Source organism: Astatotilapia calliptera, chromosome 18 (assembly GCF_900246225.1).
Source record: "Astatotilapia calliptera chromosome 18, fAstCal1.2, whole genome shotgun sequence".
Classification (NCBI taxonomy): domain Eukaryota; kingdom Metazoa; phylum Chordata; class Actinopteri; order Cichliformes; family Cichlidae; genus Astatotilapia; species Astatotilapia calliptera.
Window position 1 is genome coordinate 19,193,053 of NC_039319.1, and position 68,935 is coordinate 19,261,987.

At 42.0% G+C, this 68,935-nt stretch overlaps 6 protein-coding genes across 10 annotated transcripts; 5 read left to right on the forward strand and 1 right to left on the reverse strand.

The window, feature by feature from the left end:
• The first annotated feature begins 489 nt into the window (after positions 1 to 489).
• ptch2 (patched 2) lies at positions 490 to 28,235 on the forward strand. The gene is made up of 23 exons (XM_026149891.1): positions 490 to 1,097; positions 2,532 to 2,724; positions 11,585 to 11,774; positions 11,863 to 11,932; positions 12,046 to 12,137; positions 14,257 to 14,365; positions 14,479 to 14,565; positions 14,666 to 14,787; positions 15,614 to 15,761; positions 16,703 to 16,834; positions 16,932 to 17,087; positions 17,241 to 17,333; positions 17,434 to 17,559; positions 18,407 to 18,788; positions 18,875 to 19,396; positions 19,914 to 20,056; positions 20,159 to 20,339; positions 20,436 to 20,716; positions 22,154 to 22,291; positions 22,603 to 22,745; positions 25,608 to 26,010; positions 26,100 to 26,673; positions 26,781 to 28,235. The coding sequence occupies exons 1-23, from the start codon at positions 951 to 953 to the stop codon at positions 26,813 to 26,815; spliced, it is 4,467 nt and encodes a 1,488-aa protein (XP_026005676.1). The 5' UTR covers positions 490 to 950; the 3' UTR covers positions 26,816 to 28,235.
• Positions 28,236 to 42,348: 14,113 nt separating this feature from the next.
• Positions 42,349 to 48,811, forward strand: kif2c (kinesin family member 2C). 2 transcript variants are annotated; one of them, XM_026150738.1, is made up of 23 exons: positions 42,349 to 42,447; positions 42,629 to 42,709; positions 42,811 to 42,899; positions 42,988 to 43,089; positions 43,561 to 43,609; positions 43,690 to 43,725; positions 44,483 to 44,629; positions 44,915 to 45,037; positions 45,169 to 45,266; positions 45,396 to 45,491; positions 45,597 to 45,651; positions 45,771 to 45,933; positions 46,107 to 46,197; positions 46,333 to 46,396; positions 46,473 to 46,564; positions 46,670 to 46,812; positions 46,953 to 47,166; positions 47,272 to 47,382; positions 47,469 to 47,536; positions 47,646 to 47,724; positions 47,806 to 47,886; positions 47,994 to 48,087; positions 48,516 to 48,811. In XM_026150738.1, the coding sequence occupies exons 2-23, from the start codon at positions 42,649 to 42,651 to the stop codon at positions 48,575 to 48,577; spliced, it is 2,118 nt and encodes a 705-aa protein (XP_026006523.1). In that variant the 5' UTR covers positions 42,349 to 42,447; positions 42,629 to 42,648; the 3' UTR covers positions 48,578 to 48,811. The 2 variants fall into 2 exon arrangements, with proteins under 2 accessions (XP_026006523.1, XP_026006524.1); XM_026150739.1 differs by lacking the exon at positions 43,690 to 43,725.
• A 945-nt stretch (positions 48,812 to 49,756) lies between these two features.
• selenot1a (selenoprotein T, 1a) lies at positions 49,757 to 56,685 on the forward strand. The gene is made up of 6 exons (XM_026150119.1): positions 49,757 to 49,965; positions 50,755 to 50,865; positions 54,048 to 54,174; positions 55,656 to 55,743; positions 55,880 to 56,046; positions 56,161 to 56,685. Exons 1-5 carry the CDS (start codon positions 49,832 to 49,834, stop codon positions 56,002 to 56,004), a joined length of 585 nt encoding a protein of 194 aa, XP_026005904.1. The 5' UTR covers positions 49,757 to 49,831; the 3' UTR covers positions 56,005 to 56,046; positions 56,161 to 56,685.
• Positions 56,686 to 57,259: 574 nt separating this feature from the next.
• Positions 57,260 to 61,919, reverse strand: LOC113010871 (glutamate-rich protein 6). Of its 3 annotated transcripts, XM_026150115.1 has the most exons (11): positions 61,262 to 61,919; positions 60,593 to 60,679; positions 60,213 to 60,341; positions 60,026 to 60,112; positions 59,743 to 59,933; positions 59,556 to 59,620; positions 59,248 to 59,414; positions 58,618 to 58,700; positions 58,308 to 58,466; positions 57,866 to 58,079; positions 57,260 to 57,559 (listed from the first exon to the last, which is right to left on the reverse strand). In XM_026150115.1, the coding sequence occupies exons 2-11, from the start codon at positions 60,602 to 60,604 to the stop codon at positions 57,305 to 57,307; spliced, it is 1,362 nt and encodes a 453-aa protein (XP_026005900.1). In that variant the 5' UTR covers positions 60,605 to 60,679; positions 61,262 to 61,919; the 3' UTR covers positions 57,260 to 57,304. The 3 variants fall into 3 exon arrangements, with proteins under 3 accessions (XP_026005900.1, XP_026005899.1, XP_026005902.1); XM_026150114.1 differs by lacking the exon at positions 60,593 to 60,679 and having other exon boundaries at positions 60,213 to 60,339; XM_026150117.1 differs by lacking the exon at positions 60,593 to 60,679 and having other exon boundaries at positions 60,268 to 60,341.
• A 115-nt stretch (positions 61,920 to 62,034) lies between these two features.
• On the forward strand, positions 62,035 to 64,048 carry LOC113010872 (extensin-like). The gene is made up of 4 exons (XM_026150118.1): positions 62,035 to 62,426; positions 62,580 to 62,720; positions 62,800 to 62,918; positions 63,218 to 64,048. The coding sequence occupies exons 1-4, from the start codon at positions 62,156 to 62,158 to the stop codon at positions 64,025 to 64,027; spliced, it is 1,341 nt and encodes a 446-aa protein (XP_026005903.1). The 5' UTR covers positions 62,035 to 62,155; the 3' UTR covers positions 64,028 to 64,048.
• Positions 64,049 to 66,802: 2,754 nt separating this feature from the next.
• Positions 66,803 to 68,790, forward strand: LOC113011137 (adhesive plaque matrix protein-like). 2 transcript variants are annotated; one of them, XM_026150531.1, is made up of 4 exons: positions 66,803 to 67,149; positions 67,248 to 67,388; positions 67,468 to 67,586; positions 67,809 to 68,790. In XM_026150531.1, the coding sequence occupies exons 1-4, from the start codon at positions 66,879 to 66,881 to the stop codon at positions 68,664 to 68,666; spliced, it is 1,389 nt and encodes a 462-aa protein (XP_026006316.1). In that variant the 5' UTR covers positions 66,803 to 66,878; the 3' UTR covers positions 68,667 to 68,790. The 2 variants fall into 2 exon arrangements, with proteins under 2 accessions (XP_026006316.1, XP_026006317.1); XM_026150532.1 differs by having other exon boundaries at positions 67,251 to 67,388.
• Positions 68,791 to 68,935: the final 145 nt, after the last annotated feature.

Below are 68,935 nucleotides of genomic sequence, written 5' to 3' on the forward strand. Positions count from 1 at the left end.
ACATAAGATGCCCTGGAGTGATATGAAAAGTGTTGAAAGATCTCTAATTCCCCCCATACAAAAGAAGAATCACATGTTTACAATCCTTTATAAAAACACGTTTCTTCTCCTTCTGCCCCCCTTCTTCCTTTCACTGATTGGCTGGTGTTGATGAAACAGAAAATCTGAAAATTGTGTGTGCGTGCATGCCTGTCGCTGTTATATCAATAGATGGCATGTGCGATTGCCTCTACAAACTGGAGGCCAGGCCACTGGGAATAATGCTCACTAAGCAAGTGAGTGGGGCAGGGAGCGAGCTGTGTGCGTAAATGTGTGCGCGCACGCACGCACGCGCGGGTGTGTGTGTTTGCATGCGCGGCCGTGCGCAGTTTATTGAAAGAGTTCCTCTCTCCCTTCCCCTCCTCCCCACCGTCCTCCTCCCCCTCCCTCCAGCCCAGGCAGCAGCAGCCTGGGTGGTCCCCCTCTCTCTCCACTTTGGTGAGCTGTTGCTTAGCAGCTAATAATAGGCGATGTTTGCAAAGTAATTTGCCTCTTCCTTGGCCAATGGGAGCCGGAGCACTTTTCCATCAAACCTTCCTTTTCAGGATTTGCCGAGAGGCGAACTTCTCCAAATGTTACCGCCACGGGATCGGAGTTAGACTTGACACGGACGGCTCAGACATAAGCTACTACTACTACTACTACTAGAGCTACTACTCCTCTCTGAGACGTCGGTTCACACACCATCGGGACGAATGAAGACGGAAGGATCTATACGGACTCCGGCGCATAATGTTGGGATGGAGTTTAGAGACTTGTTTGGCTCAAAGGAAGACTAGAAAACGTTCTTCTAGTTTGTTGCCGGTGCTGCTGGATGCGCTTTACTTCTATGTTGGATTATTGTCGCTTTTTCTGAACTCGCACCGATTCTGTGTCGCTTCGCTCTGCGTGCCGTTCACGCTCTTTGGACTATGGCCTCGGATCGCGGGGTCCCAGGGGCCGGCGTCTTTGGAGATTTACCCCCGAGTTACACACGCTCCCAGCCGCCTGCGAACCCAGACCTACTCCGGAGACCCAGCTACTGCCACGCTGCTTTCGCACTCAAACAGATCTCAAAGGTGATACACTGGTCGCAGTCTAGAGTGGATTTTTCTGTGAATACAGCTTTCATCCAGTCGGCAGATGTGAATGAAAGGTTTCCCCTAAAAAAGGCAGCTTATTTATTTAGGAGTTAGGTTATCTAATCGGGATTTGAGGGTCGCATGTGGGAATGCGGTGTAGACTTTAAGCAGCAGCTATCAAACCGGAGTCCGGGGACCACCAGTGCTCCCCTGAGGGGAGACGACTGCGAAATCGGGATCGGTTTGATTTGACTATTTAATACTGAAGGGAAACATTGTCGTTAGAAGTTGATGTAATATAACATAAATCGTTTTAACTGGACAGAGCCGTGTTAACCAAAAGCCTACCTGCGTGACATTTTGGGAGCGGAATAAAGCGATAACAAATGAACGAGTCTTCTTTTTTAGCTGTATGTTAACTCTGCTGTTTATTTGAACTGACATCGGCTTCTCATTGCTTTCTGCTGTTAAAAGCCACCGTGAGGAGAGCGAGAGAGAGAAAGAAAGATAAGGGCTTGTTCCCATACCCTATCCCAGGCGTGTTGTGCGTGTTTTTTTTTTTTTGACTGTGTGCAGCCAGCGGAGAGCGCACTGGCCCGGGGTCTGTTTGGAAATGTGGTGGGTCCTGTAAAGGAATTCACTGATTGAGTTTGATCTGACAAAGCATCTTTGGACCGCCCGGATGCTTGGACGTGTTTCAGCACTGCTGCGAGAAACCACAACACTACAGCAATGTCTCCTAGCGCAGCAGTGACATTTGTGGCAATTCACAGCAAATGAGAGATTAGACAGATGGGTGTAAAATTATTCATAAAATGTGAAGTAGAACCAAATTAAAGCAAAAGATATCCATTAATATTTTTCTGTTGGGCTACAGTTATAGAAATAGCTTGAACTGCATAGTAAATGTGTTAATGGCTCTTTTTCAGTAGAACAAACTCACAGTTTTAACTTTCAGCTTTTTTTAAAGTCACGCATTTTGCTTTGGAATGAAATTGTCACCTCTTATTTTTCTTATTTATGGGAGCTCCTCTAGGCTGTAAGGTAAAACACTGGAAATCTCTCTCCTTAAATAAGGATGTCATTAAGTACAAAATAGTCCCAACACAGTGTCATTTAAATCGTATTATTGGGATAGGACTACAGATAATGTCTAGCCTGAGATTTAACACATAAGACCTGCATCAGAGCTCTTTGGCACCACGACTTGTCTCCATTTTATGAAAAGCATGATATAAATAACAAACATATGTTGTCTCTGAATACAGATGCATGTCTCTTCAAATGTTTAGAATTTACTTGCACAACCTTGTTTGAAAAGATATGCAACTAACCTTTTTGAGACAGTAAGCATGATTATGTGTAGTATAATAGTAATAATAATAATAATGATAATGTTCTTTTCTCATCCTCTTCCTGCTTCCAATCCAGGGGAAGGCAGTAGGTCAGAAAGCTCCTCTTTGGATCCGGGCGAGGTTCCAGGCCTTCCTATTCTCTCTGGGCTGCTACATCCAGAGGCACTGTGGGAAGGTCCTCTTTATTGGACTCTTAGTTTTCGGGGCTCTGTCTGTGGGACTCCGAGTCGCAGCCATCGAAACCAACATTGAACAGCTATGGGTGGAAGGTGAGTGTGTGATATTTCCTGTTTGACAGTGCATGCGTTGCCCTAGGGAGCTTGTTTTGGGTCGTAATCATGCGAAGCAGTTAAATGTTAAAATGTCTTAAACACTTAACTGTATGCTGTCTGGCGCTGGCACTGAGTCTACAGTAAAGCTATCATTCGGTATGCTTCCTCACTACGTTGTAGCTGGTTGGTGGACTTTTTTTTTTCTTTTTGCTTTTGTTGGATCGTGACAGCTGATAAAGTGACATGAAACTAAGAGAGTGATTGAGATAGAGCAAATGGTGCAGACATCCCCTGGTTTGTACACAATTCTCAGTTGTTTTCCACTGAGTGTAGCTGGAGTTCTGATGATGAGATGTGTTGGCAGGAAGATACAGGTTAGTGTCATCTCAGTGCCGTGGGAGGGCACTAGGTGTTCAGTGAGCGACACAATGGCTTGTCTTGTTGAAATCCTGATGACAGAACTGAGGATTTGTGGGACTTAGTTAAGTTTTTTTTTTTTATCTTTTTAGGGGCTTTTATTAAAGTTCGAATTACAGCACACATTTCTAATCACATTAGCAGCATATAAGGAAAACAGTCCTACTTACTACACACCAGTATTAACAGCCTTGGATACAGCAGATTCATGCCACTCTCTCCTGTGCATTGTATATGTTTTTATCAGCAGTTTTTCATGTTTTTTGACTTCTTTATCTTCTACGTCTTTTCATCATGAGAGCAAACACATCCCTGACATTTCTGCCGTGTTTTTTTGGATATCTTACAATTTCCTCTTCTCTCGATAGCGCTCCCATTCCTTACCTCTGAACTTTTTAAGTTAAGGTTATCTGTACATTTCCAGCGGCAGAGGCAGCTTTATTTGGTTTTTCACACTGACCAAATTCCTTTTAAACCCCCAGGCTTCAGTGCCGGGGCTGATCCCTGCAGCAGATGGACTGTGTGAATGGTTAGCCATCTTTGAGGGCTCTGACCCCTCCCCCCCCCTTAGCTCCCTGTGTGGTCCCTAACTATTCTTGGATTCCATTCAACAAGAGGCAAGCAGGCAGGCAGGCAAGCAAGCAGGCACCACCTCCCTCCCTTACCCTCCTCCCTCCCTCCCTTCTCTCCTCCTCACAAGAAGAAAAAAAATATAAGTGAATGCAGCTGAAGTTTACCCACCTGTTTTGCACGCTCTAAAAGCGCCACAGCAGTTGGTGAATATAAACAGACTCTATAGGGTTTTTTAAGCCCACCATGTCACTGGAGGACAGGAACAGGCGGCTCCCACAGGACCTGTGTGGAGGTGTTGGTGGAATCACACGCCGCCGGTTGTTGGAAGGCTGTGCGCTTCACTTGCGCAGGAATTTAAATAAGGTTCTCTATCAAGCACAATAAAACAAAAAAGAAACAAAAAGAAAAATCTTTAAAAATGTAGGCACTGAAATTGTTTGCTTTGAAGGAAACGCCTCCATCTGCCACAATAAGAAGGAGAGCTGCCACTGTCCCTTTTCTTTGGTTTCACTGTGGTTAGTGTAAAGCTTCGGGATTACCTCTTGAGCTAATTGGCCAAGCCATCTTTTAAAGGACATGTTTAGATGTTTGTGTGCAAGTTGTTTTGCTGTGGGATTGAGAGAGTTGAACTGGGGGGGTGCTCAAAAGGAATGCTGTGCCTTTAAGAGGCCGTGGCCATCTTTCTAAAGTTTCTGCCTGCCTTGTTTCCACCAATAGCCCATTGACAAAGCTGCTAGGGCCTCAATGGAGAGTAAAGTGGTTCGGTAACAAGGAGAGGTTAGTTCTCCCTCTGTCTCTCACTCTTTCTCTTTTACACACACACGCACGCACGCACACGCAGAAAAAGACACATGCACCAATACACATAAGCCAGGGCACAAAAAAAAATATGCCTTCTAGTAAGACATCAGATTTCAGACTGATGGAACGAAATTATGAACATATATTTTACATTAGTTCCTAAGTTTTATTTGCTGTGTTTTCTAATCTAAACATGTAAATAATTTGGCTTTACATCAAAAGCAACTTTAAGAAGCGGCATAAATGAAAGTTTTCCCACTTGCACCCTAATTTGTTCAGATGAAACTAGCTGTGAATTGACACCTTATGTGTTAACACTCCAAGCTGAATGTGAATGTGTGTGTGTGTGTATCTGAATGTGTTAGGAGCATATGCTTCCCATCATATATTCATACTAGGAGCTGCCCCCTGCAGTTTTCACACACATACACAAACACGCACACTTGTCATCTTTGTCACTTCTGGTGCGTGCAGCTTGCCTGGCCGCCTGTCTTCCCGCCTCAGGTTCCTGACTGCGTTCCCGTCTGTCTGCCCGGGCTTTGTGTGCGCCTGTTTATATTTCTACCTGTCTGTCTGCCTGCTCTGTGAAGTCAGGCCACCAGGGCTTTTTTTTTTTTTTTTTTTTAATTGCTTCCTCCCTCCAACAGGACCAAAATACCGTGAAGCACAGCAGTGCAGTCTGTGTCTAGAAAGTGTAGACAGAGAGAAAGAGACAGAATTTGTGCCTACACTTCACAATCAATCAAGCATTCTTTACGTCTTTATTCATATCGTTTACTTCAACCTGAGGACTCTTGTGCATTTCCAGAGCGGATGAGCTACTTATAAGTCGAAGGCTTCATCGTACCTTCAGCTCTCACACCTGTGTAGTGGAGAATAAAAGCTGGAGTATCAGGGTGTTTTGTCTGACAAGGGGATTACGAACTATTTCTGGCTAACTGCCTCTGCTCTAAAGGATCTGAGACAGACATCGCCCATCAAATGACCTTACACCCATGCACATCTTTTTTTCCTTCTTCCTTCTTAAACTGCAGTGCTGGCCCGAGGGATGGCACTTGTTGCCAATTTTCAAAGTGTCTGGATTAAATTGAGTTAAATTGTGTTTCAAAAAATCATTCATGTTATCTAGTTAGAATTAGATAAAGTATACACTGTGGTACTGCTTATCTAGCTTGGGCCACATGTGAGAATTTGAAAGTTAAGGTATGACCTGCGCAACGTGTGACCCGGCTCTGTATTGTTCACAAGGAGAAAAGAAAAAGATCATAAAAAGAGGCGCAGGAAGAGGACGAGGATAAGAGGAGACAATGGTGTGGGGGGGCAGGAACAGGGTGGAAGGTTTATTGCAAGCTCACACTTTTTTTCCTTTTTTTTTGCTGCTGTTTTTACCTGTCTCATTTGAACAAACATCAAGTGCGAAACGGTCTCGTGGACGTCTTTCTCCATAAAGCCCCGTTTGTTTTATGAGAGAAGTTACTTTCTTAAGCTTTTTTTTGTTTTGTTTTTTTCACTAAAATGTGTAAAACTTAAGGATGCCTTTGCGCAGCCTTTGGATAATTGTTTTCAGGCGCGTATCAAGCCGCAGCCGAAAAGCTGTGTATGGGAAAGAGGGTAAAGAAAATGCCTTCATGTAACAGTGGTGCTGTTTACTCTGACTTTAACTAAACTCATCTTTCTTGGCAGTTGTTTGGGTGAGGCATGACAGACATGTACACAGACTCAAGCTGTCCAAATATGAGCGCAGCGAGACGAGGACTATCCGGGTAGCAGTTGCCCCATAAAAAGTCTTATGCAGGAGAGAGGGAGGTGAAGACCATACAGTGTATACAGAATAACAGGGAATCAGACAAGATATGAAGAGACCGAGGTGTGGACTGATTTAAAGAGAGGAGAGCAAAAAAGTTTGCACAAATGCACACGTGGGCGTTTCACCGTTTGGAGCGGTTTCTCTAAACAAACCTCAGAGTGGCACAGCAGGTAAATGCTATAATTCATTGGAGTGCACACAGCGCCCCAGTTCAGACAGAGAAAGGGAGCTCTATGAGGTATTATTGAAGGTGAATAGTGCGCGGTGGTGCCCCAACTAGATAAATAAACTCCCAGCGTTCAGGGCCTGGGACCTCACTGGTAGAGAGAACAAACAAGACAGAGTCAACCTGGGTCACTTCTAAATGTTTATTTCACCCCCTCTCCCTCCATCCCTCAATCCAAGACTACCTCATTCCATCTCTGTTCTCAGCATCCCCAAAACACACACACACGCTCTTCAACAGAGAGCCCAAGACCACCCCCCAACAAATAAACACACACTGAGCAGCTACAGATACATCTGCATATGACAGACACATGGCTCTTGCTTCTACTGAGACAGGAAGCACAAAAGAGCGTGCTCTACCTTCCCTTTTTTAAAGTCTTGTTTGTTTGGGGTTTTTCTTTTTTCTTCTTCTCTTTTTTGCCTTTGGTTGTAAAACAAAAGCTCTTCATATATTTATTGGGTAATGAGTATCACCGGTTTACAGTGATAGCATAAAACAGGTCTTTGGGCTGAAAAAAGGGCACTGGACTGTCAGGCTCTTTGCTACATTGAATGCGATATCCTTAGAAAGGTCGCAATGCAACCGAAAATGGGATAATAAAAACTCAATCAGTATAGTGTGGCACCCTTTATCTCTTCGCTGAAGAGCAACCTTTGTCTCTGGCTGTGGGGTGGGTGCAGGGGGGAATAAAGCGACACCAGTCACCTTAGAGTTTGCACCATTTGCCTCTGTCTTTACACCGTGGAAGTATAAAAAGTGAAGTGAGAGGGGCTGGAGAGAGAGAGGGGGACTGAACATTTTCTTGGTACTTGGGAGGGAAAAAAGAAATGCTTCTGGGGCTCAATAAATTCATTTCTCATCTGAATGAGACCAGCAATGTGGAAAAATTTTGCTTTTCAGGCGGGGATGAATGTATGTTTCAACCACACATTAAGCAGCATTAGCGGTCAGTGGAGTGTCTAATGTGACTATTTTTCACAGTGGCCAACACTGCCCATGATTAGCATAATTAGCAGAGGCAAGCCTATACATATGGAAATAGAAAGTGCCTAAATGCCAGCCCTCGTGGAAATTTATGTGTGGTGGCTAACACCACTGGCACATCTGAATAGAAAGTAAGTGAAACTGATTTTTCATGTTGTTTTTGCTGTTTTATGCAGTTTTTAAGGTGTGATTTGGAGACAGCTTTTTATTTATGTATTTATTTATTTTTTATTTTAATACCAGGGAAAAGTTACAGGACAAACAGAGACCACATTTGTGTTTTTTTGTGTGTGCGGGTAGTTTAGCTCATTTCCTGAGTGAATGGTGTTTTTGACAGCTGCTAAACAGATACACTGTATTTCTATAGGTAAGATAGCAAAGTGCCAGCTTCTCTTTCTTGCCCCTTGCCTCACCCCCCCCCCCCCCCCCCCCCTTACATCCCGACTCTGGCATTGTTTTACAGGCTGGGAAAGTTTTGGTCCATTTGCTTTTGTTGAGGGGAGAAAAAAAAACGTTCCCTCTTTATTTTATTCTGCTGTTTGTTGGGAAACATCTGAAAGAAATTGAAGGGTTGAATGACAAAAGGGTTTGCATTCAGTCTGGAGCTGTACTGACGGATTCTATAGAGGAACAGCCCATCTGCTGGGGTGCAGCCTGCTTTAGGCAGCGCCCTGGCTAGGGGAAGCCATAGGGCAGGACTGGGCTGAAGAATCCAAAGTGGAGATTCTGGTGGGTCCAAAAGAAGGGGGCCTATTTGGGTGCCAAGATGAAGGAATGAATGTCTCATTTAGCTCCATTGCTGAAAATCAAAAGGAAGTAAAGCAGCTCTTTTGTGAATAAAACAGTGGAGAAGGAAGTAAATCATAGGGAAAAGACAGCAGGCGAGGGATAACTTAATCTATTTTTCATATTGTTGCTACGCTGTGATAAAGTAGCATAGCAACCTTCCCTGAACTATATTTTATCAAAGGAAGTTTTGTGTAGAAATCGGCTGCATATTTCTTCTCATCTTGTCATGCTGTGTAAATCAGGAAAAACGTCAAATGCACTACATAGCAAGTAATAGCATACATGTCACCTTCAGCCCTCTTCTTCTTGAGTCTTCCTCCATAGCAGCGTGGGGCCTTTCAGGGGCCCCCTAATCCAGCTAATCTACCACACTAAACTTTGAAGGCGGCCTGGTCTGACCTAGAATGGCCTGGAACTGGGACTAGGTACCCATAACCACAATAGAATAGAATAGAAACAGGCCTTTAAAGGTGGTCTTGGATCATTCTAGAAGCCAGATGTTTTATTGAGTTAGGAGATGCTGTCTGTTTGGCTTGTAAGGATGGAAGGGTCAGGTGGGTAGGAAATGACTGAGGTTGGTGGAGACCGAGTCCTGTTTCACCTCAGTACACACACACACACACGCACACACACACACACACACCGGCACATGAAAACACGCTTTCTTAAAAACATTATTTTTTATTTTATTTTTTTTGTACACCCACAGCCATGAAACCATGTCAGGGCTTGTTATGACATTTTCCCCTCGCTTTTCACTTTCCCAATGTCGTAACTGTTGTGAAAGTGCTTTTAGTGGTGAAGCTAGTAAATGAATTCACATGTTGCACCCATCAGAGTCGAATTGTTTGCTAAAATTTGTAAGATGGTGGTCGAGTATCGCGAAAGCATCTCGACAAACCGATGGGATGTGATTTAGAGCTGCGATCATTTGTGTTCACCCATCTCCAAGCCCCCCATTTTTATTTTTTATTTTTATTTTTTTCAATTTTGATCATGTTGCCAAACAAGGACTAATATTTCATGTTTCAGAATCGCTCGTGTAATAAACTTCCCAGCCACTGGGCTGTTAAAACCCAGCTTTACACCCTCAAAGGTGCTTTCTTCCCAGGGTGGGAAGAACGTTTCTGGGAACTGTCTCTTTAAGGCTGTGAGGAGCGAAGCCTGGGTGAAGGGAGAGGGTAGAGGGGGGGAAACTGAAAAAGAGTGAGAAAGGGAAAAACAGCCTCAGAAAGAGAGAGAGAAAAGGGGGACGAGGAACAGGGAAAGAAAGGTAGAGACGGAGAGGCTTCTTATGAAGAGAGTGGTGAACTTGAGCAGAGCTGAGTGCTGGGGAAGCTTAGAAGTCGGGTGGTTGGGGCCGGACCGGGGGTTGAGGAGAGAAGGCGAGAAAGAGAGGGAGAGAGAAACGAGAGAGGACTGGCTGCCTGGGTGGTCCAGATGGGAGGAACGAGACACAAATAGCTATAATTTACTTCAGGAGGCCTGTAATTACAGAGCCAGAGTCTCTTCGAGCCACCCAGTTCCTGTTGGGATCAAAACCCCACGCTGCAGAGGTTAACATACGAAATGTCAAAAAAGGTTTAACAGATGTCAAAGAGGTCCTCAAACGGAAAGTGTTCAGTTTTTTAGTGGTTTTTTTTCCCTTTTTGATTGGAAATTAGTGGGGCAAGAAAACCCAAGCGGGGCCACGAAGATTAAAATGTTTTACACTAAATCTCGTATTTACACTTCATGACAGTATGAAAATGACTTAATAAAAGTTAAATCTCATTTTCTAACATTTCCAAAATTCCAGGCAGAATTATTTCTTTCACATATGTCCTGCTGTGGTTTATAAATACATTAGCTTTAAAAAAAAGAAAAAAAAGAAAAGTTTTTGTGCAAAGAACATCAAACAAGAGCGTGTCCCATTTTGAAGTGTTTTCTTTGTGAGATGCACTAAGCCCGACACCAGTCACTGCAAATAAACAAGGTGACCCGATAGTGTCGAGGCCCTGCGAATGTAATTAAGCCTTGAAAGCGAAGCCTAGAAATATTGGACTGTGTCACAGAGGACCGCAGTTCTAACCTGATCTCACACTTTTGCGGCGTAGGCTGAATAGTTTGTTTTTTCTTTTCTCCCCATCAATTATGGGAGCCTGTTCCAGCCAGGGGGAGGTCCAGAAAGCGTGAGGGAAAAGAGAGAGCGGGAGAGTGTGAGAGAGAGAAAGAGATGGAGAGAGAGGTAGATGGGAGAGTGTTAAAAGGATAAAAGAAATAGATGCTCGGAGCTGCGAAGTGCAGTGCAGTAAAATTGGGTGAACGACTGACAAAAATTAGAATCAAGAAGGTGGTAGCCCTAGTTTCTAAACTCCCACCACTTCCCTCTTTTCTCCCCTCCCTTCTGTCTCTCTGGGGTTGTCGTGTAGTGGGACAGCAAGAGGGGCAGACGGGCCCTCTGTGATCCAGCGCGGCATGTTTCATGTCCACTTGGCACTGGCACAGATCCCCCCGGCTGGCAAACTCTTTTCAGGGCAACCTCCTGTAATTAGGGGGCTGGGGTCTATTGCACAGCACAACATAGCTCGCTCTCTCTCTTGCTCCCTCGCTCTCTCTCTCGCTCTACATTTTTTTTCATCCACTTTCTAACTTTTCTCTTCATCACCGTCTCTGACAGCCATATTTCTTTCCTCCACGAATATATTCACCGTTCTTTATCCATTCGCACTTTTATGTCTTTCAATGCCATATCACAAGAACACCGCTGAGGAAGCGTTGCAGAGAAATACAGAGTCTGAGATGAACACATTTTCCAATAAACAACCTTTAAAGGTTGAAAACTGTGCATAAACATCAGGAATAAAAGATGAAGTGCCCATCATAATTATTTTTTACGAGTTCAGATTGTCCCGGTCTGTATCTGCTGCTCTAAACAGAGCAGCAGTAGAGCGTTTTGGGGGCATCAGAAGGCTGGTTTCACTAACTAACAGGGCACATCTGTTTCGCAGAAGGAGCCAATGAGAAGCTGTATTACTCATTTCTCTTGGCCAGACACTGGCTTGTGTGAAGTGCCTTCAAAACCAACACTGGCGAAGGCCAAGGGCGTTGGTCAATATATGTGTGTGTTCTTGTGTAAGTGTGTGTGTGTGTATGTGCATATGTACGCACAAAACCTACTCTGTATTAGGATACAAATGTGTGAGTGTCTTTGCGTGTGCATTAAAGAAAATCTATCTATCTGTCTATCTAATCACTTTTCATTTCTACTTTTTTAGCTGGCAGTCGTGTGAGCACAGAGCTTCGCTACACAAGGGAAAAGCAGGGAGAGGAGTCTGTATTTACCTCACAGATGCTTATCCAGACCCCCAAAGAAGAGGGCACAAACATTCTCACCCAGGAAGCTTTGCTGGTTCACATGGAAGCCGCGCTGTCCGCCAGCAAAGTGCAGGTGTCATTGTTTGGAAAGTAAGTGGACATGCTCTGTGAAGATCTGCTTCGCGCACCCATGTGTTTTTTAATAAAACTTTTAATCTAAAACCTTTATTTCTCTTAGATCATGGGATCTTAATAAAATATGCTATAAATCTGGAGTCCCCATTATAGAGAACGTCATGATCGAAAGGGTAAGTCGATGAAGAAATATCTGTTTTGTTTTGTTTGGGTTTTTTGTGTGTCTATGTTTATTTATCACTGATTTGTGATGTTTACTTCTTTCTTTTCTATTTCCTGATCCCAGATGATTGACAAGCTGTTCCCCTGTATGATAATCACCCCATTGGACTGCTTTTGGGAAGGGGCCAAGCTACAGGGAGGCTCTGCCTATTTACCGTAAGTCTTGGAATATTTGCCATAACTTTTTTTTTTTTTTGGGTGCACTTTTAAGCACTTCATTGACAGCTTGGCTGTTTCTATGCACTGCTTCCATCTGATCTGAGTAGAGCTTTTGGAGGGGTCCGTCACTTTTAGCACATGATGGATGGAGACATACAGTTGGGCTTTCAGTAGTCTATCAGTGGGTGCTGTGACTGACAGTGCTGGTCAGTAATAGAGTTCTTTTAGGGCCCAGAGAGGGACTGAAAGGGGGTGTACTGACAGAGAAATTCAAAGAGAGAAGGTTAGAGAGAGATGCAGCGGGCAAGCAAGCAAGGCAGGGATGGAGAGAGAGTAGATGGCTGTAACAGCAACTGGGTGGTGGGTTGGTAGAACGGAGGGCGGGGAGGCGGCGGTGGCGGTGGCGGCGGTGGTGGTGGTGGCAGGGGAGCCCTTTGGGTCAGACAATGGTAAGCATTCTTTCAGTTTACGAGTGAGTGTCCATCAGTGCAGGGGCCCCGGAGGAGGGAGGGGGGCTGGCTTTGTCAGCTCACGGCTAACACTCGGCATTCTCATGGTAATGCCCCGGGCTCCTAGCTCCCAAGTTGTCCAACAAATAAAATGGGCAGTATTCAAGCCCCAAGTCCCCCGAGAAGGACAGAGAGAGCCTACAAGACAGTTAACAGTGGAGTCTGGGCGTATTTGGGCATTTGGAGATTCTATTTTTTTTTCTGCAGGGGATAAAGTTCTCTTGAGAAATTGAGTCACTGAAAGGGATCTCTTTTTTTCCTCGTCAGAAGTGATATTTCAATTGTGTGCTTAGTTTAGAAAAGATAGTTTAGATCATAGCAGATGTTTCTTTGCAGAGGAATTATTTGTTTATGTGTGTGTCTTAGCTGACAGCAGTATGTTGCATGACAAGCCAGCACATACAGAAACAAACACAAGTTTCCCATCCTTAGCATCTCCCTGTTGGCTTGTGTGAAAAGCATAGCACCAGAGAAAGAGAAGGGGGCCTTTGATGAATCACACATCTTCCAAACATTCACACAGTGCTCAACATCTGCTGTTATTTATTAAATGTATTTAACTTCTTCATTTATTTGTTGTCGTCGTTGAGCTTACGAGAGCCTGTTGCATTCACTGGCGGGACTGTCCCTTTATTCAGCTTCTGCTCCAACCATTTTTTTAAAAAACAAAACAAAAAAAACCAACTCAAAAACAGAAGAAATAAGAGTATGATAGAGAGCAAGAAAAGGGGAGGGGGGATCGGGAAAGAGAATGAGTGAAGAGTGGGAGAGAAAGAGAGTGAGAGAACTGGGGAGAACAAAAAGCAGCAATCTATGAAAAAACAAAAGGGCCCAGGCCCGGTCCAGTCAAGCAAAAAGTAGCTGATAAAGGAGTGTCTTTGCAACCAGCAGCAAAAGGGGGACCCTGGTATGTGGGAATAGGAGAGCAGCTCTCTTCATGAGCCATCGGGGGGAGATTCAGCTTGGAGTTCAGATACTTTGGGATAATTTTATTTCCCTTTGTCTCGCTGAATCACAAACCACAAACATAATTCCTCCAGTTTTTCCAAAATTCTTATTTTCCTTGAGCAAGTGCATTACATTTCCTGATGTAGGCCACATTGCAGAGCAAACCAGCGCAGTACAGATGAAGCTAACAAACAGGTTATTTGTCCATGTACATTTCATCCCTCGCCCGTTTTCCCTTTCCCTGCCTTCCATCCTCCTGGCCTCTCCCTTCCCTCCCTCCTTATCAAGATGTTTGGGAGGCAGAGGTAATTGTTATGACTCAGTGCAGGGCATTGAGGAATGAAAGTGAGCAGGCAGCCACTGTGCCTTTTCCCTGGGCATTGTGGCAGCGTGAAACAGGATAATAAACGCTATTTTATCCTGTATCTGCAGCTAGCCTCCTGTGTAGCCCACCACAACAAAGGAGCGAGAGAGAAACTGAAGTAAAAGTTTTCCTGCCCAGAGTAAACATTAGCGAAGAATTCAAAGCCACGTAGCCGTGTGGGCACATGCTCATAAAAGCTATTTTACGTTGCCTTCCTTCCTTAAGTTCCTACAAATAATGTAAAATCAGTGTGTGTGTGTTTGTTGCCATTATAAAGTGTGTCTTTGCTCTGCAGGGGTATGCAAGATATCCAGTGGATGAATCTAGATCCAGTCAAGCTGATGGAGGAGCTGAGCCAGTTCACCTCACTGGAAGGGTTCAAGGAGATGCTGGACAAAGCCCAGGTGATGCACAGAAAAAATTACATGGATATCTTTACTAAACAAGGCTGCGTGTCATCTATGTTTACACCTCTTATTGTGTACTGAGACATCTCTAACATTGTTTGATTCCTCAGGTGGGACATGCCTACATGAACAGACCATGTCTAGACCCCTTAGACCCTGACTGCCCCCTCAGTGCACCTAACAAGGAGCTAGGAGAGGTAACCTCGCATGAAAGAGTGCAACTTTAGTAATTATTTACAGTGCACACAAAGTAAACCAAAGAGGCGCGCATATTGACATTTCTGCTTTCTTATTCAGAGTCCTGACATTGCTGGCCGTCTCCAGGGTGGTTGCCATGGTTTTAGCCGGAAGTTCATGCACTGGCAAGAGGAGCTCATTTTGGGAGGGCGGGTCAAGAACAGCCAGGATGCTCTGCTGAGGTGTGTGTGTGTTTTTGTGGGTATATTTATACATTGTCTTCCTCTTGTGTGATTAAAGGATCCAATAGCAAGGATGCGACGCAATCACTACCAGCCAAGTAGGCCTCGAGTTCCCCTCTGAATCTATGGAACCCCCTAACAGCAGTGAAGACACATGCTAGGAATGCCTCATATCGAGAGGGATCAGTTTCCTGAATGACCCCGGTCTGGGATCAGCCAATTAAAGATGATTGACAGTCACATAAAGCCCCACCACCCTGCTGCACATTTGTTGTGTGCAGGACCAAAGAAGAAGAAGAAAAACAAGGAGGCGAATAACACTCAAATTCACTTTTATCTAACCCAGGGCTCTTTATAAGACAATCTTCAGAGTTCAACTGGCTATAAAAGCATGGCCAGTACAAATGGAGTGAGAGCACTGGGTCAGAGCCCAGATCAAGCCCCCCTCCACAGACCCAAGAGAGCCTTGAATGAAAGAGGATTCCAGGCCCATCTGCAAGAGCCACACTTATTCTTGGATGTGATTTATGATCATCTCTTTCACATTTTGAGCGGCACTGCTGCTTACTTTGCTGGTGCCAAGAAAACCTGAGGACATCTGGGACTGCAGCCTAGAGATGAGCAGACAGACTAGATAACACCTGCTTTTAGTTGTTTACACTGGCAGATGGGCAAGCAGGCAGGCGGACAAATCTTAGAAGAGACGGCACCTGCTTTCAGATACAAGGAACATCTAAACACTCAGACTTAATGGTTACATTATGGTTTTTTTAAGAGTTGCTCATCATTCCTGATGTGTGCTAAACTTTGTTTGCATGTTTTGCAGTGCGGAGGCTCTCCAGACCATGTTCCTGCTGATGAGTCCTAAGCAGCTATATGAGCACTTTAAGGACGACTACGAAATCCACGACATTAACTGGAATGAGGAGAAAGCCACCGCCATCCTTGAGTCCTGGCAGAGAAAGTTTGTCGAGGTATGAACTCGCGCACAGATTTCACGCTCCTTTAAACGCGCCATGCTTCAAGGACAGCAGGGCAGAAATAAAGATATTTTGTTGTCACTGAGATCATGTAGGAGGAGGGGGAGAAAAATTAGAGCTCATTTCCTTGTCCTCATGCCATCTTCACTGACACACACACATAAACACACACACAAGCGCACTGAGACTTTAATCTGCAGTGTCTGAATTCCATCAGTCTTCAGCTCCCTTGTAAACTGAATCGCAGGGCAGACCAGAGCACCGGGTTAGTGTGTGTTTGTGTGTGTGGTAGGCCAATCGTCTCCCTCTCTGTCAGGACCCTAGTTATAGGAACAAGCTGTTGCTGTGATAGCTGACACCCACCACGGCGAGGCTAAGCACAGCGGGAGGGAGGGGCATTTGGGGAGGGGAGGAGGGGTAACAAAACTCAAATGTAAACAGAGACATGAGGCCCCCCCAGCCCGACATATTAAAGTACAAGCGCAGATCTGTACGAGATAGCAAATGATGGTCGAACGCTTACAGGTAAATGGCTTTCAGGCGCTTTGGTTCCTTCATGGGCATGAAGTACCAGGAGACGCCTTCTGAGCCATGCGATCCCATCCTTTTTCACCTTTGACCTCACAACCTCTGGCATCTGTGCTCATTACTCCTCAGTTGTCATACTTATGCACGCACACACACATGCTAGCACATGTAAAAACACACTCGGGCCGTCTTACTCGCTTTCACAGCCATGCACATTTCAAACAGAAATTTTAGGGGGTCCTGAGATATAGGGCTGTAGTAGTTTAGGGGGATTTGGAACCATGTGTGTAACAAGGTCCATATTCCTTCAGTTGCTCTTCCACAGTGCTTAGTTATAAATTGGGTAGTATGTTTTTTTTTATTCTTCAGCAGAACGCTTTAACAGTTGATTGATGTTTCCCCATCAGGTGGTTCACCAGAGTATTCCAGCAAACTCCAGTCAGTCCATCCACGCTTTCTCCACCACAACCCTCAATGACATCATGAAATCCTTCTCTGATGTCAGCGTCATCAGGGTGGCTGGAGGATACCTGCTCATGGTGATTATAGTCACTGACGTTTGCCCATTATTAATGGATAATAAGTATCTTGTATCATTTCACTGTCTTTAATAATAATACATTTTCTCCTCTCCAGCTGGCCTATGCCTGTGTGACCATGCTGAGATGGGACTGCGCCAAATCCCAGGGGGCTGTTGGGTTGGCTGGGGTGCTGTTGGTGGCTCTGTCAGTGGCAGCTGGACTGGGTCTCTGCTCCCTGCTTGGCCTCTCCTTCAACGCCGCTACGACACAGGTACAACATAAAGGGAGCGGCGTACATCATTCAGTTCATAAGCACATTTAAATTTAAGGAGGTCCTCCTTTGATTTAAATCACAGAGTTTGATTCCACATGCTGAATGATCATTCAGACCCTTTATTCTCGACTGATGTTTTTCCTATTCCAGGTGCTTCCCTTCCTGGCACTGGGGATTGGTGTGGATGATATGTTTTTGTTGGCTCACTCCTTCACAGAAACTGAAAGCAACATACCCTTCAAGGTACCTTTAAAAGCCTCTTCTCCTCTCTTCCCTTGTCCTGTCCTCTTTTTTGCTCTCTTCTGATTTGTGTCTTCTGTTTTTGTTTTTTGCTTTTGTAAAGGAGCGGACAGGAGACTGTCTGCGTCGCACCGGCACCAGTGTGGCTCTGACTTCCATCAACAACATGATTGCATTTTTCATGGCTGCTCTAGTACCCATCCCTGCGCTCCGAGCTTTCTCATTGCAGGTATGTTTTGCAGACATACACAGACACACGCCTTCACACACATGCGCGCATGCATAAACAAGCTGTACACAATCGCACACCATGAGGCCTTGGGCTCCTTTTAAAATGAAAGAGATAACTTAAAAGAGTTGACATTTATTCAAAGCAAGCAAAGCCTTTGTTCCTAGTTTTATTGCCACTGCACCTAGAGGGCCAACGTTTTTTTTGTGTGTATGTGTGTGTGTGTGTGTGTGTGCATGTCTTTGCGTGTAAGTGTGCATATATATTTATATATATATATATGTAATGCGCATATAATATGTATAATATGTATAATGGGGAATAATCAGAGCAAAGACAGCGATGAACAGACAGAGACAGAAAACGGCAGGGAGAGGGAGGGAGTGGACCAGTATATCACTGGGCCGTCAAGGCGGTTTTCTCTGATCTGTGACTAACTGTGGGTGGTCTGAAACACACAAGCTCGCACACAAATACACACACAAAGATGGACACACTCTGGAAACCACAGCCAGTTAGAATGTCAGCTTCAGGGGACGGGTGAGCGGGGAGGCTGTAGCTGAACTGGTTAAGGGTGATGGTTTTGCTCAAACTTTATATTTATATATATCTTTCTATATTTTTTTGTGACTTCTTTCTTTTCTTTCCCCTCCTGGCTCGCTTAGTATTCGTGGCTGGTGATTTAGAGAAGAGCTTTGCTTTACTTACTGTGGTGTCAGGAATTTAAAAAAAAGTCTTGACTCTTCCCAGTTGGGCTGGTGTGTCTGTAATTTTATATCCTGTTCAGTCTCTTCTTAGCTCTATCTTGCTCTTATTTCACTCTGTATTTTTTTCTCCCTCTCCCTAGGCGGCCATTGTGGTTGTGTTTAACTTTGCCATGGTGCTGCTCATCTTCCCCGCCATCCTCAGTTTGGACCTCCACCGTCGCGAGGACAAGCGTTTGGACATCCTCTGCTGTCTCTACAGCCCGTGCTCCGATCGCGTCATCCACCTCTCCCCTCAAGAGTTATCGGACGCCGGAGAACAGCCTCACACGCCAACAACGGCGCACACGCACCAGTACACTGCAGGCTCGACCATCACCACCAGCACCCAAATCACTACGACGGTGCAGGCGTTCACGCAGTGCGACGCGGCAGGCCAGCATATTGTAACAATTCTGCCGCCTACCTCACAGATTTCCACCAGCCCTCCTTCCATCATCCTCTGCCCTCCCTCCCAGCCTCAAGGTAAACTGAACTCTATGATGATTCTGACAATACAGCAATTTATGATACTGGAATGCTCATTTCCTGCTTGTATTTCCTCCTTTTAGCCGCCTCTCCTTCCCCCACCACCTCTGTGCCAGACCCCTATGGCTCCCAGCTCTTCACCCCTACCTCCAGCTCCACACGAGACCTCTTAGCCCAGGTGGAGGACTCCAGATCAGGGAAAAAGTGTGTACCGCTCCCTTTCCTGCACTGGAACCTGTCCAATTTTGCCAGGGAGAAATATGCCCCTCTGCTCCTTAAGCCTAAAAGCAAAGCAGCCGTGGTTGTTCTCTTCCTGTGCCTCCTGGGCCTCAGCCTGTACGGTACCACCATGGTGCATGACGGCCTTTACCTGACCGATATTGTGCCACGTGACACCAAGGAATACGACTTCATCGACGCTCAGTTCAAGTATTTCTCCTTCTATAACATGTACCTGGTTACTATGGACGGATTCGATTATGCCCGATCTCAAAGGCTGTTGATTCAGCTGCACAACGCCTTCAACTCAGTTCGATATGTGGTCAGAGACAGCGACAACAAACTGCCCCGCATGTGGCTGCACTATTTCCAGGATTGGCTCAGAGGTAAGAATTCAGAGTAATGTTATTTTGGGTTTTTTTTTAGAGGGAGTTAGGTAATAACTTCTTCTTTCTGTCTCTTTCTGATAATGAGTCTGCTATTTAATGCATTAGGTTTTTTCAGACATGCTTTTTGCCAAAGACAACAGTGAGTGGGTTAATGGGTGTGGGGGTTACAATGTGCAAAGGGTGAGTGGAAGTTCAGTCATATTGTTAGACTGCATCCACCTGGGCTTAGAGGTGACGTACTCGCTCACGGTTTGAGGTCATAGGCTATCTTGGCATGTGTGTGTGTGTGTGCGCGTCCTTAGGCTAGAATGTGTCACAGATCCAGTGAAGAAGAAGTAATAGCGATCAGGTCAATCTGATCCAGAAAAGGAAACTTGATATTTCACATTTTCAGCATCACTGCTCACACAGGCAGACATGCAGAAGAACTGTTATGATAACAGAAATCAAAGCATTTATAAATGACAGCCTCAATAATCCTCTCTCTTCTTTGTGTGTTCTACCTCACACACAGGTCTTCAGGCGGCTTTTGATGCTGACTGGCAGGCAGGCAGAATTACCGCTGACAGCTATCGTAACGGCACAGAAGACGGGGCTCTGGCATACAAGCTCCTGATCCAGACTGGCTCCAAGAAAGAGCCTTTTAACTACAGCCAGGTGAGTTAAAAAAAAAAAAAAGATAAAAGGCTTTGTCTCATAATATGTTTGCTTGGCATTGTAGATGAAAATATGATCAACAAATGCTAATTTTTTCTCTAGCTGACCTCTCGTCGGCTGGTGGATGTCGAGGGTTTGATTCCCCCAGAGGTTTTTTACATTTACCTGACAGTCTGGGTCAGTAATGATCCCCTGGGTTACGCTGCATCTCAGGCCAACTTCTACCCTCACCCCAGAGAATGGATTCATGACAAGTATGACACTACAGGGGAAAATCTGCGCAGTAAGTCATCTGATTTTGGTCAGAGTGGATGCATTTAAAGGTGACTTACAGTGTGAATACAAAATCACTTTACCTTCTTTTAATCTCCTCTCGCAGTCCCAGCTGCAGAGCCCCTGGAGTTTGCTCAGTTCCCCTTCTACCTGAACGGCCTTCGTCAGGCCAGCGACTTTGTGGAAGCCATCGAGAGCGTGCGCACCATTTGCGATGAGTTTGGCCGCAAGGGTGTGTTCAATTACCCCAACGGATACCCCTTCCTGTTCTGGGAGCAGTACATTGGCCTCCGACACTGGTTCTTGCTGTCGATCAGTGTGGTGTTGGCCTGCACCTTCCTGGTCTGTGCGATCCTCCTGCTCAACCCCTGGACTGCAGGCATCATTGTAAGTGGATAGCTCTTCATCCTGCACTCCACTTTTTTATTCCTTCATATCATGCATTTTTCCACATCATTTCTGTTTTGTTTTTTTAATTCTCCACCTCATCCTAACTTAGCATCCTTAACCCCTTCCTCCCTCTCGCTCTCTTTATTTTCACCCTTCTCAGCATAGCTCAATAACACTGTCTAGGGGGCCCCTTTTTTCTCTGTTGAGGGCCAGCATGCACACACACACACACACACACACACAAGGCCCTTTGTTATTCTAATGTGCGCTCTGCGAGCCTAAAAAAAAAAAAGGAAATGCAAAGGAGCAAGAAAGGCTTTACCCTCCTGAAGCCTCTACCTCCAACTCTCTCACTCCTTTTGTCAAAGGGAGAGGGAGAGATTTGGGGACAGGACAGATCTGCCCAGTTGCGACCTTGGCCTGCACAACCCATCCATCAGGGATATTTGTCTGTACGTGTATGTGCGTGTGGGAGAGTGGAAAAGAGACAATCTGAGTGGTCAACAGATGGATAACATTTCACACACAAGCTGGTGGGACCGGTGGTCCTCAAAGACCCCAAACTCACACAGAAACACATATCCCCATAGCCCCATTAGGGGTCTGTAGCTCAACTACAGAGCCAGTTTCAGCAGGAATGCGTTTAATTTAAGCAGCGGCCCACAGCAGTGCTGATTGAGACAGCAACACAACACAGTCTCTCAGACAGAGAGGCACAGCTACGTGCATGCATGGTCTCCAAGCATCAACCGGCATGTGAAGGCTTCACCCAGCCTGTATGTGGTCGAGCAGTAAAACAGCTTTTATCATTTCCAATTTAACTATGCCCCAGCTAAAAGCCCCAGCTGGGATCAAAAGCTGCCGTTGGCCAGGAACTGCTTTCTCCTCCTTGTTTTCTAAGGATTGTTGTTGCTGTTTGTATTGCGGTGTACAGTAACACCCCACATGAAGGCATTCGAAAGCTGTGGCACTGCATTACTTAGCTGTTGTATTAAATGTCAGAAAACAATAAAATGAGCGACACAGGCTAAAAATCTTGTGGAAAAAAAATGAAACAAGATAATTTGTTATGGACAAGTAAATGTGAATGTGGTGCAAACACTTTGCCTTTGGTGCTGTCAATCTCTGGTGTTAAGCACCTATGGGAAGGAAGAAGAGAAAGAGAAAGAAGGAATATGGGAGTGGGCGAGGGGGATGGGATTAACCTGAGGGTGGGAAATTTGATCTCATGTCATTAAGATCTTGACCACAGGGTCAAAGATTCTGGCAGCAGGACTCCGCTCCATCTAGAAAGAAAAGCATTATCGTAGTTGAAATGCTTTAATTTTACAATCTCGTTTAGCCATATCTTCTTTTTTCATCCTACTGTGTTGGCTGGCTTAACATTTCCTGCACTGGAAAAGTGGTAACGCTAAATTTCATGTGTGCTTTTAGGTGTTTATCTTGGCCATGATGACTGTGGAGTTGTTTGGCATCATGGGTCTAATTGGCATCAAGCTGAGTGCCATTCCTGTGGTCATCCTGATCGCTTCCGTGGGCATCGGAGTGGAGTTCACTGTTCACATCGCTCTGGTAAGGAATGAGCAGCACCTAACCACCTAATCATACCTAATAGAAGAAAATGCATTACAAAATATTTTATTTATAACTGGCGAAAAGTTGGCTATTTTAAAATTATTGAGGTGTTGGCTTGCTCACTCATGGTGGCAACCTGCTTCCGTGCACACTCTACTGTCTTGTAGCATAGTGTTGTAATCCTCAACAAAACCAAATGCAGGAACTAGGGAGCTTGCCAAAGCCTCACCGCAAGCACAAGTTTTGTGTGATCGGCAAGATTTCCAACTCACTTCTCTTCCCCACCTTCCCCCCTCTCTCTTCCGCAGGGCTTCCTGACAGCAATTGGCAACAGAAACAAGCGCTCGGCGGTGGCGCTGGAGCACATGTTTGCCCCGGTGGTTGACGGAGCGATCTCCACGCTGCTGGGTGTTCTCATGCTGGCCGGGTCCGAATTTGACTTCATCATGAGGTAAGTGAGTGTGAGTGTTCATTCGGAAAGGTCATATGCTACCTTTAGAAGAATCAGCATTTTGTGTGGAGCCGGTTGTCTCATCTCACTTTGGGTGCAGTAGGAAACCTCACTTTGGAGGTCTACATGCAGGTGGAAGTCCTTTTTTTGTTGTTTTTGTAGACACACACAGAGACACACAAACAGTGACAAATAAGCACCTGGTTCTGTCACTCTGGGAGCGCACACACATCTGACTCCTCGAGCTTGGAGTGAAACAAATGGGGAAAACATCAAGGGTGTGTGTAGCAGCTGCTTGTAAACATGGAAGTGTTCTGCTGCCCACTGGGTGGTGTCTCCCTCTCACTCTTTCACGCTGTCTCTTTCACACATACACAGGGGAATCTGTAAAAATTCCTATCATCTGTTTGGCATTCCCGCCTTCCACGTTGGATGCCGTAATGAAAAAGAAGTGGAGCTAAATTTGAACTGGTCAGATGCTCTGCGGCCCACCAACAGACCCTCTGTTTGTGTGTGTGTGTGTGTGTGTGTGTGTGTGTGTGTGTGTGTGTGTGTGTGTGTGTGTGTGTGTGTGTGTGTGTGTGTGTGTAAGAGAGTCTACACTGGTGAGTGTACATTGTGTGCGCATCTGCTCTGTGTGCGTGTGTTTTCTACCACTGTTTCATGGTCAGAGTGGAAAAAAGGCGAATACCTCCATGTTTTTCAGCCGAATGTGGTCTCGGCCCAAACCCTAAACCACAGCCTTGAGCTCACAGACTGCAGCAGGCCTCCATGACATAAAAAGCACAGTTTTCTTCAGAAACGGAGACAGAAGCAGAGGGAGCAGGAGACGTTTTCTGAGGGTGGCTTCCGTACAAGGACATAAGGTCTTTGTGGGTGGCTAGATCACAGCCTGATGAGTAGATCTTCCAAAACTGTTGGATTACACTCATAAAGAAGTGTACATATATTTAGGTACCGGTAGCGGGAATTTGAGAATACCTGGGAAGTTGGGTTGGAATTAAGGGTGCCAGAGCAAATTTCCAGTACTTTTTCTCTGCTCACGTTTTTGAGAGACAATTTTCAAAAAAACAGAGCGTGAAGGAGAGACAGAGGGGACTAGTCTCTGTTGGAGGTCTTGTTTAGCTGTAGCTGTAGCTGATTGGGGGAAGCCAAGGCTGGCTAGCTGGGGAGTAGCATAAATATACTGCTGTAAACATCTCCTGGCCTTGTAATGCACTGAATAAACAGCACGCCTAATTCAGCTCTGCTCAGAGACCTCTCTCACACACATACTTACGTAGAATGTGCATGCATGCAGGCAGGCCACAAGTCAGTGCGCACGCACGCACACACACGGGTGTACACACGTGGAGAAACGCACATACGTACATGCGTGTAAGCGCTTACTGTCTCATTCTTACACACACACATACGACTCTGCAGGCCTGACAACGAATGGAAAAGATTACAGTTTATATAAACAACAGAATTCCTAACAGTGAGACGCTGTTGGAGGTCCCACCAACGTCTCACTCTCTTTCTTTCTGTCTCTTTTTCCGCCATGTAAAGAATTGTCATTTTGGGGTAAAAGCAAGTGAGCTCAAATGTGGACGCCATTCTAAAATAGTAATGATAATATTGATAAACTATTTATCATTTCGCCATCTGCAGGTGAATGCGCATTAATTCGATTAAGCATGCTTGTTAAATATGTGCGTCCCTGCAGGGTTTTGGCAAAGCAGCTTATGAATATCCTTCTGATAACAGAGGAAAATAAGGACAGCTGCTAGAGAGGAAAAGAGCAAACATATCAGACAAAAGAGTGACCTTTGTCAAGTGAGGTAGTAGTAATAATCACTGTAGTAGTCCATTGAGAGGGAATGTTTCCATAACACTCTGCAGCTATTATCCTTGTCCTTGTTGGCTTTTTTCCCTCATACCAACTGTCATTTTTTTCCCTCCCTCCCTCTTTTTTTTCTTGTTTTACCTCTTTAAGTCTGGCTGGTGGTTAGCATCTCACTGTCTCCCTGCTTTCTGTTAGTGTTTAAGTGGAGTCCTCTCTAATTTTCTTGGGGAGCTCTTTCTTGTGGCCTGCCTCCACCCCTGGCCTCCTCAGAGCTGTACAGAGATGGAAACACACACACATACACACACACACACGCACAGTGTGAGCAGAAAGAAAAAAAGAAAACGAGCGAGAGAATATCTTGTAGCAGCAGCAGTGGAGGCATCAAAGCATGTTTTAGTTGGACTAAGCAGGGAATCAGATTTGCCCCCACCACCCAACCCCCTCGCCTTTGATACACAAACACTGGGCTTTCCCTGTATTCTTCCCCAGAGCTACTTCCCTTCCTCATGTGCCAACTATGTGTGTGTTTGGAGTGTTTGGAGCCGCACACACACGTGTGTTTTTGTCCATTTAAAGAAAAGAAAAAAAAATGTGTTGCATAACAAAAATGTTAAATAGAAAAATGGATAAAGCAAAAAAAAAAACCCCCAAAAAAACCCCAAACATTTGTCAAATGTTAAATGTCTTGTACTTTGTGTGAAAGTGTCATGAGCTTGGCTGACAGTTTTAATGCATCTGTATTTTAGCCAAATCCCTATAAAACTTAGCATGCAAAAGAAAATAGGATTAAATGAATTGCAGCTCTGTCACTGCACGTTCCAGTTGATTGAAAAAATTGCCAATAGGCTAAAGAGAGATGACAGACCTGCTCTGTCCTTTGGCATTTGTCTGATTTCAGGATGGTTAAATGCATTAACAGCGATCAGTCACTACTGCGTGTTACCGTTTGCTTTTATTCTGACACTGATTCTTTGTCGTGTCTGTTTTCGGTTCACGCCCAAACTAACATCTCATGTCTCTCCATCCTTCAGGTATTTCTTCGCTGTGCTAGCCATCCTGACTGTTTTGGGGATGCTTAATGGCTTGGTTCTCCTCCCAGTCCTCCTCTCCATGATGGGTCCTCCGGCTGAGGTCACCCCGGTTGACAATGCCAGCTGCCTGCCGTCGCCTTCTCCAGAGCCTCCGCTGCCTCCACCAATGACCCATCATGGGTACTACACAGGCCACCCCAACCCACGCTCTCGTCAACAGGCGTTTTCTGAGTCATCAGACTCTGAGTATTACTCTGAGTTGACCACTACATCAGGGATTGGGGAGGAGGATTATAAGTACTGTGAACGGAGTGCATACTTAGCATCGCACACCAGCGTTCCACCAGCAACATCTCATATACTGCTGGAAGCGAGCAAAGACCCGAGCTTCCCTAAACTTACGGTACGCTGCATGAGCACGCAGACAAATTAAGCTGCCCTATTGTTCATCAAATCTTCTGAAAGTTAACTGTAAACATTTCTTTGTTTTAGGTGGTGAAGCCATTTAGAGAAAATGCAACAGCTCCTGGTGGGAGGATTGAACCATTAAGTGAATCTTCCTACATTGCACAGTCTCCTCTTGGATCCCAGGTTACATGCTGGGATGAAAACAAGCGGGAGCAGCAGAGGGGCTCCCAGAGACTCCAGGCTCAGCCTGGCCAACACTTACCCGGCGACAGAGCCCACTTTCCTGGGAGAACTTTTCAGAGCGGCCCCAGGTTCCAGAACGTTAGAGGGCCTCAGCCAAACAGGACTAAAGGGCTGAGCTATAGCCATAGCAACTCTACCCTGCCAACACAACAAGGCTCCGCTGGGGGACCTGTTACTATGGTTACAGCCACGGCTTCTGTGACAGTGGCTGTCCACCCGACCTTGCCGGGAGCAGCATACCAAGGCTACATGCATGAAGGTTTTGACACGGACAGCGAGTCGGACTGTTTTGAGGCTGCTAAGAGGACATGTGGTGACAAAACAAACTTTTCTTCATGTAAAAGAGACTCTCTAGAGCTCCAGGACTTGGAAGCAACACAGGGCCAGACAGAATATCAGCTTGACAAGACACAAGGTGAGCAAAGTTTTCAGGCTTCTTTGTCACTGACAGTAACATGTGACCGTGACTTAGTGTCCCCCGTGCCTAAAGTCTGATCGCTCTCTGTCTTCTGTCTGCTGCAGGTGAGCTGAGGATCCAGGCACCCAAAGACTGCTAGACCCTCTCACACGCCTCGCCCTCTCTCTTCGAATCTCTGGGCTACTCCCCAGAACGTCCACATGGCGTCACGTCACACATTGACAGCTGTACATAGACTCTAAAGAATAAATGAGAGGTTTTACTTCAAGGACGTGTTAAGACGAAAAAAATATTTCTTTTAAGAATTATATAAATTTATGAGTATATATTTTAATACTAAACAAGAGGGAAGCTATTTAAAAGAGTACTGTATAACTTGGGTATTCTCTTGTGTAAAAGTTCAGATGTAAAAGATTATCTTCAAGTGGGGTGGTTGATTTTATTTGTTTCTTTTTTGTGTTTTTTTTTTTTTTGGGTTGCCCCCCTGCACTGTATAGAATAAGAAATGTGCTATATGTTTTCACAAAGCTGAGATGTTATTAAGATTATAGGCTATTGAACATACATGGTCAGTGTTTTATTTCTATTTGTATTATGTTCCTTTTTTTGCTGCTACACTTCAAAATAATTTTAAGCAATTTGCCTTAAAAGAAAAATGCAGTACCCCTCCCTCCCCCTTCTCCTGTTAGCATCTATCACAGTGTTGCGCTGTGAGGTATTCTGTATCTGACAGACTCTCTGCCATAGTGTGCACTGTAAAAACTTACACAGCAGATGGTGTTTTCTTAACAGTAGTAACCGCCGTGCCTTCACTACATCACCCTTCCCCTGTTATCACAGCATTCAGAGCTCAGTATTATGTTGTAATTGTATAAATATGTTTTTATCGCTTTCTCTTGTCGAGACACAGAATGTGTACCACGATTGGCAGTGATTGGCTGACGCTTGTCACCATCTATCTGAAAATGGTCAAATCTGATCAGTCAGCCATCATGACACGCTTAATTCATATTGCCTGTGCCCCAACGGCCTCTGCAGTTTTAAATTACTTGAAGGAGCTTTGATGTCTTTTTTTTCCTGCAGTTTTTGTAAGCTCTACAGTGGGTGATGTTTACTTTTGTCACTTTAACAAAAGTGTCGTTCACCTTCTCGTATTAGTTTTGAAAGGGAATCTTAAAATTCACAAATGCAAAGGGAGTTATTTTAGTTTATTATTTTCTACTCTTTCTTTTCTTTGCTGGCTGCTTTAGGGTTATTAGGGTCTCTTGTTATCGTGACCCTGTGCAATTATTACACGATGTAAACCGGTTTCAATCTAGTTAGCGCTTCGACACGCTCTGACTCACTTTTTTTTTTCTAATGACTCACTCTGTCTGTTAATGCAAACCTCATATATGTGTCATGTTACATTTCTTTCATTTCATTTGCTTTACAGAGTTTCAGTTGTTATTATTCTTGTTCAGTATTGGTCTAATCACTGCCAGGTTAAATAATTGCAGGGAGAAACTTGCAGATCTATTTGTGTGTGTGTCTACGTGTGTGTGTGTCATTTTCCAAGTGGCAGCTTTGGTTTTTTTGTTTTGTTTTTTTATTTTGGAAATATGAAAAAACAGTCAAGTAGCTACTGCAGCTGAACAAAAACACCTTTCACAGTTTGATCACACCATAGACAGCCAGGAGGTGTTGTCAGTATCTGTGTGTGTGTGTGTGTGTGTGTGTGTGTGTGTGTGTGTGTGTGTGTGTGTGTGTGTGTGTGCGGGTGTGTGAATGTGCGGGTGTGTGTGTGCGCGCTTGCGGGAAGGGGGTGGGCGAGGGAGTCCTGCATTGATTTGTAGTTTATTTCAGAAAAAAATGTTAATGTCATGCCATATAAATTATTTATATTAAATTTTTATTTTTGTAGTTTGTACAGTTGTTAGTATCTAGACTGAAGTTCTATTTTTAAAGAGTAAATATATATTATATATAAATATATCTATTTGTGGCTGAGTTTGCTTTTATTTTATTGTTCTGTTGACTTTGGGGGGTGGGGGGTGGACTGGAGGGCGGGAGGTCATGGGAGGGAAGGGGTTCACAACACTTTAGAGCTGAGGCCTTTGTGTGTGTGTGTGTGTGTGAGAGAGCAGGAGGTGTGCGTGCGTGTGTGTGTGTGAAGCAGAGGGGGCGGTTGGAGGACCATGAAGGAGAAGGTGTGTAGGAGTCACTGTTACACCTTGTTTTTGAGTCTCCTCTTGGCCCTTCCTTCTTCATTGTCAGTTTTAAAAATGTTCTTGTCCACGTCTAAAACACTGTGACTTCTGAAAACTATGCTCAAGAAAAAACCCTTGTGTGACCATTATGTTCCCTCACCTGCTATAGAAATTTAACTAACAAAATAAATGGAATGAAAAAAAGTGCTTCTTCGGTCTTTTCCAGTCTTTGCGTGTGTGTATGTCCACCTGTTGCCCTGTAAATAAATAAAATGGGAGCACACATCTCACACACTGTGGCCTGTTCTCTCATCAAGACACGATGTTGAGGTGTCGGGTAGAAGCATGCTGACCCTTCTGGCCTTGACATACAAGCGCTGAGTTACTAAAGCGGTAAAATCAAAGAGATGCTTAAGATAAAGGCAAAGATTTTAATATTATATTTATTATATTGTCAGGGAAGGATAGACATGAACTTTCTAAGCATGCTCCATCCATCTCATCCAATTTAAGCACAAGATTACACTTCATTTGGGTCTGAAAATTACATTAATTTTGCTTTGGACATTTGTCTTTCCCTTTATTTCTTTGCCAACCTCAGGTCAAAATGTAAATCTTACATACAGTAAAACGTATTTACAAAGCGTGTTGGATAACTGTGTGAGCTGGGGGCCTACCTCAGCTGTCAAAGGGAGAGAGGCTACATCCTTGACAAGATGCCAATCAGTTGCAGGACTAACACAGAGAGAGGCGACCATTCACATCCACACCTATCACAATTAGGAATCCCCAGTTAACCCAACTCTGCATAAAATTTTGATGACCACATTCTTAATTTTCCTCATCCCAAGTCTTCAAGATACTTGCTACATTTGTCTGGTACGCAGTAGTTAAAGGATAACACGACATAAACGCAGCTATTCGCTCACTGTTTTGTTTGTGTTCAAATAAATGTGAGTTTCACAGATCAGAGGGATGATAAACAAATTTATGATGATTATCTAAGGACATGAAAAAGACAGAAAACTCCATGCAGAATGAACTGGATGTCTTATCGGTTTAGATTTATTGTTATCTCACTGTGCCTGAGGTGTTGTGCAAGCATAACAGTGCCCTCAGCTTCCTGACAGTCATCTGACACCCCCTGAAAGCCGCACAGGTTTAGGGTTAGGAAATAATCCGTCAGAAAGAGTTGTCGCACACGGACAAGCATTTAGCAGCGTGTGTCTTCCTGCTGAGTAAAACGTCCCCACTTTGTGAACAATGACTTAACAGTAGGAACCAGTGAACTGGAGCTTTGAACCACCTGTAAGGTGCCTGGGATCACCGGTTGCCTGAATTATTGTTGTGACTCATCTGTCTAAATCTCGGACGCACATCCCCACACACAAACATCAAGCCTCTTGTGTTTATGTGCACTGCAGATTCTGAAACACAAACATAAAACAAGCTACATGCTCTCTCTCTCTCAAACACACACACACCCACATCCCTGCCTCCTCGTGCGCAGATGCACACACATATACACACAGGCCCACCTGTGTAGATAAAAGGTAGATGCTGTAAATTCCTTTGCTTCCCACACAACAGCTCCTCGTTTGTCAGCCCAGGCAAAGCAGCCCATGTCTGAATCTGATACCTCGCTCTTTTGAAGTCGCTGTCATGCACATGCACATCTAACACAAGCCTCATACTCTTGCACACAGGCAGACAGCAACAACACAACGCAGTGTTTATTTGTCTATATTCGGGGTAAGCTAAACCTAAATATCTCTTAGTTTCTACTATCTCACGTACGGCCTCGAGCTAGGAACAACGCGGGCCCTGCTGATTTTGTTTTAAGCTCTTCATTAATGAGAACATTTGCTCAGCGAGTGATGTCATCACATTTGTGCGCAATGTCACAGTTCAGTGACGAGAAAACATGTCCAGTTATGGGTCACAGCAGGGCTGGAGCCTTACCCAGCATGCTTTGGAGGGAAATTATGTAAACAACTGTTCAGACTAATGTTCACACTCATGAGAGACTATTTTGCATGTACCTAAAGAGTAGAAGAAATTATCTACTACTTATCTAAACCCAAACCTTATCCTGAGGTTAATATTAGTTTAAGCTCACCCTAATCTCAAACCCAGTACAATATATTGATTTATGTTGTGGGGACCTGCTCCTCTGAAAAGAAGGTGGGTCCCCACAGATTTATGTCCCCACAGCTGAAGAAACAGGAGTGCTGAGTCATTCTGGGAACCACATAAGATAGGATTTAATAAGATAAAAAATTAAGGTGTGTTGGACTATTCCTGAGCAGTACAAGAACTACTTTTAAACCTTTTCTGCCTCCTCTCCCCAGCCAAGAAATTAAATAACAATATTGTTAGTCGGTAACATCTTTTGCAATTAGGGAGGAATGTAACAGCCATAATGACAGCAGCAGGCACATCACGGTCTGTCTATGAAGCGTCATAGAAGGGACAGCATTGGACGTAAAACTGCTCAATGTGTCTGCTTCTCGTCAGCATTGCCAGGACAGTGGATGTTAACAGTAAGTAAAAATGAGCTCCTTCCCTCCTTTCTGTAAGCGAGTGCAGTGTGTGGGCCCAGAAGCTGATAGTCCAGATAACAGGATCTTCCAGTGCCAACTCCTGACCTGTGTGAGGTGAGATCAATGAAGGAAGAAAAAACATGATAAAGGAACAAAAGACAGAACTCATGATCTGGTGCTGTTGGTGTGCATGTGTGTGTGTCTGTGTGCATGCACTGCTTGGGTGGCCCGAGGATGAGCGCCTATTGTTGCTGGAATTCAATAGGGCTGATTAGTAAAGAAAAGTGTGTGTGTGTGTGTGCATGTGTGTGAGAGCGGTGGGTGCGTGTGTGTGTGAGTGTGTGAGTGTAAAAACATGCACTGGCATGTGTGTCTGTGTGAAGCAGGGGGTGGTGTATGTGTTTCTACTTTTGCACTAAGCACAGCAGAGAAGAATGGGGGAATTAGCTGTAAAGCCAGTGAGAAAGCAGACTTCAGGGTGACATACCACACAAATCTGGGGAACTAGGATTGCTTCTCTTCACATCCACAGCAGCGCTTTTCCTCAAGAGAATAATTACAGTAAAGTGTAAACTGTATTTTAAAAGGATATCTTTTTTTGTTGGTTTGTTTGTTTGTTTTGTAAGAACTGATAGTTCTTGTTGGAAATATGAAAATTAAACCCACCATAATCCAGAAATTGGCAGGAGACACAAATGCTGTTCAGTGATTTTTGTTAAGCCAACCTAACAGCCTTCTATCTCTAGCGCCACAGCTGAGATGTAAGAGTGGTGTTGATCTTCTGATCCAAGTCTTGAGGACTCTGGTCACCAGTCCATGCAGACAGCTGTGAGACTGTAGTGATATCCTCGACACCATCTTCCTACCTGCAAAAAAATATCAACAATCAGAAATTAGTATTTCTTAATTACTACTATCTAATGGCTACTATGAACTTTGTATATTCTCCTTGCGTCTACGGGTTGTCTCTAGGTACACTGGCATCCTCCAACAGTGCATGCTAGGGTAACTAGGTGGACTCCAATGATGCATTAAGTGTTTTTTCTTCAGTCACCTTTCTCACTCACTATGTGTTAATAGACTTTTCTGCATGTAATCATACTTGTTATTAATCCACAGCTCTCTTCCACAGCATGTCTTTTATCCTGTCTTCCTTCTCTCTCCCCAACCGTTTGCACAGATGGCCGCCCCTCCCTGAGCCTGGTTCTGCCAGATTTTCTTCCTGTTAAAAGGGAGTTTTTCCTTCCCACTGTTACATAAGTGCTTGCTCATAGGGGGTCATATGATTGTTGGGTTTTTCTCTGAATGTATTATTGTAGGGTCTACCTTACAATATAAAGTGCCTTGAGGTGACTGTTGTTATGATTTGGTGCTGTATAAATAAAATTGAATTGCATTAGATTTTATTTGAAACATGTCATCTTTAACTTTTTGAAAATGAGCTTGTTTAGCATGTGGCTAAAACGTTTTCATCCTAACTCTAAAGGGGTGACCAGCACGATTGGTTTTTGAAGTCTGGTTTTGAAGACAAGTTTTTCACGAGTGTTGGTTCCAAAAATACCGGATGCGGTAAGGAAGGGCTGGTCTGAGTTGTTAGCCAGTAAGTACGTGCTTTCATACCTGTATTATGTAAAAATGGTATTACCGTAATTTACAAAATAGACTTAATTTTTCATTCAGCATCACATAAAATGAGTGATTGAACTGATAAAATCAACAGGAAAACCTTTATAGTGATTAAGACAGAAAGCTGCTCCCCCATAGACTTCTAAAGGTCCGGAGTTCTTTTTGCAACCACATCTATCGTCATCTGGTGGCCTTCAGGTGGAATGCCAATTTAAGGCGCTTCTACATTAGCTTCTGTTTTAAGACGCAGAAGCTAAGGGCTGTAGTCATCAGCAACCAGGTGACTCCTAAGAGGTCACTAACATTATTATTTCAAACTTACTCTGTAATAAAGTAAATATTATAACTTATGCAACCACAACTCACTCACCTTTACGAAATTACTTTATTAAATTACTATGATTGAGCTTTTTGTAGTTTTTTTTATATATATTTGTGGCAATATTTTAGGTGTTAGCAATATTTTTCCTTCAGCAAATGTTTAATGAATCAAAGAACATGTTGTTTCACTTATATACGTAGTTACTCACCCATCTGAAACAAAATGCTCCTTTAAGGCTTGAGTTTCTCTGCTGCTGCATGTATTTATATGTGTTCCTGCATAGTGATTGCACACTGTAGCAGACCGCTGCTCCGACGGAGTTCTTCTAATCATCTCTCACAGAAACAGAGGAAGAACGAGATCAATATTTACTGAAAACGCTCTTCAACATAACAAATGTGTTTGTAATCTATGCACCGTGTGTGTGCGTGTGTGTATTTGGTATACCTTGGCCGTGACCGGGCCCGTCGAGGGGTGGCAGGAGGAGGAGGAGGTGGAGGAATGCTAAGTTCCAGGCAATCATGCAGAGAGGCAGGAGGGCCCATATAGTGTAAACATGTTTTAAATAAACAGGAACCAGCGTAATGCCCTTTTAATTGATTCATTCTGTGCTTTGCTGTTTACAGAAGGGCCTAAATATGAGCCTCGTAAGGCAGAGGCCTTGTGTTTATAAGTGATTTGTTTGGTTCAAACAATAACAGTTTGAACGCCAAACGTAGTTGTGGATCAGCCCTGATGGGATGTGCTGTAGTACTCTCTGGCACAGCAATTTCTCTTATGTTTTTCATGTACTCTTTCTTTCTCTACATCACTTCCTTTGTGCATGTGTGTTTCTCCATTTTAGGGGAGAATAAAGGAGCTAAAGCAGCTCTCTACAGTGCCCCACTGTCTCCTCTTTGCAATTTGCAGGCCAGCCAGGGTATGCTGGTGCGTCTGTATGTGTGACTGAAGTTTAAATTGCAGCCACAGTGTAATGATATGGTGGCATGGCATTGAGGGGTACTCCAAAGGGAGGGCGGGGGTTGGTAATTAGACATATGCCGACACAGACACACACAGAGTGTGAGACGTGCACACACAGACACACACAGTGAGGCAGAGAAAGAGAGCAAAGCTAAACACATCCAAGTGGGGTAGTAAAAGCTAATGAAGGCTCAGCGCTAGGCTGGCACAGACAGCCATTTCATGTGGTGAAGAGGAGAAGAGGAGGAGGAGGACTGGGGCAGGCTGGGGAGCAATAAGGCAGAGCCTTACTCTACAGAAAGTTAGGCAAACCAGATGATAAACTATAATTGACAACATGCATGAGCGTGGTTTTTCAATATCGTTTGTCTCAGGGTCTGCCAAATCATTGTCTGTGCAATAGAAAAGGCAAACAATGGCATTAACACATTAACAATAAAACTAACACTCACGTGTAGGTAGCTTATGATGGAACTGAAGTAGTTAAGTGTCAGCTCAGGACCTTGGGGGGAAATCAAGACCTCGGTTAATGATAACAGGATAAATGATAAAAATGTTAGTAGCATAGAAGCAATACAAATACACAATAACATGTATCATTTGCCTTTTTAGACAATATCCAAATCACCGTGTCATTACGAGGTAAAAATGTTTGGTTCCATCTTTTGATAATAAACCAACGTTTGCAGCAATGTTTCTCAAACACACTTCAGCGCTCACAGTGTGGCCAGCGATGTGGTTTCTTTAACGCTTTGTTTTGGGGTTTGTTTGTTTTTTAATGAAATTTGAGCTTCAACGTTTTTTTTTTTTAATTCGTTGCCTGTTCATCTGTCTTGCATATGCTAACTAGGGGTTTCTGTTTGTCTCAAACCAAAGTCTGTTGCTCGTTTTATTACAAACAAGACATCACTTAGCATAAGTCAGAGAAGGTTTGACAGGGACTACGTAACTATTTTGTTTTTTAAACAACAGAGAGAAAAAAATTATTTGAGCTTGGTGAGATTTACAAGCTTCGATGAAGAGCTCACTCTTAAGCTTTAATTCCTGAAATATTATCATTGTCTGCGGACTTGGAGCACTGGAAAGGAAATCTTTATCTCATTATCTGATTTCTTTTTCTTAAAACAAGTGATACAATCTGCTAGTTTGGTAACATGACTTCATCTGTCATCCTTTTGCAATTATCTCGCTGAACGGCCACATTTCTCTCTCTTTCGGGGAACTTAGTAAAACACGAAAATTAAGTTGCTATTCTGGAAACCTTCGCAGCGCATCCCTTTGCTGTGGTTTGGGAGAAGGCCGTAAAGCTCTGTGTGTAGGTTCAGTTTTTCTTTGAGAACTTTGGGGTCCACATGTTGTACCCTGCACTATACAAGCAAACATGCCTTCTCTGTTGGCTCCTGTAAAAAAAAAAGGGAGAGAGAAAAAAGCCCAAAACACTGGTGGGTTTTAAGGATTAATTTCAAAAGCACACTAACACATTTCTGTGCTATTCACGGTTTGTGGTTTCAATTGGTGTTCCCTTAAAGAGGTCATATGGAGGCCTGCTGTATTTCAGTCTCTACAGTTTATATATAAAGAAAGTGATTGAATTCAGGAATAGAATTTATGGGCTAATTTCACAGTCATGGATAAAACTTTGTTTTAATCTCCCATTAAACTTTCAATGGACAGATTTACATTAAGATATAACCCTTATTTTGCAACCCCCAACCACCACCACCTCCTTTTTTTGTCAGATAGCTTCTCTACTTTCTGCAGTTTGCTTTAACTTTGGAAACTAATGAAAGCCAATAGGGGAATTGTGATGACAGAATGGCCCTGTGGACTTTTTACCAACCAAATAGAGAAGTTGAGGAACCGCAAGTTGCACTCTGTGACCTAACTTAAAGTATGTGTGAGGTTGTGGGTGTAAAGCCATGTAGATGACATTAATGATATTTCAGTACTGTATCTAAAGGCTATAATGCCTTTTACTTTCAAATTCTTCAAAATAGCTTCACATGTAGGGTGACAATATTTAGGATTTTCACACCAAGCATCACAATGAAGAAGAGAAGTGATTTAAAGGACTCTGAAGGTGGCACGTGTGTGGTTTCAGACTTGTTGGTCTGAGTATTTCAGAAACAGCTGATCAACTGGGATTTTCCCGCACAAACATCTCTGGTGTTTACAGAGAATGGTGTAAAAAAAAAAAGAGAGAGAGCATCAGTTCTCTGGGTGATAACGTCTTGTTGATGCCAGAGGAGAATAGCTAGAGTGCTTTGAGCTGATGGGAAGGCAACAGTAACTCCAATAACCACTCGTTACAACCAATTCATAAGAGCATCTCTGAAAGCTGCAGAAGACCACACTTAACACCAGTCCTGTCAGCTAAGAAGAAGAACTGAGGCTACAGTTCTCACAGGCTTACCAAAACTGGACAACAGAAGATTAGGAAAAACACTACCTGGTCCGATAAGCCTCAGTTTCTGCTTCAACATTCAAATGGTCGGATGAGAATTTGGCGTCAACAAAATGAAAGCATGGATCCGTTCTGCCTTGTACCAGCAGGTCAGGCTGGTGCTATAATGGTATGGGTGATATTTTCTTCACTCTGGGCCCCTTAATACCATCTGAACACTATTTAAACACCACAGCCCACCATGTTCATCCCTTTATAATCACAGTGTACGCATCTTCTGACAAACTCATACAAAACAAAAATAAACATTTATTCAAACTTGTAAAGCGTGATCCAGTGATGCAATTAGGGTGTTGCTTTTTTACAGTTTACATTAAACGTACAGGATGCCCACAGATGGGGTGTGGTCATATGTCAGATTTAGCAGCTTAAACCACCCAGCCAAAGTCATTACAGGAACTAATCATTCCTTTTAAAGCCAAACACTCAAATCACCATTACCAGTTACCTGGCTACCACAAAAAGGCAGGGAGATAACCATTATGCTATTCACAGGTAGATTCTGTTTTAAAATACAACACCATCACATCAAATTGTTGCTAATTAGTAACTTAATACAGCATATATAAAGTACTACTTACAGATAAAGTATCACTACATAAATACCAGTGGATGCACGTGTTAAGTTTAGTTCTTTGGCCTCAAAACGGCTGTTAAATGAAACCATTTGAATTTTAGCATAAAAATCTACTGGACTGTAAACAATAGTTTTCTGTTTGTTTGTTTGACTTATAAAGAATTTAGTAATAAAACTATCACATGAGAATGTAGTAGAAGCATAAAGTAGCATACCTGTAACTTGAATAAGTGCACTTAGTTCTGTGCCAACACTGTCATCAATCTTGGCTTTAGTTTATTTAAATATTTATCTTACTGAGTGTGCTGACTAGATTCTAGTGGATCTGTAATATTAGCCAGCAGTGTATATAACATACACTGCTGGCTAATCATTAACAAAAAGCCAGTTTTCTGTGCCCATAATAATGATTCTATTAATTGCATTTTTAACTTTAGGTATAAAAATGATAATTACATTAATGTACAGGCCGAAAACACATGCCCATAGTGTTACTGTAATTGCAGGTACTGCATGAACCATTGTTTACTTCTGAGCCAAAATAAATAAATAAAATTATTGCTGAAGAAACAGATATGCATTTGCGAGCAGTGGGGAAAAAATAGAACTTTGTCTGGCTGCACTCACAAGTTCAAAGGTGAGTGAAGTCCTCAGTGAATGACTCCAAAGCTTGAAATGATGTGGCTGAAGAGAAAATTTAGTACTTACTTTTTTAAAATAATGGCATGGAAAGAAAGAAAAAAAGGGTCACTGGCATTATTTACTGGATCTCCACATGCCAAGAATACGAACATGCTTTAATGAGTGAATGTTCCAGTTGCACGTTTAGCTCTCTGGCTTGAGAAGATTTAATTCCCTGCTGGATGCGCAGTGGGTTCAGTTATGGAACAGCACGTACCAACCCAAAGCTATGCTATGGAAAAGAAGAAAACCTGCATTCTAATACTGGATCTTGAGTCCTGTCAGCACTTTTATTTCAAATCCCACAGTTAGCTGTACCTGACTGCATGCTGTCAGTTCTGTTTGTAGTTATATTGCTCTCTGCTGGTCATGTTGTAAAATGCAATACAGACCCTATATATTTAGGGTTTTTATCTTAGAAAGATAAAAAAGATGAAAACCATTTGATAAAACCACACATTACAGACACGATTATAGCAAATCACATGCCCACTACGAACTGCCTCATTGGTCAGTATTTCAGCATCACTATAGGGCTGACACAGAATTAAAGTCCGCTTCATATTTAGGGAAAAACTGACTAATGCTCGCCGACAGCTTACACCCAAATGCTAAACTTATTCTAAAGACCTAATTTCATATTAGTGTTAGGTTTGGCAAGGGTTACAGAATTATTATTGCTATTAATACCATACAAAAAAGAAAGAATATGAAAAAGTAGTTCAGTTTTTCCTTCTCTGTTTCTCTCACTGCTCCTCTCCTCATCTGTCAGCCTTCCTGGGTGGTTTATAAGTGTGCTCAGCTCACGTACAGTATGCATGTGCATGTTTATTTAGTCTGTATAGAGGAACAGAGCTACGGCCTCCGCCAATTTTCTTTACACTGAGAAAATATGCTTTTGGACGGGTGGAAAAAAGGGGAGCGGTTAAACAGTGACAGGGCCAACAGATACAAGACTGCGTTCTTCTTCGGATCAAACACCACCAACAATCGACGCTGTGAAGCCAGCACCTAAAAATGCCGCTGTGTCCTTTCGGCAACTGTGATCTTTGCGTGGCGTGACAGTGTTGAGGCCAACTTTGGTGTTTAAAAGAGGAGACTTGAACTCAAAAACCCAATTTTCAGTTTGTTTTTTTCTAGTGTTTTTCAGCCAAGTATTGAACCCTTATCAGTATGAACAAACAAATGTGGAACAGAGCTGGCTGCTTGAAGGGAAAGCCCACCCTGAAGTCTCTGCAACATGTGCGAGACATTCTCCGCAACAGTCACAAAGTCATGAGAAAAATCTGAATAAACACGCACAAAGGTATATGAAAATAACAAAAGCATAAAGCCACAGATGCTACTGTTTTGTTACATTATTTCACATTCCCGTGACCTAGCCTGTGTATAACAGGATGTGCATTTACAAGAGCTCATGCTCAGTTTTGGGACAGACACATGTGAAGTGATAAAACATCATCACCGAGTGAGTCAATTCAAAGAACATTTTAATGATGTGCACTGTCAGCTGGTTCATGGTTTATTTTGTAGTTTAAAGCTTGAAAAAGAGAAACAATGTGTTATAGCTTTAAATATATATGTTAAAAAGAAGAAAATGTGGATGAGGATGTGTGATACTTTACTAACCCCCCCAAATGTTTTTGTAATCAGGCAAAAATCACACCTTTGTGACAGTTTTTAGCTTTATGTAAATGATGAGGGCATACTTGGACTAAGTGCACACAGAGACAAGGTTTCTTTACATTTTTTCTTATCTTACTCGGTCCACTTGAGGCCACTGGGGAAGTGTTGAGCTGAGGACTATGGCTGTGAGAATGGATGGACTGACAGAGTAAGGGGAGGAAAAGGGGGAAGGAGAACTGCTTGGAAAGGAGAGGAGGGAGAGGAGGGTCTAGAGGTTTAGGGGATGAGAGGGGAAAAAAAGGGAGGAGGGGAATACCACCCACTAAGCCAGTTGTGGAGAGGTTCTGGGGGTTGGACTGCCCACAGGAAACAGTTGTGGCTCCATCCCAGGCCTCACACCAAGCAGCCCTGGGCCACCCAGTCATCAACAGACAGACCTACCAAATGGCCTGGATGCTCAACCGACAGGGATTTGTTTATTTTTCGTCCTTTGGTGGTGGTGGGGAAATTGTTCAGCGCAAGCTGTTTATTAGAGCTTTGATTTGTCATGTGTCAGCGTTCGCTCGTGGAGAATGTGTATACATAAGTCTAGCTTGTGTATAGTTAGGAGGTTTGAAAATTGAGAGGGTGTGGGCACGTAGTGGGGAGGCTAAGGGGTGAAAAAGAAAAGAGAAAAAAATGGGAAGCCTCCCACACTGAAGGCAAGGCTGAACTGCATTATGGGTCATTCTCCAGCTGTCCCTGATTGTTGATGTCACGGAGGACTGAAATGTTGTGCCTGGTTTGCAGTGAGTGTGAGAAGAGAGGCAGCGTGTGGATAAACACTGGATTCTTGTGGTCGCAAGCATGAAATGCAATAGGCCAATTAGATCAGCTTTTAGCACATTTGGGGATCACTGTGGAATGATCAGGGATGTGTTCACGGACTGGAATATCTATAAATGTAATATTAAAAGAGGCCTGTTTGGTTTCAGTGATGTCATGATAATGCCCCTACCCTATTAAAAATAGCCTCCCACTGAAAAAAGCTGCAATTATATTTGTTTGCAGCATTTTTATTATATTTTGTACGGATGTGCCAAATCAATAGTCCAATATCGGCATGGCTGCCATTGGACTATGGAAAACAGGACTAAAGTCTGTACTTGTACTGTCTCTAAATTTGTTGTTTAGGTTTCATTGGTAATATTCCTATGATCTAAAAAGTATTTCAAAATTTAAAATAAAATCTTGCACAGAACAGTGTTTTATGTGATCTACATGTAAACAGTTGTTAGCCTGTTCATGTTAAGATAACAAAATCACTGTGTCATAGTGCAATGTTGTATTGCTGAAAGTCTAATTACTCCATAATGTGGCAAATGTGAATTCTGAGAAATGCATCGGTCTGTTTTCTGTCATTATTTTTAATGTCACATCTCATAGTGATCTGTAGCGAGTTAAACTCTAGGCTGCACTGCTACATTTGAAGCGAGTGGGAGTAGTCTGGACTTTCTACCAAATAAGTAGATACAGTCCTGTCAAAACTAACTACACTCCTACTCTTTCCAAAGGAATTATGAGGGTAAGTAACAGCCAGGTGCTGCCAATCAAATGCATGTGTCGTTAATTAAGCATCTGCAAGTGTGACCAAACTATGAAAATAGGGGTTTTGGTACTTTGCTGGTCTGGAGCATTCAGGTGTGTGTTAACACAATGTTACAATCTTCCCAAGAGCGGACATCTCAGGAAATTCATCCCTAGGTCAAGGTCATGCAATGCTCACAGAAACTGCAAAAAATCCAAAAGCTACATTTCAGACTTTACAGTCCTCCGTTAGGATGTTAAATGTTAAACTGCGATTAGAAAAATACTGAACAAATAAGGTTTGTCTGGAAGATTTGAAAGGGGAAAGTCTATTCTCTCTAAAAAGAACACAGCAACACGACTTTCCCAAAGTTGCATCTCAACAAACCACAAGAGTTGTGGAACAATGTCTGTTGGACAGAAAAGACCAAAGTGGTGATTTTTGGTCATAATGCACACTGAAAACCAAACACAGCATATCAGGACAAACATCTCACAACAATTGCAATGCACAGTGATGGAGGGGTGATGAGTAAGGCTTGGTTTGCAGCCACAGGACTAGGGCAGTCACTAAGTTGATCACGACCTCCTCTGTATTCTAGAGTCAAATGTGAAGCAATGACAAGCTAAAGGTTTGCCAAAATTACAGCATACAGCAGGACAATGATCCCAAACACAGCACCAAATCTACACGAGAATAGCAGAAAAAGAAAAGAACAAATGTGTTGCAATGACCCAGTCAAAGTCCAGATCTCAGCCTGATTAACTGATTAAGTGTGTAAGAAATGCCTGGGGGGGGGGGGAATGAACCAAAACAATGTTGTAAATCAAAGGGCTACAACTGATATGTGAGACAGATAAAGTCATGCAGAAATATATTGCTAAACCATTGCTGGTTGTATAATGATTTTATATCATGTTTATTTTCAGTTTCAGTTAAGGTTTAGAAAATAAAATTTAGTTGAGTTCAGGATAAATATCAGTGACGAGTATTTGGTAACTTTAACTTTAATTCTTAGATTTGCACAACTGTAGCGGTTCTTCCTAACTTGTCCGATGAGTGGCAGTGTAACATCAATTTAAATACCACCTATAAATCCGTAGAAGAAGAACGCCGGACTCTATGAAATGACGAAGACCAATCAGATTCTTAAATACTCGGAAATAACGCCAGTTTAAATTCTGGGCGCTGTTGAGTTTGGTACGGGTGAAAGGTAAGTGTGATTTTTATCTTGAAAGAAACTAAAAACAAACAAATGGAAACAACTGACGGTTTGGTTTTATCAAACTTTACGTTTCCATGAAAAGGCGGCATATTTTCACAGCGACGACAGCACAACTGGTAGAGAATGAGTTGGATACTTAATACGCTAACGTTACCTTCATTATTTTCAGCTTTTTAAGAAGGCGCTATCATGGAGAACAGCCTGTCCCGACTTCTCGTTGGACTCTCTGTCCAGATCAGCCGCAGTGATGGTGAGCTCATGTTGCATTAAATCCGTTCGTATTATGTGTTTTTGTACTTCCCGTGTGCGGTGAGTTTAACTCAGGCATGCTTTTTTATGTACGTGAACTAGGTCGAGTCCATTCGGCCACCGTGAAATCCGTTGACAAGTCCACAGTTATGGTTGAGTGGCATGAGAGGAACATGTGCCGTGGAAAGGGGGTCAGTAATGTCGTAACTGAGGTGATATCAACCAAGTATACATTAACATATCCTATATGCTGAGTCTGCTTCTTCTTCTGTGTTTTAGATTGATCTAAGTGAGTTATGTATACTCAATCCAGAGGTTTTGGACCCTATAAATTCAATCACAAGCTCAACTCCTGACCCACCGACTCGTGTTCCAGAAAAGGTAAGTGCTAGCCTACATTGTTTTTTCTCATAATTTATTACATTAACCTTGCTGTCAGTCACCAGATGACAGCAAGGTTAGATGATCCTGCTTCCTTGTGTAGCCTCTCCTGTGACATTAAGTTGACCCTTATTTCAGGTAAGGGTGCATGTGAGTTGAATTTGAATGTTCAGTAGAAGCCTTATGCTGTATGAGGTGTAATCCAAAAGGAACTCAACTGTAGTTGTAAATGAACACTTCCTGTGAGCAAACCTGAAGCAATGCTCTACTCCACACGTTGATGACCTTAAGACAGTGGATTAATTCAAATTGAGCATTTTTGTTTGTTTTATAAGTGTTTGATGTAACTACATACAGAATGATCTTCTAATAACTTATATTACACATAAGTACACGGTGCTTCTTATGAGGGAGTTAAGTGGCTGACTGGACTGAGCATTATACAGTTTTCTTTCTGTTTTTATTCTGTAGAAATACGAGGGTCGACTGCGCTCCTCTAGGATTCCTGCACCTGCCTCCTGTATGTAAATATTGATTCTCTGTGTGTGTCAGGTGTAAATGTTAAGTACTCTTGCCTAATGGCTTCTTTCCTTCCAAAAGCTTCTACTACGGCAGTCACAAGAACTGAAGAGTCAGGTCGGCGCGGCGTGCATGTTTTTTGTTAAAGCAAATCTGTCCTGTTTTGGTTATGGGTGCAAGGGCGAGGAGTGACAGTCCTGCAAGAGCTGACCTCTGCTCCCAGATTTTAGATGTACATTAGATTAATAATAACGCACAAGGGATGCAAATCAAACACACTTAGGTGTTGGGTGATTGTATATGCATATGCAGCAATGTTTTTTTGGGGTTTTTTTGTTTGTTTTGGGGGGGGGGGGGTTTTTTTTTTTTTTTTTTTTTTTTTTTGTCTCTTCGTCCTTAAATTCTGCCTGTTGAGAAATAAGATCGTGCTATAAAAAGGACCGCTGATTGTTATCACTGGTTGATCAGTTCATTGGAGAATAAACAGTGCATGTACAGTGGCCTCTAAGTCCTTTTTTTAGGACTTAGAACCATTTTAATGACCAGCACATTAGTGTTTTCATATCTTTGTTATTCACTTAAAACACACTTTTCTACCACTGTGGATGTCTAATTTGGTTGTTCTGTTTTTAGAAAAATAAGTGGTGAATTTACTGTTGGTGTCACTTGTGTTTTGCCACACAGCCTCGTACAGCTTTTTTTTTTTTTTTTCTTCTTCTTCTTCTTCTTCTTCTTCTCCTTCTCCTCCTCCTCCTTCTCCTCCATTATACCAGTAGTGGCTGTCTTAATCCAGATCAATAATGCTGGTAATAATCAGTCTGAATTGCATAAACGCATATTTCAGCAGTTTGACTTGGTTTTGTGTCACTTTCAGTTGCTACTCGGTCCCAGGCTCGGCAGACGTGTATGTTTCAGGCTCCAGGTTCTGTTCAAGGACCAGTCTCAGCTATAGAATCCTTTTCAGCTAACCCAGAAACCATACATCCCGAGCCCCCACCATCACCAGTCCTCAAAAACTCTGGTTGGTTGTGATTTACTTATTCATTTAAAACAGAAAACAAAAAGATTTTTTAAAATGCATAACGCATTTTAAAAAATCATAACAGAGCCACATCCGTTTCATTTAACAACATGTTGTTGTTGGTGACCATGCCATATTCATTTGGTTATCTGCAGGGTACAAAGTCATATCATGTACCTGTTAAAATGTATTTGAATAAGTTTCTGAGTACTTTAAATGTATGAAGAAATATTTTGGTCTTTTCCTTCTGTTAAATCTGAATTATATTTGTTTTTTGTCATCTAGTAATTCCGAATCAGCAGCGTAAAAAGAATGATACACAACCAGCGACTTTGCAGCCTTTTGTTCCTGAGGCCATAAAGCAAAATGATGAACCTGAGAAAATGCCTCCTCCATCCACAGTTAAAGGTATGTAACCTTACCATTTTATTGGTATTAGGTGTTAACATCTCATTTATTTATTTATTTCAGTGTGTGTGTGTGTGTGTGTGTGTATATATTCAGTGTGTATATTGTTTGTTTGGTTTTTCACGTTTCAGGCAGGAGGAAATCTGTGGCTCCCGTGGAGTTGAACAAAGGCAATAAAAGGCTCTCTTGTGTTGTAAAGCCCCCAGATATGCAAACCAAGAGGGGAAAGGTGAAAGATTTCTTCAACCATTTTTATTATTATTATTATTATTTTTTTTTTTTTATGTAAATTGTTTTAAACATGAGCAAAACTACTCCTCATTTTGTTACAGTACCTTTTGTTTGCTTGTCTTTATAGTTTCTGGAAGGTTCCCGGCCCAACCAGAAGTTCTTTGAGATGATTCAGGATTTCAGAGCGACTTTGGAAATCACACCCTTATCAACTACTGAAACGGTAGGTTTGAACATGGACTTACAATGTTCCATCCAGAAAGTTTTATTGTAGCTTTGCAAACTGTAGCACAGTCATTTCTCTGCACATCTCTTGCCTTTTTTTAAGATTGAGCCCCAAAGGATTTGTGTGTGTGTTCGCAAGCGGCCCTTTAACAAGCAGGGTAGGTCAGGAATAATTTGTAGATTCTCTATTCTATCATCTGAATATAAAGGAGTAATTGAGGGAGAGAAAACAGTTGCCATGTTTATACACTAACTCCGATACTCTTGTGTATTGTAGAGATTAATAAAAAGGAGATTGATGTGGTGTCTGTACCTGGGAAAGGTGCGTTACTGGTCCATGAGCCAAAACACAAGGTGGACCTCACCAAGTACTTGGACAATCAAGTCTTCCACTTTGACTACTCCTTTGATGAGACCGCCACCAATGAACTTGTCTACAAGTAACTACCTAATTTTTCCTTTAAGCCAACAGTGGCTCTGATTGTACATTTTCTAACTTAGCTTTTTCAACTGGGACATTAACCAGTACAATGGAGACTCGATGTATACTTTTATACATGCTGTAATTTTCCTGTTAATGTTATGATGACTAAAATTCTGATTTTCCTTTTAGGTTCACAGCTAAACCTTTAGTCCAGTCCATTTTTGAAGGTGGTATGGCAACATGTTTTGCCTATGGCCAGACAGGAAGTGGTAAGACTCATGTAAGTCTCCACTTGATCTAAGATTTTGAGGGTTTTTTGTTTTGTTTTTTTTTTTTGTTTTTTTTGGGGGGGGGGGGGGTTGAAGCACAATTTTGCAAATGTGGAATTTATTCAAAGTCTTTATTTGTTTTTAAGACAATGGGAGGTGATTTCACAGGAAAGCAGCAGAACAGTGCTAAAGGCATCTACGCATTAGCAGGTAGGACCTTAAATGAAACAACTGGATTTTGTACAAAAAACAGACTTTGTCATAATTTGAGTCTATTCACTTCTAGCCCAGGATGTTTTTGCCTACCTCCACCACAGGAGGTATGCTAATTTGGATCTCTCTGCCTACGTCAGCTTCTTTGAGATTTACAACGGCAAGGTAGGAAGACGTGAAGGGAACACCCTTCACTCAGAAGATATCTATTGAATCCACGTGTTCAATTAATCCATATAGCAAACTAGACCTTTATTTATTTTTATTTAGGTGTATGACCTGCTGCATAAGAAGGCCAAGCTGCGTGTTTTGGAAGATGAACGACAACAGGTTCAGGTGGTCGGCCTCGAAGAGGTCTATGTGACCTCAGCAGAGGAGGTCATCAAGATGATACAGATTGGCAGTTCATGCAGGTAGTTTAGTATCAAGAATGTGTTTGATGTTTCCTTGTGCATTTTTCTTTGTGGCTGAAAGGGCACAAAAACGTATTAATTACCCATTAGTGTACCGTAGGTAGGCAAACTCTAAGTTAGAATCTCACTGTCTTTTCCAGAACGTCGGGCCAAACCTCAGCCAATGCCAACTCATCCCGCTCTCATGCAATCCTTCAAATTGTTCTTCGGCGCAATGACCGTGCTACCACGCTGCACGGCAAGTTTTCACTGATCGATTTGGCTGGCAATGAGCGTGGTACAGATGTCAGCAGCAATGACCGGAGTACTTTAGTTGAGACTGCCGAGATCAACCGCAGCCTTCTGGCTCTCAAGGTAAGCGATGGCTGATTAAAAGGCAGAAGTACTCTGTTTTCTCTCCATTAAATATGTATGCACAGCAACTCAAAACGCTGTTGTTTCCTCTCTTGTATCCTGTAGGAGTGTATCCGTTCACTGGGAAAGAACAGTGATCACATTCCTTTCCGAATGAGCACTTTGACCAAAGTCCTCAGGGATTCTTTCATTGGAGAGAAGTCCAGGACCTGCATGGTATGTTACCACACCAAATTTGACTTCCTCTCAGCATTGGATATTTTGAAATCCACATCAAATAAAAATTTTTCTTTGTTTCACAGATTGCTATGGTGTCTCCAGGTATGACCTCATGTGAATATACAATGAACACATTGCGCTATGCTGACAGGTATGTATTTAGCATATGAAGCTCTGAATCTGTGGGCTTGTTTTTTTTTTTTCTAATGGGAATTCTCAGTCGCCTTATTGTATGATGAAGCTTGAAACATTTTCTGCAGAGTGAAGGAACTTAATGGCAATTCCAAAGCCAGTGAAGCACCTAAGACACAGGAGCCAATGAATAGCTCCTCAGAAGAGGTAAGCTTGCACAGCATGAATCCAGTTATAACCTGTGTGGAAGTTTCTCAGATTTAACTTGTCACTCTTTTTGTGATGTAGGAATCAGTTTTGGATACCGGTGTGTATGATGCCATATCTCAGGTGGCTGAGCTGGAGGAGAAAGTTTATTCAGAGCTCAAGGTAGAGTTTTCCTAACTTTGTATGTTTTTTCCCAGGATTCAAGTTACAATGTCATTTTATTTTTTTAAATTAGTAATTTCGCCTATTTTTTATTTTTTTCTACTCAGAGGGGAGGTGACCTCGTACAAGAAATGGGCCAAATCTCATACAACATCGAGGAAGGACTCCCCAATCTGGTTGATCATTCCAAAAAGTTATTGGGTTTGTACCAACCAAAATATTGCTTGATTTGTTTTGTTAATGTAATGTACTAAATCTGCTTGCTCATTACACAAAACTTTACCCCTTCTAACACAGCTCCAGCCTTTTTTCTTTTGTTTGTTTTTTTGTTTTAAATAAAGGTGTAGACTCTGTCTTAAAATTCTATTCTTTTTAATGGCCACCAGGGGGCAATACCTAGGGCTTGTAAAAAGAATTTTGTTACTATAGAAAGAAAAACCGTTTCCAAATGTGACCTCTCTAAACACTTTCCTGCTGTATTTAGTCATTATTTTCAGGGTGAGATTGGGAGAAAAATGCATAGATGCCAAACAGTCATCTTGTTTTGTCAAAATTAAATGTATAGCCTGACAAAGGATTAAGAAAGGATTTACTTTGGTGTGCTTTACATTCATTTGTTTCATCCACAGAGACAGTGATGGCTTTGCAGTCTGCTGTGGATCAGGAGCGATCAGCGAGGCTGAATCACTAAATCAAGCAGAAAACCTTCTCTTCTGAGTAACGAGCTGTTTTATTAGAAAATTGTGTTTTGTTCTTACTATATTTGTTTCATTGTATTAACTTCTGTGTATTCAATAAAATGTTTTTGAACACTATTCATTAAATATGTGATTTTATATTTTAGGCAGACAGCTCATTTCTAGTGCAGAATTGGATACATGTACATTAAAAAATCGAGACAAGTTTTGGAGGGCTCATTCTTGATGGAATTGGTCATTGAAGTTGTCTATGCACCTCATTAAATAAATTATACCACCACTAAGAATGCAGTATGATTTCTTTTCTGCATCATAGGTGAACATAGTTCACCTCTTTCAAAACTATGATTCAGATTTGAAATTTCAACAGAATTGATTTATTCTTGGTCAGATGTGGCTCTGTATAAATAATTATAAATAATTGAATGACTAAGTTGATGGTTTCTGGGGTTTTTTTGTTTGTTGTTTTTGTTTTTTGTAAAAGCAAATAGCTGCTATAGAATATTTTGCTTCTATTTGACTTGGCCCCTGTGAGGGAAGGCTAACTTAAAATCAATATAACATTTTGATGGCCCCTATCCTATAATGAGACTTTGATCTCAAAAGGGGGAATGATGGTGCACAATGACTCCATGAATTTTGCCAGTGTAAGTGTTGCTCCATATGGCCTTAGTAGGTATCCAATCAGCTGCAACACTATTATCAAAACACCCACTAAGGAAATATCCCATCTTTAACCTCCTAGGACCTGGCATCCACATATGTGGACATCACATTTTGGGTTATTTAGACCAAAATACTCAATTTTGCTTTACAGGGGCCTGATTTCCACTTACAAGGTTATATACTGCTACTGTTCTATCAAAATTTTAAACGAATATCCTCATATGGGGCTCTTATTTTTCTTAAAAATAAGGTAAAGAAAATGTGGTAATTCTTTGGTTTTACGTTCATTGGGCCCCAATATGCCCAAATATCAAAGAGAAATTAAAAATGCATGCCGTAGAAGAGTTCGGGTCTTAGGAGGTTAAGATGGGGTGATCCATGTTGTTATATTTTATTAGCCCAAAGGCTCTGTCAATCAGTTGAACTGCCAGAGCGGGAGGTGGTGCTAAAGATGAAACCAGTACTAGTTAAAACCTGCGATTGGATGAAGAGGAAAAGGAGGGACCAACCAGAAGCGAAATGTACAGATTAACCTGCCTGCGTACGACGGGTTAAGGAAGAGACCGTCGAAGAGGATAGCCATGAAGTGGATACGGTTCTCGCTCCTGGTTTTGGGGGTGTTTTCCCTGTGCTGTGCCACGGCTGGTGACAGCAGCGGCATAAAGAAAATGAAGATGCAGTTTGCCACTGGACCTCTTCTCAGGTTTCAAATCTGGTAAGCAAATGAGCCAAAAAACTGGCGAGTCATTGCACGCTAGCCCCCGGCTAACAGTGTCGCAGGCCTAAAATAAACGCTCGCCGATAGGAGGTTAATTTACCGGATGTTTGTTAGGAAATAACAACGCTCCGGGTTGTTCAAACTGAATAAATAAACAGTTGTCAAAAGCTCTACTGAAATCATTTTCTGGAAGTCGATAATTTTTTGCACTTTTTTCGTAAACATTTGGTGGAAAACATGGCTTCCACTTCCGCTGTTAAACCTTTAATAAACCGTCTACTGTGTGTAGGTTATGTTAATGTGTTATCATTGTTACGCTACGACGACAGGATTTTTCCCCCCCCAGATTACAGTAAAATAACTGGTCTGCAGTTATTGTTGGTAAATTTAACATATTGTTTTCGCTGATAGACTTGGAGATTTTAGGCAAATTAGTCCACTAACTATTCTAAATATTAACCTGACCAGGAGGCGGTGTGCTAACCTGAAAACTCTCACTTTGTTTGACGTTTGTGTACGAGGAAAGTATTTTTTTAAGGCCACGTTTGCAATGTAAATAAGCTAGTCACTAAAGCAAACACAGCCCACAAAGGTGAACATGCAGCTTTCATGTATGATAACGCGCTGCTGCCAAGTCACATATAAAACTTTTGAGTAAATGATCAACAGAGAAGTTTAAAATTCAAATCTTCGTGCTAAATCATCAACGTAACCTTTGTTAGCCTGTCCTGTTTTGACTTTAGACTGTGCTCGGCTTTCTAGCAGTGTCCTTGTTTCCCCCCACAGCATTTCCTGAGGATACAAGCGGGTGTTTGAGGAGTACACGCAGGCCTTGTACCAGCGGTACCCAGACATCCGCATTGAAGGGGAGAACTATCTTCCTGTTCCCATGTATCGGTAAGCGAGAGCGAAAGATTGCCTGCCTTGTTACAAGTGGATTACGTCGAGCCTTATTAAAGTGGGCTGAAAGCTCCCTGGGATTAGCCGTGATTTGTCTAAGGAAGTGAAATTCTCAAGCACGAACATATCTGGCCATGGATTGGTGTCTGGTAGTTTTGGTAGACACTGCTTAAACTGCTGTCCTTTTTAAAGATGTTTTGATCCAGTGTCCTAAAATCACTCCAATGAAGAAAATGTCTACAAATCAAATCGAAATGTCAGCAATAGATAAATTGTTAGATGAACTGGGCTAATTTTACTCCAGCTTACTTCATTTTGCATTCCCAAGTTTTAAAGATGTTAAATGGGTACTCTCCGCAGGAAATCCAAACAACTGTGATGCATTCCTTAATTGCTTAAATTTTCAGGCCATGGGGCTGAAGTTGCATACCTTCCTTGGTGTATACAGTACAGGCATGGATGTGATGGTTTCAGCTAAAGTATTTAAATGTAAATTAAGTGGAATGTCATACTATTTTAGTGTTTTAGTTTTATTTGTCACATTTTAAGTTAATGCAGGGTCAGCATTACAGATAAATTTGTTTCACAAGATATAACAGGTCAAAAAGCTACAGACATAGAAGTTTAAAAACTATAAAGATTTAAAAAAAAAAAAAGAAACAAAAGAAAGAAACAACATAAATGAAGTCAGAAATCTTCTGAAATGTAAATGGGTGGGTGGGGACATGCACTTTTTTTTCCTTCAGTTTTTAAAAATGTATAGCTTTGTTATGGTGTAGGATTATATGACATACGTAATGGTCTATTAGGTATTAGTTAATAGTAATGTAGCCTTAACTTGGGAGGGTAATGAAAAATCTGTTCCAAATGACCAAATCCACCACTTCCCATATTTCTTATAGCCCTTTTCCACTCGTACCTACTAAGATTAGCTCGCCATGGCTCAACTCATTTTCAAGGACTTTCCATTGGGTTGTAGTACCAAGTACTTTGGTACCTAAGCCCCTTTTCCATTAGTACCTACTGGCCATGGATTACCACACCTAGACTTGGATCAACTGGTTTTCTATTACAAAGCAGTGGTACCTAACACACGTGACTGTCGTCATAGCTAGGGATGGGTATCGAAAACCGGTTCTTGTTGAGAACCGGTTCCCACTGTTTAAATTCCTTGGAGTTGTTTGCCATTTTTTTTAAACGATTCCCTTATCGATTCCAGTCGCCCCGAATGACGTCACCACGTTGCGGAGCGTCATTTACCTGGCAGGAAACATGGCGGCTCAAACGCTCAAAAGTTTGATTATACTTTATGAGAACAGATGACAACAGGGCAACTTGCAATACTTGCAAAGTAGACATTTCATTTAAGGGAGGAAACACTACGAATATGGAAAAGCTCACAAAACACGCGATAACCTTAAATGAATGTCGTGTTTTTAATTCCGCTTCGGACCCAGCAGCAGCGGTAACGTTTGCACGTCCTCTCCCGTTAATGTGGCAGGTAAATAATCAACTAACAGTGCATATTATGTTAGCGCGATCTGCCTTATTACAAAACCTGCCATTACTGCGCATTTAGGTGATCATGATGAGAGAGACAGACAGACAGTCTGGCTCAGATGCTGGCAGTTCTCGCTGCAGTCTACCGTTAACATCTCCTTTCAGGCCAGGATAGACGAATGTCACAGAGCAGTGGCTAAGATTGTGGTAAAAGGCTTGCACCCATTTGCCACAGCAGATGGTAAGTGAATGTGTTTAATTGTAGGCAGGAACATTACTGGATATTCTTGTGTAATTGCTACAGAATAATTTGTTATACTTTGTTATTGCTACAGAAGAATATTTATTTTATTATTTTACTTTTTTTTTTTTACTTTTTTTTTTTATGTCCTGGGGACCCTGTGACACCCCATTGAAGAGCCGTAGGCTGGATCTCTTAAGATGTCACTGTTGGGTTTGTAAGGCCATGTTACTCCTAAATTTTTATCTTGTTCAAAGAGAAGATATAAAAAGTTCTAAGCTATTCGACCTTAGTGTTCTCCTTTTTTTTTTTTTTTTAAAAAGAATCGAATCGTTAAACAGAATCGAAAATGGAATCGAAATCGTGAAAATCTTATCAATACCCATCCCTAGTCATAGCACCACGTCTGAGCATCCCACGATGTGAACGCTAGACTCTGGAAACACAGCGTTGTTTTTGTAGCAGTTTCTCTCATTTCCAGATTTTGATTTTTGTGAACGAGATAAGTGATGCTACTGACCAGCAAATCGGTGGCATGGAGTCTGATGATGTCACATTTTAGTACCTGCTCGGATCGCTTAGACCCCTGGTCAAGTATTTACTAAAAAAAGTACCAGGCACTATGACAGGCGTAAATGCATAGTAACTAAAACCAGCATATTAATGATCAAGGAACTGACCTAACAGCCCATTATTCAATCAGTGGGCTGGTTTCAGTTATAATGCAATGCAATGCACTGTTTATAAGGTTGGGGAAACCTGCAGTCAGCTGAGACTGAAGAAGTCACTTGGATGAGTGATGAAATGTTTCTCCCACTGAAAACACTACATCCAGATGAACAGAATCAACTTTTTGGGATTTACTTACCTGGATGATTGAGACTTGCATCAGAACATTAGGTATTTAGCTAAACCAACAAGTCCATCTGTACAACAATCAGCACTGTGACTTATGATAATAAAGTTCAAAAGAGAACTTATAAATAACACATGAAATCTTTCTCATTGTATTCTAGTTGCTATGGAACAGTTTCTTTGTGTTTACCGTTTTAGATGGACTATAACTTGGTTTCTGAATAATTAGTCTGTGGCATTTTGAGGAATCATTGCCTGGAGAATTGGATTGTATTTGTATTACATGTGAGATGTATTTGTGTAGCAGTCCCAGGTGTTGTAGTTAAGGTGTGGTGTTACTGAGACTCTTAGGTATTTTTCTGGGCTTCTAATGAATACACACGAGAAAAGCTGTGCAAAAGAAATGGAGATGGTATCAAGCCCCCTCAGAGTCTTTAACCATTGTTTTCAATGTCTCACAATGTAAAACTAAAGATTTTGGAGAGATTTTACTTCAGTAACAAGCTCTGTCTGCTTTATGCTATCACGTATAAGAGCTGTATTCAAATCCATATCTAAACATATTTTTGTTTTGTTTCCACAGACACGTTGCTTCCTTCCTGTCTGTTTTCAAACTGCTGGTGATTGGGCTGATTATCATCGGCAGGGACCCATTCGCTCTCTTTGGTATGCAAGCCCCCGGAATGTGGGAATGGGGCCAAGGAAATAAGGTAAGGTTTCCTGGAATCAAAACTGTGTCCTTATGGGAACGTTTTTACTGTAGTGTTTTTATGTGTAACAGCGTGTTAGACGGCAGACTCCGGCTTTTCAGTAGATGGAGCTGCACGTTGTTTTGGCAAGTTATTGCAGATAGCACAGGCGTGGGTAGCATGTAGAAATGAAGAAAGGTGGGCTCTAGTTTCCGTTTACTTACAGGCTGCCAAGTACAACTAAAACCCGCAGGATTTCATTAGCTCTTCATTTGGTGGCTTCTGGTTGTTTTGTTAAGTATTGTTTGGCTTGGATTTGTTATCCCCAGGGTTAGAGACCTGGCAAATCCCAAAAGCCTTCCTGCAATAATGGTCGTTCTTGCATTTTAACAGAAGGCTGAAAAAGATTAAAAACTATTTTTGTGCCATTGAAACCCAAGCGCATAACAGCAACTCTTGCCTTTAAATACACAATAAAGACTTATTCATTTTGGTTTGGGCTGGTTTTGCTAGTGAATTTGTTCTTTTAAAATTGCTTCTAAGCCACATATGTTTGATAACAAAGACTATCTTAAGTTTTTCTTCCACTGAGTATGTGTTTGATTTTAAAGCTGCTTTTGGTATATGCATGGAATCCTTTCGCATGATATTTAACATGAATCTAGACTGCTATCACTAAATCAGCTGGCTTGAGAGCAGAAATCTGGTTTTAATGACTGTGCCAGGCCCTGTCATTTGTTGTTGTGTAATCCTACTGCACTGTAATCTCATCAGCCAATATGGGGAGAGCTGCTCAAGAGTGTGCGTCAAAAACAGGCATGCACAACTCTGTCAGTCCCTGTCATGCGAACTGCAGACGGGTAACAAATAAAACAAAACTTAGACCTGCAGTAAAGTCTTAACGGCATAACTGCAGGAGCCCATATGTTACTTGGATTTAAAATGTATTTATTTTGAGAAATAGCCATATACTTCACAATGTTAACATATTGGCAAGTGTTACTCCACTGAGAGTGACTACTGAATTGCACTAACGCAGCGGTCCCCAACCCTCGGACCGGTGCCGGTCCGTGAGTCGTTTGGTACCGGGCCGCGAGAGTTGAGGCTCAGGTGTGAAATGTATGGTTTTCAGGATTTTTATCGGTTTTCAGCGTCATTTTGTTATCGTTTTTATCATTAACTCGGTTTTCCTGGATGTTTTCACGTGTGTTATGAATAAATCTTCTTTTTTTTTTCGGTACCGGTACTAGTTTTATTTTGTTGTAGTTATCCGCGACACCTTAAAGGCCGGTCCGTGAAAATATTGTCGGGCATAAACCGGTCCGTGGCGCAAAAAAAGGTTGGGGACCGCTACACTAACGGATGGCATGAACGTCATATTTTAAAGCAGCTACATGCTAACCTGTTACTACACTTTTATCCTGTGGGGTTTTTGTTCTAATTTCTGCTCACTGAACATTGCAGACTCTGTTTAAATAAAAGAAATCTTTCCTCTCCATCAGATTTATGCCTGCATGATGGTGTTCTTCCTCAGCAACATGATTGAAAACCAGTTAATGTCAACAGGAGCGTTTGAAATCACATTAAATGGTGAGTGTTATTCTAGCACGTACTTAGTGCCCAGTGGATTTGACTTTATTTCATTTTTCTTGCAATAACATTCATAAACTTGAGATGATGGAACAAAATCTAGCCCACAAATTAAAATGAAAATATTCTTTTATAGATGTACCAGTGTGGTCCAAATTGGAGTCAGGTCACCTGCCCTCCATGCAGCAGCTTGTGCAAATCCTGGATAATGAAATGAAGATGAACGTTCACATGAACGCAAGGCACCACCACCATTCATAACCTTACTGTTCAATTCCTAGCTGAAGCTAAAAGCCCATCCATGTAAGTACAGTCGTGTGACAAAGACTTTTTTTGTTTGTTTGTTTTGGAGTCACTTCTACTAAAGTGAAGGTTTATGCTTTTTAATTTGGCCTGCTCCTTTCTCTGCCCTTCTAGGTCTGAGGTGGGTTTCTCACTGGGCTGTGAGGTGATGTTTATGAACGTCTGCGCTGAAGGCAGGAACACTGCTAGCACAGACTGGATGTCCCCATCACTCTTCACTGCGCCCCTTAGAGATGACCCGCCCCTGACGCCAGAGTGGGATCCATGGCAACAGTGCTGGCCATTTTGTCATTTTCTTGTACTATTCATACTACTACAGAGTTCATCCAGGTGATATTAGTGAGCCCATAAGGAGAGAGTTAACATTGGTTCTTGTAGTCTTTAACTATTTGAATATAATTTGATCTCTGTGGGGAAAAAAAGAAACTATGTGTCATTTGTACCACTGAGCCAAATGTAGAAATTTGTTTATCAAGTAGTTTACCGTGTAGAAATTTGCAGCACTTAAAAGTCTGTCATCACTGTTGTGAAAATAACATTGGGAACCTGTTGGTATGATTTCTGAATTTTTATATTTACAAACCTTGGAGGAAACTAAGAAGATTAATAAAACATATTGTTAACTATTTAACTCTGAAACTGCGGTGTGGTGTTGAGTTGACATACTAACGCATCTGTTGTCATCAGGCTTATAATTTACTGTGGGTATACTATGCAATGGTATGAAATATCTGGAGTAACAACCTGATTATCTAATCTTTGGGAAGCTCTACACTGATTTTATATTACAAGGCAAAAGAGAGGAGAAATTAAAAAACAAAAAAAAACAACTACAAGACCAGCCTAAAAGAAATAAAGTGGTTAATGTGCAACAGATGACTTTATTTAGACAAGGAGTAATGAAAGTCATTTATTGGGTTAATTGTATAATACCTTTACTTGATATTCTCTTTGTGAAACTGGGCTCCATTTAAATTGAATTTAAAATAAAGGTAAGTCTGGCCTTAAAAATGAGAAAATACTGATTCAGCCAAGCATGCTATAAGGATTATCTCTATATATCGACATGCTGGCACTCAGGTGCTAGTACATAAAATGGTTGTTTTTTTTTTTTTTTTTTTTTGTTTTTTTTTTCCTTTCGTTTTCTGGTAACTAAAGTCAAAAAAATGAGACATGCAAAATGTTTTTCCAGCTTTGCTTTTTTTTTTTTTTTTTTTTTTTCCAGTCACTGTCATCATGTTCCAATATTACATATACATCAACAATCCTGAAGGCACTTGAGGATGAAGGCTTTGTCACTGTCATTCATCATTACATCATCACTGACTTTCAGGAGCCTTTGAGCAGTAACCTGTAAGTGATGGGCTGGTGTAGTCTTAAGTTTTTGGGGATGTAAGGGCGTCGTCAGGTACTGGTGAAGATGCTGAATTGCTGCGTGGATCCTGATTTTGGCTGCCAATGCCAGCAGCTCGTCTTTAGAGAGCGATGAACCTGAAGTATGCACGTATTCACCCTAATCAAAGATTTTTCACGTTAATGAAGCACTTTAGCATTTGTTACAGTCATTTTGCAAATCATTTAAACCCTCTGTGTAGTTAAATGTTAAAATATTTGCTTTCATAAAGAAAGACATCAGAAAACTGGTAGTAATGCATACCCATATCCAAACTTTTAGACTTATTCCAGTGTCATACTCAAAATGAACATATTTTCCAATTTTTGTTTTTCCATTTTAGCCCTTATGTTTTGTCATATGTTTAATTCTATAAAATAGCCAGTTCACAATGTGCAGACTAGTTGCACAGTGCTTCAGTCTTACCTGAGCGCAGCAGGTACCCACACTGAACTTAGCCTGTTGCCTGCCTGCCAAGAAGGAAACAAACACTTGTTTGTTCCCCAGGACTCGAACTCCAACAGTTTTGTTGAGGGACAGAAAGATGGGCTGCAGGGGTGTGGGAGTACCCCAGCTCCACTTACAAGTTACATTGCCTGCATTGTTTAAGCATCGGCCACCAGACATGTTCAAGGACAGCCTGCAATGCGAGTACAGAAAAAATACATGCATATAAATGGACTGTAGCTCATTGCCATTATGTATTTATGCTCACCTGTGCAAATTTTAAATATCACATTTACACCCCATAGACAAAAACATTTTTTGACAGCAACCTCTATGACAACAACTATAGGGCTAATAATATAATTTAAAGAGGCAATATTTAATAAATGGTAAATATTAAAAAAAAAAAAATGCTATCTACCATATGTTTCCATTGGTGTGATAGCATGTCGCTCTGCCATCAGACTGGAATATAGCTCTGATTTGTTGATTAGGGGCACTGACGTCGTCATACACTATACAAACTCTTCCATTGTGTTCAGTGACGACGATAAGTACAGCCAAGAGGCCAGAGGGATAACTGTAACCAAGCTGGTAAGGACAGGAACACTGACTATAGAGGATATTCAATTCAACTGGAATTCACTGGATTTCTTTAATGTTTAAATTGTGCATTTTTAAATCACTTCCGCAAAGTCTCATGATCAATCTGATCAAATCTGAGAGGATACAAGACCTGAGCAGAGCCACCAGGGAACATGGTAAGGAATGTGATGCCACTGGAATAAAATTTCTGTAAAACTCCAGACCCCACCTGTGAATACAGATAAAGTTCAAAAGAAGAAATTATCATGTCTAGAAATTCTATTTTGCACACAATAACATGGACTTTTGAAAAATTATTTTTAAAAAACAATTATTATTCTTATAACCTAATAGTGTGGAGTTTGAAAGAAGTGGGAGGGTTGCTTTATTGCAAATTTACCTCTACATTCAAGTTCTCTTTCAATGTCTAAACTCGTCAGCCTCTGCAGGGTCATTTTGATTGTCTTTTGGCCTTTTTACCCAGCTTTACTAGTTTACGATACTAAAACTGAGTAGTTTCTCTTTATAAATAATAATACTATTTAGCGTAATAATAAAGTCTTGCATTTGTGAAGGTTTTGGGTTCAATGTATTATGTAGACACAGTGTGACCACATGGGGGCATTGTATTAGTGTGTAATGCAGCTGTCTGAGGCCTCTATTCAAACATAAATGAAACCTCTGTGTTGGAAAAACGTCATATATTTACAATATAATAAGACAAAACAAGCTCTGTGGGTCATGAAAAATAGAAGTAATATTAATTTGCATGTTACCTGATGATTACATATGCCAAACTGAACTGGTTTCCAATCATAAAAAGGGAGCAACACCTCCTCCTCTTCCATTTTTAAGCATTTTTCACTTGTGCTACTGCAATACGTTGTCCCCTTTCCTGGAGCATGTGAGAGTCTTAACCTGAAGACCCCTGGTGCAGAGAAAGCTAAACAATAGCAAAATAGACTGCGTTAGTTTCACAGAGCTTTATAAAATCAAGATGCAGTTACCTGTCTGTCTGTCTGTCTGTTTATTATGACTATGCAAAAGTTTCAGGCTTCCAGTGTGAATGTTGCTAACTACTCACAGGTCTTCCCTGCAAGCAGATTAACTGGGTAACCACCATAGATTGTAGATTCTCTTGATTGTATTCTATGAAAAAATACAAAATAAGTGCTACTCATATTAATTTTGCACATTATTTGAGTCATATTTCTGTTCCTACTTTCATTCTGTTTACAGGCATTTTCATGCAAAATCATACAAAAGTGTACCTAGGTTTTCTCAGAAAGCCTTTCATAAACTTGTGGTAAGCTTCACTCTCTCTGGATTTGTGATACAGAATTTCCATCTGGTCTTTTGAAGTTAGATTACCAAAGGTTAGGTTAGATCGCTCCTCAAACAAAAGTCTCTGCTTCACCAGGATTTGACATAGCTGCTGCCGCTGAGCACAACAGAAGTGGGTCTGTGATGGACACAGAGGAGGGGGTAAGGAGGTCATGTAGTACAATAGGTGAATTTAGGGATTTTGACTTGACCATTTACAATCTGCCTCACCTCAGGATTATGTACCCATGTTAGAACAAGTAGAGGATGAGCCTTTTCCCCACAGTACTCACATTGTGCTGGGTATTCTGTCTGGGACTGAATAACATTTTTTTTTTTATCAGAGTAACATTATCTGTAACACCTTGCTTCCTTCCTTAAAAAGTAAGGAGATATTTGACTTTTAATTTATTATTACCCTTTGGGGAAAAGTTGTTAAATTCATCCTGTGATTGTCAGACTCACGATTGTACCTCAGAACTCCCGCAGCTCTGATACAATAGGTGGGTGGGTCACTGACAGGTTTTGGGCAACTGCATCGCATCCTCTTACCAGACAAAGAGAAAAAATGACAAATAAAAGGAAACATTCAATGATTTTAGAAAGAGTGAGATATTAATCCATATAATAATATCAAGATTATTATATGACCATGTGAAACCAATCAAGGTCTTATATGGTCGTCTGGAACATGGAGTAGATCACGAGCTAATGTAGCAGTGCCATTTAATGAAACACAGAAGTCTGAATAAGAGAACTGTTAACAGTGTTGGTATGTATTTATAAATATACACTCACTGGCCACTTCATTAGGTATTCCTGTTCAACCGCTTACATCTAACCAGCCAATGTGGATGTGGTCAAGATAACCTGCTGAAGTTCAAACTGAAGAATAGAATGGTTATAAAGGGTGATTTAGTCCAGTAGAGGGCCTTTGGGATGTGGTGCAATCAGGGATTCAGCTGACAAATCTGCAGCAACTGTGTGATGCTATCATATCAACATGGACCAAATTATCCGAGGAATGATTCCAGCACCTTGTTGTCTCTGTGCCAAGAAGAGTCAAGGCAGTTTTGAAGCCAAAAGAAGATCCACCAATCTAATAAAGTGACCAGTCAATGTACATGTAGGAGATATTTTAGTACTTTGAACAGACTTGCAGGAAAAGCTGGACTTCATCTTTTTGTCTTGACTGTGTTTAGTGTCTTTATCCCAAGATAAAACAATCCATCCTCAGCTCAATGAGCTAGTCTCATGTGCTACCAGGAATCAAAACTTATTCCTAGCACATACACACCCAAGTATAATACGTCTAATATATTTTTTACATATATAAAAGCAGTCATCATTTAAGGAGGGAAAAAAGACAGATAAAGCTGACAGTTGGTGAAAACAAACACCTCTATACATAGTCTATGAAGATATGAAGATAAGATGAAGACAACACGACAATAAAACACCACGTACTTGCCGCAGTGGTAGTCAAGTATTGAGCGATTCTTCAGACTAGCCGGTGTTGTTAGTAACCATGGAGATGAAATAGCTGTATGGCAATGTGTAAACATAACAGCAGACCTCATCTGTGTTGCTGTCTGACTGGTTATGCTAACATTCATAAGCGTTCTGACATAAATTTCTAATAAACAGTAAAATCTATGGTAAGACCCCGGATTTTAAAAAAGCCAAAACCTTTCCACAATTATTGTAATGTGTAAATATGGTAATCTAGTGTTTGCAAAGGATTTGGAGGCAGGGAATAATCCCACCTCAGTGGTTCATTTAACAGCCTTTCTGCAGCTTCACCAGCAGGTGGAGCTTTGGTGGTTGCCATGGCATCGTAGATGTTCAAATTCTCGATATTTTCTAAGCACGTAAGAGGTTGATCCCCAGTTTTCATTGGTCAGCTTGGAAACTGCAGCTGAAACTCGCTTCCGTGACCGAAATTGTTTTTGCGCCTTCCATTTATGAGTAGCAGAGGTTTCTGAACACATGCAATACTATTTTTAGATGGGACAGCGGTTGTGCATTTATTTTTTTTTAGTTTACCTCATTAATTATTACTGTGTGTCTTAATTAAACTCTCTCTCTCTCTCCCTCTCTCACTCACTCACTCACTCACACACACACACACACACACACACACACACACACACACACACACAAAGCCCGTTAAGAATAAAATGTTAACTAGACATTACTCAGGTGCATATAGTGCAGGTAATTAGAGAATCCGTTGATGTCCCCGCAGCGGCTTCTGATTCGCCGTGGCAGCACCTGGCTTGTTTGCTGCCGCACAAATAGCCATGGCGAAGTCTCGCCTTCCAGCTCTTAACATTTCTAGGAGACACGCACAGCTAAACGATGCGTAGAGAAAAAGGGAGACGTGCCTCCGTTTGTTGTGCTGTAGCTGTTATTCTGATGTGCCATTTAGTGCAAGCAATAGACTGTTACCGACTAACGAAAACAGAGAGGCGAGGAGGGCGCAAAGAGGCCGATGCGTTAGGTGCACGAAAGGGGAAAGTCGTATTCGGAAAATCTGTCGGGAAAGGCTCAGGCCTTGAGTCAGAGGTTAAATATGGGAAAGCCTCTACAAACTCATCCGTGGAGGAATCCTATCAAGCAGATTTTATAGGTAAGCTTCAGGTCCACAGTTTATGTAAGGACACTGGCTGCAGGAAAAGCGTGCTTATTTGGAGATGTACTTGCATTTTTATTTAAAAGCTCTATGCCTCTGTGCATAATTGCAAAACTTGCTCTTCTTGATTTTTTTTTCCCCCCACGTCAGGCTGGTCAAAAGGCCAAACGTATGACACCAGTTCCAGAGAAGCAGCATGGAGGCGCATGGTACCTTTGCTGCTGTGCGGTGGGGATCGGATGAAGTTCAGGGTAGCGGGAAGAGGAGTGTCAGAGCTAGCAGTGGACCAAGGTAAGCAAGCAGGGCTCTTTCTTTTTTTTGTAAAGTGTCCATTTGGTTGCATCGTCATGTAAACTTTTTTTTCCCATAGCAAATGCACCGCCAGTACCTCTGAGCCAGGTCCCTCCCAACTGTGGCTACAACATGCAGAGGAACTTACGGTCACTTGTTATGCAGGTTCCCTATGATGGCTGCAGTGTGGTTCAAGAGGTAATTTTAACTGAAATTAAGTCTTATGCTATATTTGAATAATTGGCAGCCTGCTGTTAAAATTGGCTAGTTTTAGGATTATTTTTTTAATTATCAAAAGTAAATTAAAATTATGCAAAATCTTCCTTAGATGGCCGAGGCTTTAATTTGCTAGTCATGGGTTTGGAACGGTCTCTTGGCTAAACATAAACACTTAATATTGTGATCTCTAACAATTATGGCTCTTTTAAAAGGGGGTAAATAACTTTAACTCCTTGACTGGTAACACGCAAGTCCTGATATTCCTTCTTGTTTTAAAGGGTGGCAGTTATGTGCTTCCAATGCGGTGGCAGGGTATTCCAATCTCCCTTTGGTGTTCCAAACCTGCAGCACCAGCTCTTATGACGACTGCCTCTCAAACCCCTCAGGACCCCGCATCAAACTCCCAGATGCCCTACACTAGCAAAAATCCAGACCAATTGTATGCCCATGTTCCTCAACCCTTTTTCTTTCCACAACAAATGCACTATCCATATCCTTCAGTTCCCGTATCAGATCCTGCAGAACCCATTAAGCAGTCAGAAATGCCCCCATTCCAGCAATACCCTCCACCCTTTCCCCCCCTCTATCCTTACTTTTATCCCCCACTTCCAGCCACAAGAGCAGCCCCAACCACCACTGCAAAGCCAGAATCCTTCATTCCTCCAGAGTTTCTCTTACCTGGTTACAAACCAGTTGGTCCACCTTTTCTTTTGCCCTTTCCACTACCTGTGCCAGCAGATACTGAAACCACAACTAACGCTGACGCTTATCCCCACTCACTGCAGCGTCCACCCAATGTGCATTTCCTCTCCCAGTATCCTCTCTTCCCTCAGTTTGTCCCTCTTCCACAATATCCGAACAACCCTAATGCAGATTTGGCGGCTGCTACTGGAAGCTCGGACACCGTACTCCCTCAATATGTTGTGCCTTTCCCTCAATTTGTTCCTCAATATCCAAGCAATCCTAATCCAGACTTGGAAAGCGGAAGCACAGACACTCTGCTGCCTCAAGCTCAGTCGCACAATTTTCCACACTTCCATCAACAAGTTCAGTTAATGCCCTTTCGTCATAGTTTGACGAAAATATAATAAAGGCTTTAAATAACACCAGTTCTTGGTTTGAAATTCTTTGTTCAACAGCTCAACTCAATCAGCACCACAGATTCAAACTCAAGAATCATAAATGTTATGAGCATTTAGTGCAAAGGTGATTGGAATTAATAAGCAGACTTGATGATATTTGGATGTTGGGGGCTCAAATTTAAATGATTAATGTCCCTGTTGTCTGCAACCACCCACCAAACAAAGGGGGGTCGGGTGGATATGTAATGTTGGAAAGTCACTATTTTATTGCACTATGCTGGGCTTATGTAGCCTGAACTGTTAAGCTTGCTTTTTACTAATAAAAAGCAATGTTCTGTTATGCTGTTCCAACTTAGTCAAAGCAGCAAATGGACTATCTTTACAGGACTTAATCATGTACAGTTGTACACCAGGTCCTTTACCTGGCATGCTGGGTCCTTCAAGAGATCCGTTTTACTCAAATGGCACCGGGGGAAAAAAACAAGTCAGAAAAAAACAGCTTGTTGCTTGTCTCTCTCTCGCTCTCTTAAAAAATACATGTGACATATAATGTAATTGCAAGGAGGTATTTCTGCAGTCTATTGATTACTAGATAGTGGAAAGGGGGTGGGATTAAATAAGCTTATGCTTCTTCCTGCTCCTTTTTGAACATGAAAGTTATTTGTAGTTGTGGTTGCTCGTTTTCCTTTTGTTTTGTCTCTGTTTAATTCTATGTTGTTGTACTTTTTCAACATGTTCAAAATAAAGATTCAATCAATAAAAAAATATTGACTCATTTTTGACAATTTCTATTTTGCCCCACCCTCCCAGTTTTCTCTTTACACTCTTCATTTTGTTCCTTTTAATAAAAATGAAAAAACAAACTAACACAATTTGTAAATACAGATAATCAGAAATAACCAGGGTGACTGTTGCTTAGGAGGCAAAGGTGGTCATCCGACAATTCAGAAGTTGGTAGTTCAGTCCCTGGCTGCTCCAGTCTGCATGCCAAATATTCCATTATAAGTACCTTGCATCCATTGGAGTGCAATGTTGCAAAGCTTAGAATAAAAACTGCTCGAATGGGCGGGTGTGAATGAGGCATATTGTATAAAGTGCTCAAGTAGCGTTGAAATACACTAAACCAGTCCATTTACCATAACCACCACCTTAGGCCACACATTGGATTTATTCTTTTTTTCTTGGAGTTGTTTGAGCCCATCCTTTCTTTCAGTTAGCTGTTTGTAATAGTTTGCCAAGCTCTGCAAACAAGCGTTTTAACGGCACATTAAAGAGGTTTGGGCATTCCTTGCTGCCCAGACCTCTACATTGGAGAGACCAAACAGCCACTTCACAAGCGCATGGCACAACACAGAAGAGCCACCTCCACAGGACAAGACTCAGCAGTCCATCTGCATCTTAAGGACAAAGGACACTCTTTCGAGGATGCCAATGTTCACATTGTTCACAGGACAGATGGTTTGAAAGAGGAGTGAAAGAAACCATCTATGTCCACTGTCAGCGACCATCTTTGAACAGAGGCGGTGGTTTACGACACCAACTGTCTATAATCCATAATCCAGTTTTGAGTTCCCTCCCCAGACGCCTTAACGCCCACTCACATCCTGGGCCATCTGACCTCAGGAATTCGCATGATAAGGTGGGGCCAGGTTTCACAATGAGCTCACCTGAAACTCTGGCTGATTGGGACCCACACCCAGTTTCACACCTTGGCTCAGGCGATTAGAGGATCATCAGGGGGTCCTTTTGTCCCTCTGTGGGGGGATACTCCCACTAGGTTTAAATCTGGGACTCCCCACCATTTGACCTTAGAACTGAAGAAGCTTCTCGGATGAGAGGTGAAACGTCTTCAAGTAACTTAAAGAAGTCCAGACGCTTTTCTTTGCAAGCTCCTTTGACTATGATGATCTGGATGACTGAGAACCTTCACAGACATATTTTAACGGCACACTTTGCACATACAGGTTTATTCAGATATTAATGTTAGTAATGCAAATTACAAAGTGATTTCATTTTTCTTTTAACTTGTTAACCTGCAATTGATTAAAAACAACACATATTATGAGATGTCAATTTTTGTATGAATTTTTTAAATCACATTTGTGGTTTGGTTATTTGCTACAAAGTGTTTTTTTCTGCTTTATTGCAGCATTTTATTGGGTAGGCATTTATAAAGTGGCACCATGATGAAATTACTAGTTTGTACTTCTGGTTTCATACTTCTGCATGCATTCTGACAAATGCATATATAGTGTAAAGATGTAACTAAATGGTGAAGCAAATACTACACAACTGCTGCATTTCAATTTTTTTTTCAGTTCTTTTTCTTTTACAGGATCTTATAAAACTCTTCTCTGCTCAGTCATTCAGTGTTCAAGCTACGGTTAGATGGTGTTTACTACTGTAATTCTTGAAACTGAGAACTTTTATTTGATTATTAATCGAGTCAAAGAAGAGTTTCTTAAGCTCATTGGAATAACCTACCTAGACTTATTTGAATTTTTCTTTATTCAATTCACTTATGTTCCAAAGGAGAATAATTTTACTTTAACCAAAATTAGTTTAACAAGAGACAGAGCCTACACTTGTCTACAGTATATCTAAATAGGATAATCTTGTCTGCAAACTCATGAGTTATGAAGACTATAGAATTCCACGCATTTCATGCTCCATAAAAAATGTTCTACTTATCCCAGGACAACACTAGAGTCAGCTGCCAAAGGCTCTTAATGAGGCCACAGGTGCAAACTGTAACTGTGTTGATTAGCTGGTGACAAATTGCAGACAGCATCAGAAGCTGTGATTTAGTTGTTCTGCATCGCTGTGAAGTGCTTTCCATCTGCACTGTGTCACCACTATGGGAGGTGATAGAAGTGGGAGATGTAGAGCATGTCAAACTGTGGCAGTCACATTACTCCTGTGCTCTTTAGCCCTTTGTTTAAACTTGCAAGTGCTGGGCAAAAAAGTTAAACATGAGGGATCTAGTGAGACTGCAGTGAAAGATGGAAGAAAGGGAAGCATTCTCTTTAATGGAAAAAGGCTTAAATCCCAGTCAGGACCTGCTTCTTCTGCAGCTGCCACAGGACATGCGTTGCTGCAAGTTGACTTGCATCAGTCAAGCATCACAGGTAACACTTGGCTGTTTCTGCTAATTTGATATGCTCGGTACACTTGAGGCAAAGGTTGTTGCAGTTAACTTTGTGTTGGGATATCTTTCTTCCTAAAGCAGAGAGTAGATCAAAGCTGAAGAATGACACTGCTAATGAAGCAGCATGGAGGCAATTAAACTCTTCACTACACTGTAGTGATAACAAGATGAAGCTGAAGGCCATGGGGCCTGGTGCTGCTGATCTACAACTGCACATAGGTAGAAAAAATATTATAAGTATGCAAAACGGTTTTTAAAAACTGTCATTGAATACTGGCATGTTTTCTCCTTCTCTCAGAAAATGCACAACCCTTACCACTGAAGCATGTGCCTGAAAGCTGTGGTTTCTCAATGCAGCAGAACGCACTGGGACTAGTTTTAAATGTCCCATATAATGCCTGCAGTGTGCTAACAGAGGTATGCTGCTTTTTTTTTTTTTTTCTTTTTCTTTTTTCTTTTAAAAGGACCTGGACTTGATGGAATGTGGTTTTCATATCTGCACTAATTGATGAATTCTATATTTTCTTTTGGTAGTTTTGAAAAAGATCTCTTCAAACTTAGAGTTGGTATAACTGCTTGATGCTAAATTTGCCAAAAAAACAAACCCAGGCCAAAACATGTTTGGTTTCTTTGTTTCAGAATGGAAGATATGTGTTGCCAATGAATTGGCGGGGGATGGCAGTTGAATTCATCTGCCCAGTTCAACAGTCCAGGAAATTTCCTTTCTCTCTCAGGCCATGGCACTTCCATCGCTCAAGACGACAAGCAAAACAGCCCTATTATCCTAATCTATATAATTCCTACTGGTATAACTATTACATGCATATGATGGCACCAGGTGCTAAAACTAACCCAACTACCACTCGCCCTCACACAAAGCCACCTGGATATTCATACCCTCTGTACTACCCATATAACTTTTATTACCCCTACTACTACTCCTCCTTTCTCCCAGTGAAGACCACTGTGCCACCAGCTACAACCACTGTGGCACCACCTACGGCTGTTAGACCTAGTGGCAACAAAATTCCTTCCAAGAGCCCTGCCTATTACCCTGCACATTTTCCTAATATGCACTACCTTCCACCAGTCCAACAGTTGCAAATGATCCCTGACAAAACTCAGGTTTACTACTACAACCCGGAGACTGAATATTTCTTTGGAAAGCCTTCATACCAACAAAAACCAAATTTGCCAAAGCAACCTACTTGGTCTCAATTTACCCCAGTTGCTATGCCAAGTTACCCAGCTTCCCCTGTGAAACTGAGTTACCCAAGCCCTGTCAGCCCAGAAACCTCTGCAGCCCCTATAGCACCATATGTTCCATTTGACAAGCTCCCCTTTGAGCCATATGTTGTATACAAGGCTAAGAAACTCCCCGATGACCAGAAGTACATGGCCAAAGCAGGTTTTAAATCTAGATTCCAAACACATTCAGGCTTCCCTTTGCAAATTGCTTCCAGGTTTCCTCAGTACAGAGGTCAAGGAGGTCCCTGACTGAATTAAGCAGAGCTGTAAGTGCTAAGGGTTTCTTGTTGGTGTGAATTTGGTAATGGTTGAATTGTTCTAAGAAAATCTTGTGTTCTCGCGGAGCATGATGATGATGAAAATTAAAGATTTTTCTACTGTGAACTTGTTCTCATGTGTTTGGTGTGTTTGTTTGTTTTTTATTATTTTTTTTTCTCTCCCCCCCCCCCCTACAAAAGACTACACTCTTCATTCATGTGAAAAGGACTGGTCATTTAATGATGGTGAAATGCACAGTC

Bases quoted from the DNA above. Each gene is read 5' to 3' on its own strand.
- ptch2 (XM_026149891.1), top strand. From the start codon at position 951: ATGGCCTCGGATCGCGGGGTCCCAGGGGCCGGCGTCTTTGGAGATTTA. The intron at 14,788-15,613 runs GTGTGTGTGTGT...CATGTTTTGCAG, and splicing joins AGCCAGGATGCTCTGCTGAG to TGCGGAGGCTCTCCAGACCA. The intron at 17,560-18,406 runs GTATGTTTTGCA...CCCTCTCCCTAG, and splicing joins TCCGAGCTTTCTCATTGCAG to GCGGCCATTGTGGTTGTGTT.
- kif2c (XM_026150738.1), top strand. From the start codon at position 42,649: ATGGAGAACAGCCTGTCCCGACTTCTCGTTGGACTCTCTGTCCAGATC. The intron at 43,726-44,482 runs GTCGGCGCGGCG...TGTCACTTTCAG, and splicing joins CACAAGAACTGAAGAGTCAG to TTGCTACTCGGTCCCAGGCT. The intron at 44,630-44,914 runs GTTGGTTGTGAT...TTTGTCATCTAG, and splicing joins ACCAGTCCTCAAAAACTCTG to TAATTCCGAATCAGCAGCGT.
- LOC113010871 (XM_026150114.1), bottom strand. From the start codon at position 61,410: ATGAATGTTAGCATAACCAGTCAGACAGCAACACAGATGAGGTCTGCT. The intron at 60,113-60,212 runs GTAATAATAAAT...AATGTTATTCAG, and splicing joins TAACAACTTTTCCCCAAAGG to TCCCAGACAGAATACCCAGC. The intron at 59,934-60,025 runs GTGAGGCAGATT...TGTCCATCACAG, and splicing joins CATGGGTACATAATCCTGAG to ACCCACTTCTGTTGTGCTCA.
- LOC113010872 (XM_026150118.1), top strand. From the start codon at position 62,156: ATGCGTAGAGAAAAAGGGAGACGTGCCTCCGTTTGTTGTGCTGTAGCT. The intron at 62,427-62,579 runs GTAAGCTTCAGG...CCCCCACGTCAG, and splicing joins CTATCAAGCAGATTTTATAG to GCTGGTCAAAAGGCCAAACG. The intron at 62,721-62,799 runs GTAAGCAAGCAG...TTTTTCCCATAG, and splicing joins AGAGCTAGCAGTGGACCAAG to CAAATGCACCGCCAGTACCT.
- LOC113011137 (XM_026150531.1), top strand. From the start codon at position 66,879: ATGGGAGGTGATAGAAGTGGGAGATGTAGAGCATGTCAAACTGTGGCA. The intron at 67,150-67,247 runs GTAACACTTGGC...TTCTTCCTAAAG, and splicing joins GCATCAGTCAAGCATCACAG to CAGAGAGTAGATCAAAGCTG. The intron at 67,587-67,808 runs GTATGCTGCTTT...TCTTTGTTTCAG, and splicing joins CCTGCAGTGTGCTAACAGAG to AATGGAAGATATGTGTTGCC.